Raw genomic sequence first — 72,089 nt, 5'->3', positions numbered from 1 at the left:
AGCTGGAAAAACTGAGATTATGCCAGCAGTAAAATTTATCGAACGCCTCATATATGTTGAGTGCTGGGTCAGGTGCTTTGTTTTGTTTCCTACAGTCCTAGCAACAACCCCAATGGAAGTAAGTATTATTATGGTCAGTTTCATGGGCGAGGCACCAAAGTTGGAGGACAGAAATTTCTGTAAGAACACAGATTGTGCCTCTCTTATGATTGCACTCACCTGGGGCCCACTATAGTGTCTGGCATATTAGGGACACAAATATTTGGGGCACCTGTGTGGCTCAATAAGTTAAGCATCTGCCTTTGGCTCAGGCCATGATCCCACAGTCCTGGGATGGAGCCGGCATCAGGCTCCTTGCTTAGTGGGGAGTCTGCTTCTCCCTCTTCTGTGCCTGCCATTCCCCCTGCTTGTGCTCTCTCTCTTTCTATTTCTGACGAATAATAAAATCTTTTTAAAAATTAGAAAAAGAAACATTGTTGAATTAATAGATGAATGAACAAATGAGAATGTGGGATCTCAGAAAGAACAAGCACATTGACTGAGATCATAAATTATGGTAAGGGATGAAGAGCGACTCGTTCAGGTCCCTGACTCACTTCTCAGCACTGCATCAGGTGTGCCGATGATAATACGCATTTTCATACTGAAAACCGATTTAATAACTGGTAACTGAGATTGGGTAAACCTGAGATACCTTATTTTTACAGATTTTTGTCTTCCACGGGTATATTATTTCGTATTTGCATTTTAGGAAGCCTATTTCCTACAACTTAATTCCCCTATTTTTACTGTCTCAGATACTATTTTTGGTATCTTTCTCTGATTATGAAAACAACGCATGGGGGACTGAATCAAATTTTGTAGACCTGGCTTTGAATCCTGACTCTGCCATAGGCAGCTAAGTGATCTTAGGAAAGCTACTTATGGAGATAATACTTCCTACATAGGTTCTTTTTTTTTTGTTGTTCAATTTGGTCAGAAGTAAAAGATAATATGCACAATTTTCTTGGCATAGTGTCTTGCACATTATAAATATTCAACACATATTAAACCAGTAATGCTGAAACACTAATAATATATGCTTATTGCAAAAATCTTGGAAAACACAATAATATTGAAAAGAAAATAATGAAACACTCATAATCACATCCTCAGAGATTACTGCAGTTAGTAATTTGTTGTGTTTTCCTCTACAAATGTTGTGTGCATTTTTGGATAGTTGAGATAGCAAGGCATATATAATTTCATGAATGGCTCTTTTTGTTTTTACCTCAGCAGGAGACTAATTTGATTAAGAGATAAAAGCTGAAAAAAAGTCAGGAGTGCCTTCCACACTAGAGCATTCTGATGTTATGTTCACAGACCCTAAATGCGCACTTTTTTGTGTTTTAAATTACTTTTCTGCTCAAGGAGTGATGAAGTTGAAGTGTTGCTCCCTGGGATATCTGGAAGGCAGTAATTATTCTGCTCTCTAATTGAAGAATAAATGTCCGGTTTTACTCTGTGCTTTTTCCAGGCCTGTGCTAATCAGGATGCTGGATCTTGGAGCTTTAAGATAATTAGTGATGGACATTTTGCTCTGGTTGTTAAATAGCCTTCTCTTTCCTTTGCAATGCTTTCTCATTAGTAACCAAAAGAGAAATTGCATCAGAAAAGCTGAAGATACATTTATATGGTTCAAATGCCACGACCGATTTGAGAATTACTTAAGAATTGCGGGTGTTTGGAAACACTTGGAAACCAGGTGTGCTTGTAAAGATGACAGAAGGATTGTCTCTAACAGGGGACACACTCATGCGAGGGGCTGATGGTGAAATGTCACCTGGCGGCTTTCTTCCTGGCTGTCTGTTTCTCAGAGTGACTGAAATAGGACTCCGCTAAGGTCAGGGACTGTGAGGGGTTGATGAACTGCTGCTTTTGGAGCTCACCTCATCTGAGGTGAAGGCACTGTCTTGTCAAAATTACTCTTATTATTCTCAGAAGAGAGAGGGAGAGAGATCCGAGGCAGTCACTGAATTTTCAGAGCACAAATACTATGGACTATAACCAGCTTAGAAAAAAATCAGAAGCAGATAGAAGTAAGAAGCTGTATTTCTGGTTGGAGTAGATTGTTTAAAATTATCATCATCACCATCACCATTTAGCATGTATGAATGAGTGGGAAAAGAGGGACACTTGATTTTCCTGTCAAGCTGGTAGATGGAGTAGCACGTAATGTGTTGAGCTGTGTCTCCAAAAAGATATGCTTGAATCCGTACCCCAGATATCTGTGAATGTGATCTTATCTGGAAGTAGGGTCATTGAAGATGTAATCAAGTTAAGATGAGATGGGGTTGGGGCTAAATCCAATGACTGGTATTCTTATCAGAATGCCATGTGAAGGGTGCCTGGGTTGCTGAGTTGGTTGGGCCACACTGCCTTCGGCTCGGGTCATGACCCCAGAGTCCTGGGATCGAGTCCCACATCGGGCTCCCAGCTCCATGAGGAGTCTGCTTCTCCCTCTGACCTCCCCTCTCATGCTCTCTCACTCTGTCTCTCTCTCAAATAAGTAAATAAAATCTTTTTTTTTTTTTAAAGAATTTCATGTGAAGATATAGAGAGACATGTGAGGAAGCAAGCACATCATGTGAAGTCAGAGGTAGAGATCGGAGCGATGCAACTACAAGCCAAGGAACACCAAGGACTGCTGGGAGCCACAGACAAGAAAGCATCCTACCCAAGAGACTTCAGAGGAAATGTTGCTCCACCGACACCTTAATTTTGGACATCTAGGCTTCAGAACTGTGAGGAAAATAAGTTTCTATTGTTTGAGGCCACTAACTTTGTGGTTATTTATTATGACAGCCCTCGCAATCTAATACACAGTATATATAGGGTTGATCTCCATCTGTACTAAGAGCCCTAGAGCTCTTGTCTATGCTCAGATTGAGTTTTGTACTTTTTATTCTACATGGCCTACCACAGTAGAAAATGGAGAACCAGGGTTTCTTATAGCTTGGAGGGACATATGAGCACACACATCATCTCAGGGTGGGTTTCCTCAGAAGCAGAACCTGAGATGAGGATTTGTACAAGTCGTTTCTTTGAAGACGATCCAAGGAAGTGCTGATGAAGGAGTGGGGGCGTGAGGTAGGCATGGGACAGAAGCAAATACAGGCCAAGTTGTTGATTAGTTTACACTGTGAGGCACTAGGACACATCCCATTGGGGAACTCTGAGGGATAATCTAGAACACATCTTAGACTTTCCCCCCAGGAGAAGGGAGTTGAAGGATAAATACCTGGCTTTTCACCGTGGATGTCCCTTTACTTCTTCCAGGAATTCTGTCCTTGCATATGTCCTTGAGTTCGTGGCTTGCATTTTTAGTTTAGTTTTTACCTCTGTGAGATCCATCTCTCTCTCTCTCTCTCTCTTTTTTTTTTTTTTAGATTTTATTTATTTGTCAGAGAGAGAGGAGTGAGAGCAAGCACAGGAAGACAGAGTGGCAGGCAGAGGCAGAGGGAGAAGCAGGCTCCCTGCCAAGCAAGGAGTCTGATGTGGGACTCGATCCCAGGACGCTGGGATCATGACCTGAGCTGAAGGCAGCTGCTTAACCCACTGAGCCACCTGGGCATCCCTGAGATCCACCTCTTAATCTTCATTTTTGAATTCCAAAATCATAATGGGAAGGATTTTTTTTTTTTTTTTTTACAGATCAAAGCAAATCAAATCATATGTATTCTCTTATTTCTTTCTGTGATAATACTGAAACCTTATAACCTATTCCTATTTATGCATCACTCTGGAGGAAGCCCTCCCCCTAGATGTGCCTCTCCACACACATCCCTGCATGAGAACCCTTCATGCAGCCTTTGTCTACAATGTGGGCAGCTGCGCATAGTACCTGGGAAGGTTAAGAGAATAGATCTTCAAAAGGTAGCTGTGAGGTCAAATTTCTATATATTTCGAGTCTGTGTAAAGCTAGGCAGTGTAATGCTTTTGAGGATTTGAATTTGCAAACACCTTTCTGAGTGGGAAAGCCTATTTAGTTGATCTTTTCAGAAATAAGATTTTCAGCCTTATTTTTAGTTGCTGAGTCAGAATGGCTGCTTTAGAAATGTCGTTTTAAGCCTGGAGTTTGACTTGGCAAAAAGAATATATAAGAAAGTTAGAAAAGATTATGTAATTTTTCCTCTAACCAAAGAAATGATGAATGTATCTAGTGATATCAGGTTTTTGGATTTTTGTTTTTGTTTTTGTTTTTTTGGTAGGTATTCATACAGAAAGACTCACTCTGCAAGAACATGCTGTCCCCACTCAGAGAACCTTCTGGGTATTGCAAATTTTGCAAAAAATTCAAAGCATGCAGGAGAGAGAAGTTTTATATCACCTCGAACAATAGCGAGTGGCAATGGAACACCTGTCTAATGAACCTGGCTTTCATTCCAGCGGCAGCCATAGCAGCGAAACTTTCAAGGTGTGATGAATTATTATCCGCCATCTGTTTCACAAAATGTTAATTCTTCTTGAACCAAAATTACAGTCCAGCAAATGAGCTCTTAGCAAAGCAACAAGTCATCATTCATACGAGGCTACAGAGAGAACTTGAGCCGGAAATTATTAGTGCAAATGATTTGCCAGAAACAGAGTAGAATCTTATTAAAGACCAGAGAAAATGGTCAATTAGATAATGAGACACAAAATAAGCAGTCAGTGATGGGACGAGGGGAAAATAGTATCCACAGACGTTAAACTAGAGGATGTTTCTCATTCTGTTCCATCCTTGAGGAAATCATGACTAACTATACTCTGTAAGGATTTCCATGTGGTTCTAGGGCAAAGTGCTGTGTGAATAGTGACCCAGAGTTGTGAGACACAGTTGTCCAGGTTTTTCTTTGCTTTGAGATTGTAGGGAGATCACTGTGTAGAGGGCATGTGTCTAAAACCGACTTCCTGGGGCGCCTGGGTGGCTCAGTGGGTTAAGCCGCTGCCTTCAGCTCGGGTCATGATCTCAGGGTCCTGGGATCGAGCCCCGCATCGGGCTCTCTGCTCGGCAGGGAGCCTGCTTCCCTCTCTCTCTCTCTGTCTGCCTCTCCATCTACTTGTGATCTCTCTCTGTAAAATAAATAAATAAAACCGATTCCTTACTTGTAGATGATGGGCAATTGAATTTGAGATGACTAGCACATTTGGGGTATATACCATTTTAAAAAAATAATAAGTATTTGTGTGTAACATAATTCATAAATGTATAGTATCTTTTAGAAACTGTACAAAATCTTTAGCTATTGGTACTGGTTGGGACTACTTTTACTTATAGGTTGTGGAATTAATCTATAGATATATCTTATATAAAAGGTATATACAGAGACCACGTTATATTGAACTATAACAGTTGATTTTAGATGTAATGTTTGGTCCACAAAATTCATTTGCAAAAGAGTTCTATTAAATCTCATTTGCTGATGTATTTTAAAATTGCAGGTTTTTCAAATTAGGAAAGTTAACTGGTTATCTTACATCTATTTTCTAAGCTGCTAAGTATAATATACAGTGTATTTAATAGTTTTCCTTCATCCATTTATTTGGCTGTAAATCTTTGGTATTTTAAATAAAATTTGTGTCCTTCCTTTTAAATCTTCCTGAACTCTGCATACCACTGTTCTATTATGAATGCATAACAAACATAAAAGGAAATGAAATGGAAAATTGTCTAGGGTCTGGACTGTAATAATTCCTCCCGGAGAATTAGGATTAAGATTCTGAAAACCTTTGGGATGGGATAAGTTTGATTTGAGAAACTAAAGAGTATGTGCTGGAGAATATATGATTGGGTCTCAAGTATAGTTCTAAAAGCCATGATAAATATATACCTAAATCCAAGCCTGTGTTTACTTTATGTATACATTTATGTCTTATATTTATATCCACATATATAGCTATCTATATTGACATATTTATAGCCATTCAAACAATATACATCACATTGAATGAACTTTATAAACTATATTTTATATACCTTAAGTTTAGTGACCCATGAATTCAGTACAATTAATTCCAATTTCTTTGATCTTCAGATGACTTCCTAAAATGATGTTTGCTGATGTTGCTTATGATTTTGGTGATAAATGAAGAAAACGTGTATTTTTCTGGGAATAATTATCCTCTAACTCTTGGGTACACAAGTTCTTAATTTTCTTCATTCTTTCTGAACTCTAAGTGGTGATATTTTTTTTCTTGAGAAGGTTTACCTCCTCTCAGGTGTATTTGAATGGCACTGCATGAAGGGCCAAGAACTAAAAAAAAAAAAAAAATTGTGTGTTTGCTGATCAAATTATAACATATAATTTATGTATAAAATATTAGGGGGAGTTAAAAAGGGTCATAGAGGAAAATAAGTCATTTGTAATTCTATTATCCAAAAATAACCATTTTTACCATTTTGGTATATGCCATTGAAACACAGTTTAAAATCTCTAGATGTCATCATTCTAAAATTCAAGCAGTAGTAATTATGTTAAACTGCACTGACTTATGCTCCCTCTAGCTGATGTAAGAGCCCGAGCCTTCTTCCATACCACATCATGTTATTTTGGACATGACCACGAGTGATCCTATGGCTTCTCAAACAAGCCCGTCTTCCATACTCCAGGGTCACCTGCAAAACAACTTCAGCAGTCTTGATGTCTTTATCTTTTTTGATAAAATGCCAGTGCATTGTCTTCAGATCCTTCATGAGCCACAAAACCTTGAGGTGCCAGAATGGACCGAATGTTGTGAATTTCTCACATTGCAGAGTTGTCATACTGTACTAAATTCCATGTCCCATCTTCTGCTTTCCAGGGCGCCCATGCCAAAATGCTTGGTCCTAATGCCTAATAGAGAATTTACAGAATCTTCTCTCTTTATCAGCATCTGTCATTTTTTAGAGCTCAAACACAAACGTTTGGGATCTGGGGAGCAACACCATGCTGTTTTTGGCACCTTTTATTTCTTCCCCTCTGCGTCTAGCAGGATGTTTTTCTTTCTGCATAATAATGTGAGCAAATAGATGCCTCGACTGGCCCTACCAGAACAATCAGATATGCTGTCAGACCTAGGCTCAAGCTGAGATTCCCATGATACAGTTGTTTTTGCTAGGACTTTTTTTTTCCTTTGCAGTGGCAGAAAACCTCACTCAAATGACCTTAAGTCATTTAAGTAAAAAAAAGGAAAAGTAAAGAAAGAAAAAGAAGATTCCTTTTCCCAACTCTCAGTTTGCTTTTTTTCAAATAGTTGGCATGATGAACATGGGTTAGACTGAGACACCTCTGCACCGAAACCAGCAAAATAAAAACAAAAAACAAAACAAAACAAAAGATTAACAATTACAGCAAAAGGAGAAAAATTCCCTCAGCATTGGCTCTGACCAAGGTTTCAGTGAAGATTCTGATTGTCCTGGTTTAATGTAATCATCTTTCTAGCCAGAGGATTGATTACTTGGATTGGTTTTAGCCATGTTGGATACTGGGTTACAGCTGTGTTGCATGTCTACCTCAAAGCCTGAAGAGGAGTAGAGAGAGAATTAGGCCCATCAGTAATTATCTAGGACTACAAAAAATTAGAATCAGTGTGAAGGATTGGTTTCCAAAAAGATACTAGAGAGACTACCTAAAGATCTACTCTAATATTCAGATTTTGTTGTGATTATAGGATGTGCAGGCAGGGTTTCAGTCAGCTTTATTTATTATTGTATCCTCAGTGTCATGCTACATATTTAAACAATTGTTTTTCACTTGACATGATACCCTGACTATTTTGCCGTGTGATGAAATGTATTTTCCTAACTTGATTTTAGTTGCTCTACAGCATTCTATTATTTAGATATACCATTATTTATTTAACCAATACTTCATGTTGAATATTTATTCTGTCTGAATCTGAAGTGCTGCTTAGACCAAAGGCATCATCCTGTTGCTATATCACCTACCTTGTTCTTTCTAATGTTTCCTTCCCAGCCTTCTTGGAGGTGGGAGAGCTAGGTGAAACAAAGTCAATGACATTAAACATTATCATTTAGTGTATTATCTAGAGACATTCCCTGTGTTTCTCTTTTATTCATACAATACCCTGACATGAGATGTGTGGGTTTTTTCCCCAACCCAAGAAATTCTCTGACACCAACTGGGTGTCCTGCAATTTAATTCAGTTGTGATACTAGCAGGGCTAAGTGCACATCCCACAGGTTAAGGGCTCAGTTCTACAAGACTATTCCCAGGTCAGAGGCCATTTGCAGTAGTAGGTCCCCAGGTTACTCATGACTTAATCCAACTTGGCTACAAATCAGAGATTCCCACCACTCTCTGTCTGAATTAGACCATTTGCTAGAAGAGCTCACCTAAACATATATCCCCAGAACCCAGTATTACTGGCATGTTTATGGAAATGTTATTAAGTAGCCTTGGTCAATTATAAACTTCATTCTAGGGCATCTCCTCTCTCTGGAGAATGGGAGGGTGGGGCTGAAAGTTTCACCATCTAACTTGGTTTCTCTGGTGATCAGCCCCCATCCAGGATCCCGGGAAGAGTTACCAGTAGAACAAAAGGTGTTCTATCACCAAGGAAATTTTGAGGGATTTAGAAGCTTGGTGTCAGATGCTCAAGAAATTACAAAGGATTTCTATGTCAGGAACAGGACCAGAGACCAATATACAGTTTTTCTATTATTTCACACGTACTACTGATTTTGACCTCTCTGGAAAAGAAACAACAGGTCTATACTACCTAAGCACTTCTGAGCATGCTAGCCCTGCTCAATCTTATTTGGACATTTAAACTAGTCCCTCTATGATGCTATACTTTGTGCTCAGTATAAAATTTCCTAAATCATGCCCAGGCCTTTTGCCAAAGTGGCATTCCAGGCTCTGCCCTGATTCCTAATCACTTTGTTTGCATTGATGTCTTCTAATTTTAATTTGTTAGAATGAGAAGTGGTGCCATTGTCTAGACTCCTTTCAACCCAAGAAACCAAGATGACAAATGCTTTGGGGTCTTCTCCTTTTAGTGGCACTGTTTCCCCCTAAAGTCTTGCCAACGGTGTGAAACTATTATAGTTTTACTAACTAACCTTGGTATCCATCCTTTAATGTAGATTTCTCTTCTGTTCAGCACTACAAAAGAAAACATGAATGTTCCTTGAGTAATTCACTTTGAAAGTTTCCTTACATTTCCTTTCAAAATCATATCAGATTACTACAGCCTCATCCAAAAGTTCTCTGTGTCTCTATTCCTAAAATGTAAAATGAGAATGATAATAATACTTACCTCATAGGCCTGTTACCAACTTAAATGAGTTTGCAATATTGCCTGCCACATACCGAATGTTCAATAAATATCAGTTAAATAGTTATTACTCTTATTGCTAGACTGCTCTTCTCGAAGAATGGTTTTTATATTTTAGTATGAAGACACTGGGCTTTAGTGGGAAGGGGCTAGCTTTCTGAAAATAGAATCTATAGGCTATCAAAGATGAATTACTGCCTTGTGGGATAACAACTTCTATAGGAAATTTGATTTGCTTCAGTACATTCTGCACAATGCTGGTTCTTATTTTCATGATGTTTACCTCGTCTGTATCTTGACTATTCTGTAAGTGCTTACTTTTAAGGGAGCCAGATTTCTCTGTCACAGTTGCTGTTCAGTTTTTCTAATGGTGGGAGGGATGTTTTAAACTCTAAGAGTCCTCATTGGAGATGGGTCCCCATAGTGTGGCCATCATGAGATTTCTGTTGTTAAAGGATAAACTGACCCATATTAAAATTTTTAAGACCTTATTTGAATAAAAATGTATTCAAATCAGGAAGCATTAAATCTAGCAGAGAGAAAGGAGCTCTTAGAAGCTCTAGAAAATGAAGGACTTTTAGAGGGAGAAGGGGAATGGGAACAAGGGAGTTATCCTAGGCAAAAACAAACAAAAAAAAAGTTATTACAAGAATAATTTCATTTAGGGGATGGCAGTGGTCTATCAAGCAGATTCTTTAACTAGTGTTTCTTAGAACATTCTTAATTGACTGGTTTAAGATTCCATTTCTGGAAGAATCCAAACTTTAGGTCTTGGTTTTTGGTGATGTGGTGTTCAGCATAAGTGCCTCCATTTTGGGCCTTTTGTCTTGTTTGCTTAACACTGTATAACACCATTAAACTTGAAAGCTGGAGATGGTAAGTCCTGCTGTCTTTATATTCAGTTTATGTACAGTGTTTTCTGGTCTTCTAAAGCACTGCATAATAATAATGTATTTTCACCAGATTAAGAGCCGTCACTGACTGGGGAGTTGGCAGCAGGCAGAAGAACAAGCCTGGAAGTCAACGATCCAACGATCCAGAGATGCTTCCCACCTCATAAGAAGTCACAGAACAAAGCAATGGTTGCTTAGAGTGATGGATCCAATGCGCATGTAGTTGTGGAAACAACAGAGAAAATTCCATATGTCCCCCATGAGAAAATACTTCTCTTCTCAAAGGTGAGCTCAAGGACAGAGGTCCTGTCTTAAAACCTTCACATCTCTGGCACCTAACTGTAATCAAATGCCTCCTGTTGACCAGGACTGCGGCAAGGGACTTACCAGTTCTCACTAAATTCCTCTCACAGCCTGAGAGGTAGGCAGCATTAGACTCACTGAAGAGCCACATATTTCTGTGTGGTTAAATAGAAAGTGGCAGAATGAGAAGACATGTTCAGGTCTGTTTGAATACAAGGCCTTAACAGGTATGAGGCAGGCCAACATTGTGGGCTCTGGAGCAAGGCTGCCTTTGCTGAAATCCTGACTCTGTCATTCACTAGCTGTGTGACCTTTGGCCAGTCACTTCATCTTTCTGCTTCTCTATCCCCACGGTGTAAAATGGGGATGATAATCCTTGCCTCATAGAGCTGATACCAACTTAAAGAAGCATACAATATGCCTGGAAAATACCAATGGTTTGAGAACTTTTAGCTAAAATAACTATTATTAGGATTATTGCAATAGCGTCCTTCTCTAGGGTTTTTATATTTTAGTCTGAGGGTACTGGACTTAATAAATGGGAGGGAGCTAGAACTCTGAAAACAGAACATGCAGAATATCAAAGATAAAATTACTGCTTGGCCTCCCCTATTAACCCTTAATATCTTTCCTTTAATTATGTTTGGGTCTTGCTCTGGCTCATTTGAGTCCTTCCCTAGAAAGAGACAGAATGCACTAAAACTCTTTCTGGGTAATAGTTTTGACACTAAACAATATGTCTGCCTATAAGAAGTCATAATGCACGGAAAATTTCATTTTAAGAGTATAACTGATGCAACAAAGGAAAAGCACAGCAGCGATACCTATTTGTTAACTTTTTTTGGATTTCTTTTTCCCAAGATAAATACATAATTCTGAATATTTTAATCCATTAAGATTTTCATTTTATAAAATGCTGAATAAATTATGTATTTTCTATATAGAGAAGCTTGTAGAATCCAATACATTCAATTTAATTTTTTTTCCTTAAGTAATGGTTGGGTAAGATTAAAATGAAAATGTCCTTTTCTTTTAGGCAAAGTAGAAATTTATACTTATTGTAACTTCTTGCTTGGCCGAATTAATTTTGTCCTTCAAGTTCACTACTCAGTGGTAAATCTAGAGACACATGGTGTTGATCATTTCTTTTAGGATTTACAACTGTTCTGTGGGCGTGGTTGGATATTAAGAGAATGTGGGGGCAGTGAGATAGGTTGCTATATTTTACGTATTTTGTTTCTTTCATTTGAAACACATTATTAGAAGTGCACAGATATGTTGTACTTTTAAAAGATATGAAAGGTATTCTTTATATCCAGAAAAAGTATGTTGGGGAAAATCATAACCAGGTATTGCTTTTTTTAAAATGAGTTTTAGAAATTTCCTTGTGGCTCCAGTAGGTTTCTCCACTCTAAAGTTACTCCTCTTCCTCCTGGCAGAAAGGAAATCAATATGCACAGTCCATACTTAATGGGTGGGGTATTAGACTCTCTCTCTACTCTCTTTGGAGAATATCCTCATGAGTATTTGGAATTTTTCTGCTGGGGAAATTTATTTATTCAGTCACTTACTTCCATCAGTACGGATTCATGACTACTCATGGTGTTTATTTTACACTTTGAGTTATAACTCAGTATTAATTTATTAATTTTGTTGCTCATATTGTTCCAACTTTGTTGCTCAAAGTTCCATTGGGGAGCTCTTTCAGTGGTTCCCAGATCCCTTGACTTACCTTCATCATTTTTTAAATCACGTCCTTAACTTTCTGATATGATGAGACTCCAGGCTCATCTCACATATTTCTTGTCGCAGTCTAGAATCAGCCATTTCTCCCAGGAGCTCTAGCTCCTTTTATTGAAGGATGATAGTTAAAACCAAGATCTGGGGCGCCTGGATGGCTCAGTGGGTTAAAGCCTCTGCCTTTGGCTGGGGTCATGATCTCAGGGTCCTGGGATTGAGCCCTGAGGCAGGCTCTCTGCTCAGTAGGGGGCCTGCTTCTCTCCTCTCTCTCTCTCTCTCTGCCTGCCTCTCTGCCTACTTGTGATCTCTGTCTGTTAAATAAATAAATAAAATCTTAAAAAAACAAACAAACAACAAGATCTGGGTGTTGGGTATCCTCTTTTATACTGGGCTCTCTCAGTTGAAGGAACAAGGACTTACATGTATGTATTCTAACTAGAAGAACAATTGTTGAGTTGTATGATAAAATGACATTGAGTTTTGCAAGAAACTGCCTAACTCTCTTCCAAACTGGTGGGCCATTTTTGCATTCCCGTCAACGGTACATGAAAGATCCTGTTGCTCAACATCCTCCTCAGTTTTTGGTATTGTCATTTTCTGGGCTTAGCTGTTCTAATAGGTATTCAGTGGTTTCATAATGCTGTCTTAATGTGAAATTTCCTAATGACAAATGAAATTGAGAGTTAATCATGTGCTATTTGCCATCTGTATGTCTTCTTTGAGGAGATGTCTGTTCAGGTCTTTTGTCCATATTTTTTTATTGAGATGTTTAAAGTTTTCTTCTTGTTGTTGATGTTGTCAACTTTTAAGAGTTCTTTGTATATTTTGGATACATGTTCTTAATCAAATATGTGTTTTGCAAATATTTGCCCCTTGCTTGTGACCTGTCTTTTCATTTGCTCAGGAATGTCTTTCCCAAGGGAACAAACTTTTAATTTTTATAAAGCCCAGTTTATTGAATTTTCTTTTGTGGATATACTATTGCTATGTGCTTAAAGACTCATCACCAAACCTAACACTGCACAGATTTTCCCTGTTTTCTTTAAGATGTTTTATAGTTTTGCATTTTACATATAGGTTTATTATACATTTTGAATTAATTTTTGTGTAAAGTATAAGATCCATGTCTAGGTTTATTTATTTTTTACACAGGGATAGCCAATTATTCTGGTACCACTTATTGAAAAGTCCATTTTTTTTCTATTGAATTGTCTTTGCTCCTCTGTCAGAGTTTAGTTGACTATATTTGTATGGGTATCATCTGGGCTCTTACTTATGTTCCACTTTTCAATGTATCCCTTTGCCAAGACAATGCTATTTTAATTACTGTAGCCTTATAATAAGTCTTGAAATAGAGTAGTGTTAGTCCTCCAATGTTGTTCTTATCCTTCTTGTTCTCATTCTTCTTCAGTATTGTGTTGGTTGTTCCAGATCTTTGCCTTTCCATATAAAACTTTAGAACCAGTTTTTTGATATTTACAAGACAGCTTGCTGGAATTTTGGTTGAGATTGCATTATATCTTTAGATTAAGTTGGGAAGAACTGATTTCTTAAATTAGCAACATTGAACTTCAAATCTGTATGCACATGTATTTTTGCTCCATTTATTTAATTTTTCATTTTTTAAATCACTGTTTCATAGTTTTTTGTATATAGGTCCTGCACATATTTTGTTAGATTTGATCCTAAATATTTCATGTTGCAACATGCTATTGTAAATGGTATTGTCTTATTAATTTCAAGTTCCAATTGTTTATTGCTGGGATCCATAGAGGAAAACAATTGACTTTTGTGCATTAACTTCATATTCTGTGACTTTGCTGTACTTACTTTTTGGTCCCAGGAGTATTTTTGTTCAATCATTTAGATTTTCTAGGAAAAAAAAATCATCTCATTATTTTTGAACAGAGACAGTTTTATTTCTTTCTTTTAAATCTGCATACCTTTGATTTTCTTTTCTTATTTTATTCCACTGATTAGCACTTACTGTACAACACTGAATTGGGATGATAAAAGAGAAATCCTTGCCTTGTTCCCAGTCTTGGGTGAGGGCAAATGATCAGTATTGAATTCACCACTAAATATTATGTTAACTTGTGTTTTTGTAAATGTTATTGAGTTGAGGAGGTTCCCTTTTATTCCTAGTTTGCTGAGTGTATTTTTTTTTTTTTTTTTTAAGTTTTTAATGGGAGGTCGGTGCCTGGGTAGCTCAGTCAGTTAAGTGTGACTGTTGATTTCTGCTCATGATCTCAGGGTCATGGGATTGAGCCTGTCTTGGGCTTTACACTCAGTGCAAAGTCTGCTCGTCCCTCTCCCTCTGCTCCTCCCACAACCCCTCCCCTCTCTCTCAAATAAAGAAATACATAAAAATCTTTTAAAAAATCATTAATGGGGCACCTGGGTCGCTCAGTGGGTTAAGCCTCTGCCTTCAGCTCAGGTCATGATCCCAGGGTCCTGGGATCAAGTCCCGAATCGGGCTCTCTGCTCAGCAGGGAGCCTGCTTCCTCCTCCTCCTCCTCTCTCTCTCTCTCTGCCTACTTGTGATCTCTCTCTGTCAAATAAATAAATAAAATCTTAAAAAAAAATCATTAATGGGTGTTGAATTTTGTCAAAGACTTTTTCTGTGACAGTTGGAATGATTGTATTATTTTCCTTTTGTAGTGTGTTGATTTGGTGGATTATATTGATGGATTTTAGAGTGTTGAGTGGGCCTTGCTTATTTGGAATAAATACTAGTTGGTCTTGGTGTAGAGTTCTTCTTATACATTGTCAGATTCAACTTGGTAATATTTTGTTGAGGATTTTTGTATCCATATTGGTATGTAGTTTTTGTTTCTTGTAATATCTTTATCTCCTCCTTGGTATTAAAGTAATGCTTTTGAATAAATTAAGAAATATTCCCTTTGCTTCTATTTTCTTTAGGAGATCAGTGTCATATTGAAGTCTGGTTCTGAGGCTTGTTTTGTCTCCTCAGACTGTTTTTTCTTCCCTTTTGGTGTGACTTGGAATTTTTCTTGGAAGCTATTTATGTCATATTGGATAAGAGGAACTGAGGGAAACAGGCTCCTACTGTGAGGATTTATGTCAATATGGAGTTGGGCTATATTTGTTGTTGCTAAAGATGCCAGACGCTTTAAATTCCTCTGATATCCTCGTTTCTTGTCTCCTCTTGACTTTACATTTCCCAAAATACTTCTCAGAAAAAATCTGTGTCTTGTAGTTCTTTCAGCTGTAATCCAGTTACTCTGAGGTCCACTGAGACACTGAAGTCTCATTGGTGTGGTGATAGGGAGCCTATGTGTATGGCCTGAGATAGATCTAGATCTAGATACATACATACATATATATATATGTATATATATATATATATATATATATATAATTTTTTAAAAAATAGTTTCTTCCCTCCTCCTATCTCCCTGAGGTGAGACAGAAAGGCTGTTTGGAGCTGGAGTCCCAGGGCTCTGAAAAAAACCTCTGGAAAAGTCTTTCCTTTTGGAAAGTAAGCTTTTGTTATATAGCAAACTCTGAGTGTATTTCACAAGGATTCCTTTTTTCCCCCTGCCAGAGAGACACAAGAGAATTTTCAGATTCTTTAAAATTACTGTGTAAGTGTTTCTACAAGTTTATAGCTCCAGTGGCTTCTGCTCCAGATAGGGGAAATTTTTGTTCATAACTCTGAATTTTTGTTTCTTAGGATTTGGGAGTAGTGGGTTGTCCTGAAAACTCAGTTCTTTCATGGGTTCTAAAAAGCCATTGGTTTTTCAGTTTGTTCAGCTTTTCCTGTTATAAAAATGGAGTGAAGAATTCCAAGCCCTTCACATGTCATGGCTGAAACTATAAGTCCATTTCTAAATGATGTATTTATTTTATTCTATTAATCTTTAATCTGTTGCTTCTTTATAGGGCATGGCATATCTTTCCTGTGTGTTCCTCTTTTTTTCCCCCTCCCTTCCAACTCCCTGTCACATACTATACTTGTCCCCTGTGGACATCTGTGAAAATTTCTTTTCTTTGTTTTTATTATCTAGGAGTTTTACAGTTTCTTCTTAATTGAATCTTTGGTTCTTGAATTTACTTTGGTGGAAGGAGTGAGATATCCATTCTTTTTTTTTTTAAGATTTTATTTATTTATTTGACAGACAGAGATCATAAGCAGGCAGAGAGGCAGGCAGAGAGAGAGAGGGAAGCAGGCTCCCTGTTGAGCAGAGAGCCTGATGTGGGGCTCGAGCCCAGAACCCTGGGATCATGACCTGTGCCGAAGGCAGAAGCTTTAACCCACTGAGCCACCCAGGTTCCCCAATCCTTTTTTGTTTCTGACCAAATGCCAAGCCATTTTTTGGAGAAGTCTATCTTTTCGTCACTGATATAAAATACTTTTCTGTATTGTATACTAAATATAAAAATATATTTGATGTATTTATGGAATTTCAGATTTATTTCTTTGATCTGCCAGATGACTCCTGTACCAGTACCAATTTATATAAATTTCATAGCTTCGTGAATTACTTGGAAACATGGTATTATAAAAATAATAATGCATTCATGGTATAGTTTATTTTAAGAAGAATTGATGTCTTTGTAATACTTACTTTGCCTCTCTAAGAACAGATTTTGTTTTATTTATTCATCTTACATTTATTGCTTGGTAGAAATAAAGTTTTCTTCTCATAGATCCAACATATTTTTAACATGTATTTTAACTGTTTCATCTGTTCATTGTATTTTCTTAGCAGTTATTATTTCTACATAGGAAAACAATTGATTTTGGGAGATTAATTTTGTAACCAGAGATTTTACTGAATTATCTCATTGTGTCTAATAGCTTTTTAGTTGTCTCTCTTGGGTTTATGATTATATAACCATATCATTTTCAAATAATGGTAATTTTGCCTTTTTATTTTTTGCCTCATTTATTTCTCTCACCTAATGACAATGGCCAATCTTTTTTAGAATAAGTTTTACTAATAGAACACTCTTCATTGTAATAGACTTTTCTTTTTTTAACCATAATTACTTCATTGTCTTGTTAAACTGTAAAGTCCTTGGGGTAGAGACTTTTATTCCTAATGCCTAAGAGAATATTGGTATAGATTAGGTACTTAATTGATAGTTGTAGAATGATTTAGGCAGGGTAAGGTGAACTAAACTGAGCCGAGGTCAGCAGACAGATACATCAGCCCATGTAAAGTGAGTATTCTTGAATGTCACAGAGACAGCAAAAGGGCCTCTTCACCAAACCCATGAAAGTCCTGTTTGAGTCCCACAGGTACTCCCTATGATTTTTTACTATAGTTGAGCTATATCCTTCATCCTATATCCTGTTTCAGTTCAGTTAAAGTAAGGGAATGCTCCTCTCCAAACCACATCTTTTAGGCACAACTAGCTGCCCTGGAAGACAGAGCTTTACATTTTTAAAAGTTGATATACACACAGAAGTTGCAAAAGAGAAGTTGGAGTGCTTTGTAGGTTCTTCCTAGCCAACCTGTAGCACACGTCCACTGGCATTTTCACAGAATCAGCAGGAAATTTTCCTGGTTCCTGGATGGGACTCCAACAGTGGTGTTGGATTGCAGGTAGAAAGATGAAGGCAGGAACTTGGCTTTCCTGTGCATGATAAGCATCTAGATAGACTCTGAAGAATGCAGAGAAGTAGCCATATATCCAGGGCAGCTCTGAGAGCTCCATCAGTGGGGCCTGCCTGGAACACGGTCAGGGCAACAGAATTATCAGCAACGGGAGCATGAAAAAGACAGTTCCTGGTTAGAATGGAACCAGAGTGGGAAAAGCAAGTGCAGTCAGTAATCCAAAGACACCTGGACTCTTGGGTTATGAGCAGGGGCCAAAGCAGTCTCAGTTTAATGGGCTGTCAACTAAATGGGCTGACTTGAAACCCAAAGGCTTTGGCTTGTGGCCTGATGGACAAGTGTCTCTGGCTCCACAGTGGCTCCTGTAACCCCAAAATGGCAGTCCAGAAATAGTGCTCTCCTTTTCAACTCTATTCCAGGAAGTCCTTTGTCATGCATCTCTATTTCAGAGAAGATTGCTTCTAACTTTTCCATTAGAAAAATGAGTATTATGATGGATTTCATTTTTCCATTGAAGTTAATTGGCCGTGGGCAGTAATACTCAGCACTGCATCTAGTGGAAAGAAAAGCAGAAGGATGTTGTTCACAAATTGCTGTGGGGAATCAGAGATCACAGTTCATTTGAGGAACTGAGGCTTCTTATTAGCTATGCTACTTAAGGCAGACAGGATGCTTCTCCGCGCCTAGCAACTTACTCCCGAATGGGGTCTGTGCATTTGTTCTTTCATTCATTAATCCATTCAATTCTTTCATGAAACCCTTTTTGAGTGCATATCAGATGGAGGGTATCTCATGCACAGAACTATAGATTCAAAGATGAACAGACTGTCTTCTAGGCTAGTAGAAATAAGATGTCACTTTCCTCTCTTTATATAGTATATAAATATAACTTTGGTCATGAGCCTCTGTGGAAAGGTTAAAGATGCGATGATTCCATTCCTCAAGAAAAAGCCTTAATTTTTCCTACAGTTCCAGGGAATGCCCAGCCACCTCACATGTGTCCATGGAGTCCCTCAGGTCAGTTATCTCATCAAGAATGAAATGACTCTCAGAATCGATGGCAAAAGACTGAGAAGACTGAGCTTCATGTATCACATAGTGAATGCCATGTTCTCTAAACAAGCTCTTCTTTGACATCTCACTCACTTTTATGACCCATTTGTCCATCTTTCTGTTTTAATCTGAACTCTTAGGTATTCTCCTTCCCTATGGTAGCATATCACTGAACACCAGTGAGGCCTCAGCTGAGGATGGAGACAGCATTTGGAAACAAAACCAGCTGGCAGGGTGTGTTTCTACAGCAGCATCCCACCCCCAAAGGCTGGAAGAGATTTTGGTTGGATTGATCCACAGTCTTACCTAGGATCCCACAGCTTGTTAATGATAGAATCAGAATCCAGAATTCTTGATTCCCAGGTCTGCACCCTTAGCACTGGTTCAGCTCTCATTCGGGACCCTGACTCCATCTCTAGTTCTATCTTCTCGACTGAATACTCTGAGTAAGGTTTAACAAGACCTTTTTCTCAAGGGATTTAAGAATCTGTTCACCAGAGGTGTTAGAGATAAAGATGGGGTAAGTGGGGCGTTTTCCTGATTTAAAAGAGTATGTTAATATTGTATCACGCTTGGGGCACCTGGGTGGCTCAGTGGGTTAAGCCTCTGCCTTTGGCCCAGGTCATGATCTCAGGGTCCTGGGATCAAGCCTGCACTGGGCTCTCTGCTCGCGGGGAGCCTGCCCCTTCCCCCGAACACCCTTCCTCGTCTTTCTTTGCCTGCCTTTCTGCCTACTTGTGATCTCTCTCTCTCTCTCTGTCAAATAAATAAATCTTAAAAAAAAAAAATACTGTGCCACCCCATCACATACATAGTTTTAAAGGCAAAAAGAAGTGTTTCAAAAGAACTGTTGCATCTGGGTGGCTCAGTTGGTTGGGCGACTGCCTTTGGCTAGGTCATGATCCTGGAGTCCTGGGATGGAGTCCCACATCGGACTCCCAGCTCCATGGGGAGTCTGCTTCTCCCTCTGACTTTCCCTCTCATGCTCTCTCACTCTGTCTCTGTCTCTCTCTCTCTCAAATAAATAAATAAAATCTTTAAAAAAACAACAACTTTTTTTTTTGGGTGATCCTCTGATAAATACAATAAATAAATTTTGAAAAGGCAGTTTTCTGGACAAAGCTTTTTTTCCTATAGTGTAGGACACTAGTGTTGTCCAAGTAGAAAAAAAATATAGAATCCAGGAAATGAAATGTTGACAGACTCATAACCTCAGGGGCCAAATGGTACTATAATGATCTCTCACATTCTTTAACTTTCAGAAGACCCTAGAGACTGCATTCGTTGCATATTTCATGGAGTCCTCTGTCTTTTATTTTTTTTTTTTTTACTAGAGCTGGTGTATGTTCAAAACCTTAAATAAATTTTTTCCAATTTTTTCCCTGTGTTAAAGGATCAAAATTTCAGCCACTGTAGTAACTAGTAGGAAATTCATAGGGTTCTCAATGGAAGGAAGAGTCTTGGTATAGCGTGGAAGCCTGATGTATCAGGAAACAGCCCTAGGTAGGCATTTCTTGTTATATGTCTTTTCCTACCAGCCAAGCATAATCAATGCCATGAATCATCCTAAATGACACTTTCTTTTTAGGTATCTTCTTTTGGATTTGCTGCTATGGTGTCATTTAAAATGACAGTATTTCAGTTGAGAATCATAAGGAGAAAGGTTTCCTTCAAATCTTTATTTTGCTGTTTGGGAAATAAGAGTGCAGGGCAAGACGTGAAGGAACAGTGCTTTGCCTGGGGAAAAACACTATGAAAAGTATGTGAAAGAAACGGTTTAAGCTTCAAGATCTAAATACAACTCCCACCCAGATATATATAAAGCAAGTGCGAAGATATTTGAATACAAAGCACATAGGGCTTGATATAGGGAAAGCAGTCAATATAGGCAATTGTTATTCATGAATACTCTTAGTCCTACTGCTACTATTACTTTTCAAGTCAGATTTATAAAAAGTACCTGTCATAATTCATATCCATCGAAATGGAAATGCTTCTCAAGCTATTTTCACATCTGGTGAAATGTACCTCAATTTCCAAAAGAAGACAGATCGTGCTAGTAAGGACACAAGAATAGGGAAGCCCCTAGTTTTGAGTAAACCGACCAGCAACATTTTCCCAAGTTTTTTTGGAGCCTACTGATGACCTCCCTAGGGAGGATTATTAATATTCAGGGTTAGGAGTAAGCACACCTGTTTCTCAGGAGTTGATCTGGAGAATTATGTTTGGAATAGAGAATAATCTAGGTGCTGCTGGTGTTTTTGGTGACAATAATAATGGTAATGGCAAAGTAGGGAGAGTGCCTTGGAATAGTCAATAGTTCTCAAATTTGTATGTATGAGATTTATTTGGTATGCCTGTTAAAAATGTAAGTTTTTAGACACTAGCTCCCAGTGATTTTGTTTGAGAAAGTGGAGCATGAGGACCAGAAAGCTGCGTTGTGAAGAAGTTCCCCATCTGACTCTGATGAGCTAGTCCATATTCCACACTGTGAAATGCTGGAGATCCTGTTTTGACACTGAGATGAATGCTAATACTTCTAGATTCCATTCTGGATAATAATAATAACAACATATAAAATACCCTCATTCTGTATCCCTGGGTAGTTGTAGTATTCTTTGTTAAGTCACAGTCCATCAACATGTTTGATTTAAAAGTAAGCAAAACAAAACACGACATATATTAAAAAATTCAAACGGTACAATTGCAGTCAGATAATTTATATTATAAACAATATTTTAGTATGGTGTGAAAATGAAGAAAAAATTTTTACACACATAAAGATGATTAGTTTTCAAAACATAGCTCATTAGTATCCAAATGTTCATGGTTCCGTGGTTATTTACAGGCTACAACCAATAATCTACTCTGTATCATCAACTTCTCAACTGCTTTAGTCCGTATTGCAAACTAACCTCAAAATCAACATGTTTTCAATAAGACATAAGAATGTAATGCTTTTAATCAATAATAGGATGACAGAACTTAAATAGAGTTTTCACATAGCAGTCACATAAGGCACTGACAGAAAAACTACTAGAGTAATGGTATATTACCTATCATCACCCCAAAGATGACAAATACGTTCACTTCCACATTTAGGCGGACATTATTCATTGATCACTCTTCTCAGCTAAATCATACACTGCCTCAGAATCCTTTTCAACATAGGTAGCTACTACATCTGTCAGAGTTGGCTTGAAAGTGAAATTATATTTTCTATATTTGCTCCAAAAAGCACCTCTCCCAATCATACACACATGTTCCACCTCTTCCATCCCCCGCAAACTTTCAAAAACAAGTCCTCTTTATAACTCATAATGAAGTAAAATATTGATAGAAAACCCCATTTTGCCTTACATTAAGAGCAAGATTTCCATGTCTTTTTTTTTTCTTTTCCTGAGAGTCTCCCAAGAGTGGCACGTTTATTTGTTCATTTACTTGCAGTAGATTATATCAAGAAGACAGTGATTCCAATGCATATATTCAAGTTCATCAAAGTACTGAGAAATCAAAGAACCTACCTTTCTCTTTGAAGTTCCAATTTTAAAATAAATCAGTGAAAAACCATTGTGTGTGTGTGTGTGTGTGTGTTTTAGGAAAGCATCATATGTCTCAATTTATCCATTTTTAATGCTTAGCATTAGTCTGTTCAATTTGTTATGCCAAAAGTACCACAGACTGCGTGGATTAAACAACAGAAATACATTTCTCCCAGTTCTGGAGACGGGGAAGTCCAAGATCAAAGCATGGGCAGAGTCATTGTTTAGTGAAGGCCTACTTCCTATTTCATAGATGGTCATCTCTTCCTGTATCCTCACGTGGCAGAGGAGACAAGGGAACTCTCTGAGGTCTCTTTTATAAGGGCACTCATTCATGAGGACTCTGCTCTTATAACCTAATCACCCCAAAGGCCTCGCCTCACCTGCAAATAGGAATACATTAAAAATTTGGTTTCAATATATGAATTTTTGAGGGGATAAAAGCATTTAGTCTGTAGCAGCAAATTGCATTTTATTTACTTTTCTATAAAATCTAAATTTTAAAAATTGTGATGCTTACTTTTTTTTTTTTGAGAAGGAGAGTGTGGGCAGGGGTGAGGGTGGAGTGGGGTAGGGGAGGGGTAGAAGGAGGGAGAGAATCTTAAGCAGCCTCTATGCCAAGTGTTAATCCCAACACAGGGCTCTATCTCATGACCCTGAAATCATGACCTGAGCCAAAATCAAGAGCTGGAAGCTTAACTGACTGATCCACCCAAGTGTCCTGGGATGCTCATGATTTAAATTTAAAAAAAAAAATCATTTTATATAATTTACAATATTCAGAAAAATACATAAAAGAAAATTAAAACCATCATAAAATTTTCACAAAATTTCTATAAGAGAGTCACTTTTAACACTGATATCTTTCTATGCGTTCCGTTATCTATATATCTTCATGTGATTGTGTCTTTTTTTTTTTACTTTTCCGTAATATTTGGCTAACTTTGGGCATGGAGTTTGCATCTTGCTTTTTTTTGAAATGTAATATTTCACGAGTATTTATTTCAAAATTAAGAGTGTGAAGTGAGGTTATCTTATCAAAATAGGTTTTTAATGTGTCTTAGTCTGGGTTTTCCCAGGAGCAGATGACAAATGTGATTAAACCTGCAAGTGTTTTGTTAGAAATTCCTGTGTGAGAGAAAATAGGAAGGGAGTTGGGGAAATAACCATCACACCGCCATGCCAGACAGACCAGGAATGAGTCTGTCCTAGTACCCTGTCTCTTTGGTCATTAGCTGGAAACAGGCCTCAGAGGATGTGGCCTATGATTTCAAAGTGCCAGGTGGCCCCTTGGTCAATTTTATTTCCTATGGTTGGTGGTCTATAAGGTACATTCTCATTGTCCCCATAGTCCATCACAGATAGATTTCACACCCCCCACCCCAATCTTTTCCAACCATTGTGCATCAGTGATTATTTTCTCAGTTGGTCTCCTAGAAATGAAGTTGCTGGATCATGGCTGAAATTGATTTCTAAATATATAGCATTTAATATTTCTAAATAGTTTTCCCAAATGATTTTCTATAGAAACTATGATTTATTTACTTTAATCTTTCTGGTTATTTGGAAGGTATACATCATTCTACTAGTGACTATCTTTAGGTTTTCAAAGTAATTTTTCAGTCCGTGTTTGATACCAGCGTACAAGATAGCTACTTAAGACATTCTTATGTTCTCCTTTCTTTAATTTTTCATATACTTGAATATGGAATATAATTATCATATGGAATTTGAGGCCAAGATTATTATTATTAAATCATATTATTAAATATAAAAATTACCTCTTTCAAGTGTATATAAATTTTCCATTAGCAATGCATATAAAATTAGAAATAACAGAGTATTATTACCACAAATATACCAAAATAAACAAGTAAAGCCCTGTTTCTAACAACCATACTCTAAAAAAGAATCTCTTAGTCTGGTTTGCTAAGTGTGTACTTTGAAAATGGACTTTATGTTAGTAGAAACATCCCAGGGGGTTAGAGTTATCTTCACTGAAACAGAATTTTCCCTAAAATTGATTTTAAACCAAAGAAACTTGGAGCTGATTTAATTATGCTGCAGTGTACTACTGTGAGTTGGCCATCAAGAGCTTTTTCCTCCTACTCATCCCTAAAGTTCTCTCCTGTGTAGGAAGCTGCCTTCCATCTCCAGCCATTGGCTGGCATCATGGTTTTAATGAAGGCCCATCTCCACTTCTGCTACTTCTGTGCTGCATAACATTTCACAGCAGGAATACATGGCCTCTACTGAACGTTGTTCTCTGCCCACGTCAATGGTAAAATACTGATTCCATGCTGAAAATATGATTTCATATCCATCTCTCTGTTGAGGGGAGAAAGTTTTAGTCACCTCATATGAACGGATTAACAGTGTGAATAGACAACAAAAGTACAACAATCTTCATATACTTTCAACGTTGGGAAAGAAATTCTTCTTTGAAATGTAATTTTCTTATTTACCTACTGGCATTTTTTAGCCCTTGTCAGGAAAATGGGCCTCATCGTGTCTATATCCTGCAAAATCATAAAGGGACAGTGGAGCAGGGAAGTTGGCAGGGGTGTGGTGGGTGATTAGTATTCTGTTAAAAGGATAACAGAATTGTCCTGTGCAATATTAACCACCCATAACACCACTTAGTTCAATAACGGCTAGCCCTGTGAATATTTAACTTTTGTAATGTTTGCTTTACTGATAGTGGGTCACTTTCATATGTGAAATATAGCCTATTGCTTATTATTAATTAGACCTGAGGTGACCTTCAGAATTTAATATTCTTTCAACAGTGATACGTGTAATTTACTACATGTTCCCATACATTCAAACTGTGAGAACATTCGGGTTTAAAATAACACAGGCTTGGAAAGAATTTTCATAGGCCATCTAACTCATCCATTCAGCTGTCTGCTGCAAATCATTTACATTCTGGGTGCTGAAGGGCATTCAGGCACATATAAGATGCCATCTATCCCCTTCTGTACTCAGGCTCTATCTACCTTCAGGGGAAAAAGGAAAAGACCTCATAAGAATACAGGGCAGCACTGATTGACAGACACTGAGTCCTTTTTGAGTTCCGAACAAAGAAAGGGCAATGTGGGCAGCAGGAAACGATCTTGTAGGACAAGAAACAGTTGGAATGGCTGGAGAGAAGGGTAGTATTTAGGGAGGTGGGTGAAGTGAACAGCAGGAAGCCAGACAATACCCACTGGAGACGGTAAGGGTTCAGTCATCAGGTTTGTAGGTCAGCCAGCCTCCCATCTGCCTCAGGCCATTCCTGACCATGTGAAGCTGAAAGTCTCGACCACATTTTCAGAAATGTTGATGGCTGGGGCATGTGGATGCCTTTTGGAAAGATATATAACTTCTTTGATCTTTGATTTATAGAAGTTCTCTGTGATATGAACATGGCTTATCTTCTCTGACTCTTTTCAAAGCAACCCCATGTTTTAGTCAAACACTCTCCTTCCTGTTCTTTGTGGTTTAAATTTATGAACTAATATTATGTGAGGCCAAGTGAATAAAGATAAGCCAGAAAGGGAACATGAGGCCAGTGTATGACATGTTATCATATAATGCTTAAAAGTTGAGACTTCAGTCATTAAAGTGTTAGCAAACCATTGTGGATTTGAGCTTTTAATTGGGGCAGGAGATAACTGGATTTGCATTTTAAACAGATGACTGGGTGGAGTGGTGGTATTGCATAGTTGTCAAGCACCAGAGTTCTGGAGTCAGACTCTTTCTCTGATCTTATCAGCTCTGACTTTATTAGCTTCTCTAAGCCTCAGTGACCTCATCTATAGAATGGGAATATAAAGCATCACCTTGCAAGTTTGTTTTGAGGATCAAGTGAGATAATGCATGTAACATAGTTAGTCCAGTGCCTGGCACAGAGAGAGCATTTAGTATGTGTTGGCTGTTATTACTCTTATTATACCTCCAGGAGTACTGTAAAGGATGGGAGATTCTGCTGACAGCTCAAAGGAAGGGCTTGGAGAACAAAAGACCAGATGGGATCCATTCATGACAATATTTTAGAAGAGGCATTGACGCACTGAAGTAAGACAATAGAATAAGGATTGAGGAAGGGAAACAACGTTAACACTAAGATGGGAGTAAAATCAATAAGACTTGGTTTTTGAGTGAGTGTAGGGAATGAAGAGGAGGGAGAAATCATAGCTGATTATAAAGTTTCCAGCTAGGGTCACTGGTGGTGTGGTGCCATTGACCAAGATGCAGAACAAAGAGTCAGCAGAACTTGCTGGTGCTCCTCTCATAACCATAGCACACAACCTTCCAGCTGAAGGGGGTTTCCAAAGCTTTCTCTGGTGGCAAGGGCCAGGGAGATGGGAAACATTGGAAAATTATGTCCTAGTGACAACCCTTACTTACCCACTGTTTAACAGAAATTCTGTGTAAATACCTTGGCACACTTGTGCCATAGATGGGCTTACTCTGAGGTTCCTATCCTATTCCCAGACTTCCCTGGTGGTAAACAACCCTGGGTTCCCACAGCGGCAACTTGTTTGACAACTAAACCTTTTTACTGCCTTCCCTTTCTGGTCTCACTACTCTAATTCTTGAACAGTCTCTTCCGGATCACCTTCCAAGCAAACTATTTGCACTGGAATTCTTGTCTTGGGGTTTGCCATGGAAGAAATAAAACTAAGAGAGTAGAAAAAGGGAAAAGAATACAGGAAACAGGAATATAGTTTATTTTCAGACATTTTGAGGGGGAGATGACTTGGGATTATCAAGAAGAGATGGTCCAGAATGCAATGGAAATAAGGAAATGGAATTTAATAAATACTTGGGTTCTGGTATACTAGATTGGTAAGTAAACTGCAAAAACCCCATAGTAGTTGAAATTTTTGAAGAAGGCATATCCCCCTTACAAGGATAGCCTGTAATATAAGAAGTTTGAAAAAGCTAATGGAAAAGCACTAGAATGGACATAAAAATGATGTGCTTAGACAAGTGAGTGCAGAATAAGAGGGTGATGTGGAAGCCAGAAGACATAGTTTCTTAGGAAGGAGAGTCTGAATTTTTAGAATTAAAGTACAAATCCTTTTAGGGGAGTCCAGGTTTCATCTCTATAATAGCCAAGGTATTTCTAATAATAATAAACATTTGTCAAATGAATACCAATTCCCTTCATCCCACTGTGGAGATACAAGAGAAGCTTTAGTTACAGAATGAATAAGTCATGGGAATAAAAGGCACAGTAGAGGGAATATAGTCAATGATACTGTAATGGGGTTTTATGGTGACAGATGGTAGGTGCACTTCTGGTGAGCACAGCATAGCGTACAGAAGTTGAATCACTATGTTGTACAGCTGAAACTAATATAACATTGTGTGTCAATTATACTCAATAAAAAATAAAAGTACAGGAAAAACTGAGGTGGTGAAATTAAGGGGTGAAGAGTAACTTAACAGTTATTTCCTATTACATGATGTTTTCTGGTTTTTTTTTTGGTTGGTTAGTTCTCTACTTTTGTTTACTACACAATGGATTCATATTGTGAAGCAGTAGGCCCTCCCAATCATCTTCCCTTCACTAGCAGTCTGTATTCTAAGAGTCTATTCTCAATGCAACTAACAGCAGTTCATTTTTGGCATAGGGCAAAAGAACAAGGAATTGAAGTCTTGAAGAAGGGGGAGGGAGATAGGACAGGGATCCCATGCTCCATAGCTCTCATACCTGTCACCCGCGTCTGTCACTACTCTTTCTCCCAAATTCTTTTTTACTACTTGGTTATTGCTTCTTAGGTTAGAATGGGTAGTTTTAGCATGACCTCATCATGATATCATTACTTTCAGGATCTAAGTTTTGATGTCACCTCATTTTTTTCCCCTTCTCTTTAGTTTGGACATTATAGAACAGCCATAGCTTTCAATTCCTCATACCACAACAAGCTCATTTACATTTTGAAATATTTCCAATATGTAGTCAATGACCTATTTATAGGTAGATGTAGATGTAACAAAATTTCTGACTTTCTTAAAAATTTTACACTGTCTTTTGAAGTTATAGTGAGTTTAGTTTCTAGGGCAAAGAGGCATTTATATGGTTTATGAAGAAAGAATGAATACGAGCACTTGCCTGAGGTTTATGGTCTTTCCCAATTTCCTGTTCTCCTTTAATACATTACATCTGGTTTGCAAGACTGTTCAGAGAAGCCTTATTCAAACTCTTCTAGAATGAAGGAAAAAAAATGGCTTGTTGGTGTAAATGGAAGAGAGGAACTTAGTTGTTTATGATCAGGTCAGCCAATTTTATAAACTCTGGAAAATCATTGCGGTTTTAAAATACATATTGGTTAAAGAATAGTATCTGATCAATTCTATACATTTTTCAGTGTTCAGTATTCCTAAACGTTTAGCACCCCTGGGATTATACTCAATACCTTATTGTCTCCAGAAGTATCTTTTCTACCTTGTCTACTGTTGTACTAAGTCAATTACCAAGTTGTCTTTTCCCATTTATATAAAGCCATTAAACCAATGTCCTGTCCTGTGCAGATACAATAAGCAATCACTGACAGTTTTCCACTTAATTACATGCTTCACTGAGTGCTTCTTGATTGAAAATATTCTCTCACAATTTCCTTTGTTTTATGCTCATGATCTCACCCCTGTAACATAAGGGATGATAAAGAAAGATCTGATTCAACAAGATAGCTTTTCTCTGTAGTAGCTGTACCTGCCACTCCAGTAAAATATGTAACATCTTGCCCTTTACCTTCAGGCTGGGATGTTCTCCCCTGTGGGTCACTGAGTCTTTCATTTTTTAGGAGGCATTACTCAGTCCTTGGGTTACTGCTTCTCTGGAAGCTTGTTCTTCAGAGTTCAAACACCTGCACTTCCACTGGCTTTTTCTGCTATCTAGAAAAAGCAAAGTTGCTGTGACATTTTTAGTCAGATTTTTTAAAAAAAATTTTTGACCTCCTGGTCCTTGGGCCAATAATTAGTGAGCTCCTACAACTTCCATGACTACAGCAGGAAGCTCTCAAACAGTTTTTGAAGAAGAATCACAAAAACGTCTTTACTCAACCAATAGTGTCATTTGTTGGACCCAGAAACAACTTTGAGTTATAGTTGGATCAATGGATGCTTTGAAATGAAAATGTTTGAATTCTTGCTCTTATAGGACTATGTATGTGACTTACATTACCTGATAGTCATGCTATTGATAATAACAATTGGTAATAATCATGGGCAGACATGTCAACTTTATGAAGAAGAAACTGGCTATTGGGTTCAGCATGCATTCTTTTTTCCTCTCCCAAATTCTTTCTCCAGAAGAGCCAGAGAAAATATTATAGAGTCATTTATTTTGCTCAAAGTGTCAGGTCTGCTAAAATAAAATTATCCCAAGAAGAAGTAACAACTTAGGACTTTTTTATTGATCACTGGTTAATTAATCAGCATGTATACTGTGCCATGGACATAAAAATGTGAGAATGAGGAGGAACCTCAGAGAATCTTCTCTTTCAATTTCATTATTTTACAGGCAAAGAAAGTGAGGCACAGTGTGAAGTAACTTCTGATGTTGACTCCTATTAGAACTGGCACCAGAATACAGATCTTTAGCTCTGAACACTTTTTATTGTCTCAGGAGGTCCTTTCATGGGAAGGGAAGACTAAGATTATTACTGTAATCTTTTTTCTGGGGGCTGGTATGGTAAGGCAGTGTGTTCTGCATTCCATTTGTAACCTGGGAGGTGCCTAATATCATTGCAAATACCTCAAGTTAAAAAATGTTTGTCCTTTTAAGACTGGGCCATTTCTTCTTCCTTTTTACCCGATTTAGAAACCCAAAATTTGCTACAAGAGTTTATATGACAAAAAAGACAAAGGATTACTGATTGGCTTTTTTATCTTTACAATACAGGAGACAAAACCATTTCTAACCAGAGCCTTGGGTGATTTGGGGAATCTGGAGTAGAGCTCTGGGTGCAGTCAGAGAAAGAACAGTTAGGTTTGGTCACAGTTGTCAGAAAAGTAGTAGAACCTGGGCTTGTCCTTAAAATCCAGGGAGAATTTGAGGAGATTCATAAGAGCTGGCAGGGTAGGGGTGCTCATTAAAGGTGCACATTTGGAATTGAGCCTTGGCTGTCACTCCTGAGTAGGGTTTTAGAGACTAGTTGGAAATGAATCGGCAAGCCAGGGTGGGGCCTTGGTTGGCCTTGAAGACTCCCTGGTGTGACCCAAATAAGCCCACAGAAGGTTCCTGAATCAGGGAATAGCTTTGGAAATGTAGGACTGTAGGAAGTATAGTCTGATGCCCTGGATGGTTTGGAAGAAGGGGAAGCAATTTGAAAGGAGTATGCTGGAGTACCCAAGACAGGAGGTGATGGCCTGGCAGCCCTGTGGAGAGGAGAAGTGAAGCTGACGCAAAACCAAAGGCGTGTAGGTTGTACTCTGTTCAGATTCACTACTGAAGAATATGGGAACTACAACTTCAAGATTTCAAGATGGAAAAAAGACTGATGTCAGTGATGAATTTTACAAACATTAGATTATAATAGAGTAACACTTGGTAAAAAGTTGACTATCAGGGATTAAGGGAGGGAATCCTTCTGTGTGACCATTTCCAGACTCTGGGCCCCACCTCCAGGTTGTCACTCTTCCTGGCTGGACTGAGAATGTGTTCAGGGTGAGGATTATACTCCATTTTCTCTGTTCCTAGCACATATCATAGAGAAAAATCCTAGGTGCTTAGTAGGATAACTTGAACTTGGGTATTTGGTAACTTTATAAACAAAAAGTAGGGGTGTTAGATGGGGAGGAATAATATTTTAGAAATTCTGTGATTATGGAAATGACAGGAACCGCACATAGAAACATCTTAACTGTGGTTGGAAATGCTGGATCTTGGGTGCAATGTCAGGCCCAGTGATGAAGTGTTGTGAATTGACAGGATGAAATTTAGGGTTGAAGTTTCGAGCTTGGTTGGAGTTTCTGAGAATGGGGATTAGGGAAAGAAACATTAAAGATTTGAATAGAAACTGTCAGTTCCCATGAGAGTGCTATCTGGAACAAAGAAAACTGTATGTAAATCCACTGAGTTTGGGACTTTATCATTGAATTTAGGAGCTTCTGTTTGCTCAGCAATTGTAAGCAGTTCCCTAATTTATTTGGAATTTTTTTTTCTCTTTATTTCTTTTCTCAAAAAACAAAGTATAACACCTCAACCAAGAACAAGAGGACAAGAAAGACCGACAAGCCCAATTCCTTTGCTTGGTGAAGCACATTAACCTTGAGGAGATGCATTAAGGAGAGGACTTAGAGATTAATGGAAGACGATAAAAGAGGAAAAAATATTAAGACCTAAGGAAATAAGATGAAGTTGCAAAAGAAAACTTCTTAGTCAGAGTAATGTGGAGTTGAACATGAGGGAAGGAATTATTATTATTATTATTTATTACTAATACATGAAGAGGAAGTAAGACCAATAGAGAGCACAAGAGAACAGATTATGGAAAGTGTGATTGGAATGTCTGGAAGATCAAATTATCTTTTCATTTCTGCATTTTATAAAAAGATGAACATTTCAGAGACTGAAATATGTTCTGTTTTTTTTTTTTTTCCTGGGGGAATTATATTGTTAAAATTCCATTATAGCTTCTTTCTTGATATTAATGTACTTGCTAGGCTTGGAGAATCATGGCTGAAGACTTTGCAGCACAAATCAAAAAGCATTTAATGACGATTATGGCTGAGTAGCATAAGAGGGCAGAAGAGCAATGGCCTTGAGCTATATGAACATCTCTCAAAACCAGGAGCGCCTGATTCACTGGAGCCTAGTCCAGCCTCAAGGTCTGTGCTATGACTGGGCCATAATGAAAGTAAGGGCTGGATGGAGTGGTGAGATGACCAGTGATGAGAGTATGAGTCCCTGTCCGTAAGCCTGTTTAAGGAGTTTGGACTTTCAGGAGTACACATTCTCTGTTTTAGAACACTCTGGCAGAAGTATGGTGACTGGACTGTTACATTCGTTGGTGGGAGGAAGACAATACAGGCTGGAGACGGAAGATTAAAGCACTGGGCATGAAGAGAAGTGAGTAGGTTCACCAAGCTCTCTGGAATAACAGGATAGGATGATGGGTTGGGTATGAAGTGGGCGGGTTGAGAATGACTCCTAGACCCCTCCTTGCCTTGAGCCACTAGGTAGATGTACGTGCCTCTCACTGAGAGAGGGAAGGACGTACCAGATCTGGAATATTAAAAAATTAAACAAATGATTTTTTAAAAATTGTAAAATAAATAGAACATAAAATGTGCCATCTTAATCTAACTGTAAAGTATAGTAGTAAGTACTGGTGTAAGTACATTCACATTGTTGTACAACCAATCTGCAAACCTGTTTTCATCTTGCAAAACTAAAACCCTATCCCCATGAAATGACCCCTCATTCCTTCCTCCTTCAACCGCTGTCAATAACCATTCTACTTTCTTTATGAATTTGACAACTCAAGGCAGGTATCTCATATACATGGCATTAAACAATATTTATCTTTTTGGGACTGGTTTATTACATGTAGCGTAATGTTCTTAAGGTTCCTCTGTGTTGTAGCACGGGTTAGAAGTTCCTTCCTTTTTAGGGGGGGTGGGAGGTTGGGGTACCAGGTGGTGGGTATTATAGAGGGCACAGCTTGCATGGAGCACTGGGTGTGGTGAAAAAATAATGAATACTGTTTTTCTGAAAATAAATAAATTGGAAAAAAATAAATAAATAAAAAAAAAGAAGTTCCTTCCTTTTTAAGGCTGAATATTCTTCCACTGTATGTATATACAATGTTTTGTCTATTCATTAAGGACACTTCGCTTGCCTTGACTTTTAGGCTATTGTGACTAATACAGCTATGAACATGGGTTTACAAGTACCTTACAAGATGCTTTCAATTCTCAGAAGTGAAATTTATGGATCATATGGTAATTCTTTTTCAATTTTTTGAGTAACTGCCATACCATTTTCCATAGTTGCTACAGCATTTTACTTTCCCTCCAGTAGTGCCCCAGGATTCTAATTTCTCCACATCTTTGCCAATTCTTATTATTTTCTGTTTTTCTTTCTTTCTTTTTTTAAATTTTTATTTATTTTTAAAATTTCTTTTCAGTGTTCCAGAATTCATTGTTTATGCACCACACCCAGTGCTCCATGCAATACGTGCCCTCCACAATACCCACCACCAGGCTCACCCAACCTCCCACCCCATCCCCTCCAAAACCCTCTGTTTATTTCTCAGAGTCCAGTGTCTCTCATGGTTTGTCTCCCCCTCCAATTTCCCCCAACTCACCTCTCCTCTCCATCTCCCCATGTCCTCCATGTTATTCCTTATATGCTCCACAAATAAGCAAAACCATATGATAATTGACTCTCTCTGCTTGGCTTATTTCACTCAGCACAATCTCTTCCAGTCCTGCCCATGTTGATACAAAAGTTGGGGATTCATCCTTTCTGATGGAGGCATAATACTCCATTGTGTATATGGACCACATCTTCCTTATCCATTCATCTGTTGAAGGGCATCTTGGTTCTTTCCACAGTTTGGTGACCGTGGCCATTGCTGCTATGAACATTGGGGTACAGGTGGCCCTTCTTTTCACTACATCTGTACCTTTGGGGTAAATACCCAGTAGTATAATTTCAGGGTCATAGGGTAGCTCTATATTTAATTTCTTTTTTTTTGTATTTTTTAAATTTTTTTCTTTATACTTTAAATGATATGATTTATTAAAAATTATTTTGTCATTGTTGAAGTATAGTTGACAAATGATGTTACATTAGTTTCAGGTGTACATAGTGATTCACCAGCTCTCTATGTTGTGCTGGGTTCACCTCAAGTATAGCTGCCATCTGTCACCACAAAATGCTATTACAATACCAGTGACCGTATTCCATATGCTGTGCCTTTTATCCCTGTTACTTATTCATTATGTCCTGGAAGCCTGTGCCTCCCACACCCTTTCACCCTTTTTCACCTATTTCCATACTCTCGTCCCCACTGGCAGTCACTAGTTTGTTCTCTGTATTCATAGATTCTTAAGGAATCTCCACATGGTTTTCCAAAGTGACTGCACCAACTTGCATTCCCACCAACAGTGTAAGAAGGTTCCCCTTTCTCCACATCCTCTCCAATGCTTGTTGTTTCCTGTCTTGTTAATTTTGGCCATTCTAACTGCTATAAGGTGGTATGTCAATGTGGTTTTGATTTGAATCTCCCTGATGGCTAATGATGATAAACATTTTTTCAATTGTCTGTTAGCCATTTGTATGTCTTCATTGGAGAAGTGTCTGTTCATGCCTTCTGCCCATTTTTTGACATGATTATCTGTTTTGTGTGTGTTGAGTTTGAAGGGTTCATTATAGATCTCAGATATCAACACTTTGTCTTTGTTTCTTTCTTTTTAAAAACAATAATAGTCAACATAGTGGTGGAAGAATGTATCTCATTGTGGTTCTGAGATATGTTTTGATATGTGGAACCTGAGGTCTTATAAAAGATACCAGTGAAGGAAAAGGGAATTTTTGAGTCCTTCATGTGCAATTTAAATAACAGGAGAGAAGACAAGATAGTGATGACATAGCTTTTGAATCTCTCTAAATTTCCCCTCAGAAACTGGCAAAAATAAAATAAAATAAAATAAAAAGGTAGATTATAAAACGTTACCACTACCAACAACAAAAAATATGGAAACTTCTAAAAAAATGAAGAATGAGCCACTCCATGAACTCCGAAATACAAAGAGCAAACCAATAATAGCAACACGGACTATGCTATATAAGCAACTCTGTGGGAGACAGCGGGGTCAGGCAAAGAGAGAGCCAGAGAGGTCAGAAAGGAGCATGTTCCTGTTTTAGTGTGGGAAGCTCAACAGGTTCCTCTGATGATAGCAAATATCAGGAGGGGGGTTTTGCAAGTGCCCCAACTCCTATGAGTGAGAGAGAGCTGTGAGATGTCTAGACAGTGCCAGAGAGTTCTGGGTCCTACGAACTTAAAATTAACAGACCAATGTGTTCTTTCTGGAAAAAGACTTTGCCTGAGAACACACTACTGAGAATGGAAAGCAAATGGAGCAGAACCAGAGTTCTAGGAGAAGGAAGAGAGTCCAGATGAAGTGGGGGAGAGAGACAAAGAAGAGGCCAGTATGAAACCATGTTTTTTTTTTTTTAATTTTTTGATTTTTTAAATAAACATATAATGTATTATTAGCCCCAGGGGTATAGGTTTGTGAATCGCCATGAAACCATATTTGTTAGTATTTCTTAATAATGACATAAAAGGAAGCTCTAAAATAAGGAAGTCACCCTAACACCTCCTGATTTGGCACTTGGGGACATCTAAAAGGACAGGCAAATCTGTCTCACCTGAACATGAGCAGCAGCAAACGACTTTAGTCACATCTTGTGCAGATTCATTATAAGAAAAAGGGAGTACTAAGCAGAGCCACATTTTTATGGGCAATCATGTAAAAAAAATTACTCTTTTGAAAACAATCTGAAAGAAATTAAAATATTTTTAAGACAGTATAAAAGAACAGCATAAATTAGAAATAGAAAACTCAGAGACAAAAGCATTAGATAAAAGAAAGATTTGAAAAGGAAACTGACCAAATGAAAAAACTAATTAGAAAAAAAAAGAAAAAAGTCATTCTAGAATTAAAGAGTACATTTGAAGAAGTTACAGATAATAGTGAATAGATGCTGAAAAAGAATAAACATTTGGAAAACAAAAATAAAAAGACTTCAGAGAAAGTTACAGATCTATTTAATGTTGACAATAAATGCAGTTTATGTAAGTTCCCCCAAAACAAAGCAAAAAAAAATGTGACAAAAAATACTAAAAATTACATTTCAAGAATAGTTTCTTGAAATTAAAGGAGTCTCAAAATAACACTATGTTTATGGGAAAATTGTCCCAGAATAGCTAACATCAAGACATACACTAATATAACTACTGGACTAATAAGAATAAGAACAAAACTTTTTGAGTTTTTAGACAAGATGTTGAGGTCACTTGTTGGGTGTGGGGGGGGAAAGCCATAATTAAAACAACAGGGTTTTTTTCGTTTTTTTGCAGCAACAGTTTATGGCAAAATAGTGTCATTTACTATACTCAAGGAAAGAAATGTGTAAGCCAAGAGTTTTATATTCTGCCAAATGAACTGTCAAGCATGAATGCTGTTGATACTCTTATGAATGAGTAAGAACTCAGCAGTTATTGTTTCCAACATCATTCCTGAGAAATCTCAGACAACTGAAGAGACTGGGGAGTACAGATTCCATATTGGTCTGTGAGTATCCAATATACATTTACTATATAACTGAGACTAAGTGATGACATGAAGGGAAAAAATATAATAGGACAGTGATGCTCTGATAATGTTGATAATGTTGATATGGCACAAACATTAGAAAATGGTGGGAGAGGAGCAGGGTACATATATAAAGTATAGTGTCATCTTGCTAAAAGACTTGTTGGTTTTAAGGTGAAGTAAAATGGTATTTCAAATTTAATTCTGGGGAGAAGTGGGGGAGGGACCAAAGGTAACTAGCTATTTTCCATATTACGCATAGTAAGGAACAGACAGAAGACATCCTAAATGACTAATGAAATTATAGATATATTTTTATGCATTGTCATGTAAGAATATCTTGCATTTTCCTCATCTAACTTGACTCTGCAAGCAGCAGAAAGGAGAGAGTTTTGCACTGGAAGATCTGTTGCACCTTTCTATCTTATAGGATACATAGTCATTCTCATGTTTAGTGGGTTAGTGTGGTACAAGCAATAATGTTCCCTTCCCCTCAAGTTGTCTATGTCATAATCCCTGGTACCTGTGAATATGTTTGGCTACATGGCAAAGGGGAATTTAGGTTGAAGATGGAATTAAGGTTGCTCATTGTCTGCCCTTAAAGTAGGAAGGTTTCCCCGGATTAGCTAGGGGGACCTAATGTAATCGCAGGGGTCCCTAAAATGTGATGACGGAGGCAGAAGACAACCAGAGACGGGGCACTGTGATAAAGCTGGCCTGGCGTTGCTGGCTTTGAAGATGGAAGAAGAGGCCCATGAGCTAAGAAATGTGGGCAGCCTCTAGAAACTGGAAAAGGGGAGGAAATGGGATCCCCTGTAGAGCCTCCAGAAAGGAATGCAGCCATGTTAACATTTGATTTTAGCCCAGTGAAACCCCTTAACTACAGAACTACAGCATAATGAATTTGTTTTAAGCCATTGCATTTGTGGTAATTTGTTAGAGCAGCCATAGAAAATCAACACAATTAGTTTAGATATTAATTCATCCTCATAGAGTTTATGTTGAATATTGTGATTAGTGTTCAAAAAATCTGTTCTGCCTTCCTTGTAGTGCAGTGAATATCAAACTTTTTTGGTCCTAGACCTATGGACCATATGATCATTTTTACATTATAACCCGATACACACACACACACACACACACACACACACCCTGAAGTAAAAGGCATTGCAAAACAATCCTTCTTTACTATATAGGGTATATTCTATCTATTCCATTTCATTAAAATTAAATTGATTTAACAGCTATTAAATAAATTGGTTTATCATCCACAAGTAATTTGCAACATAGAATTTGAAAAATGCTCTTCTAATATGCTTTTCAGCTTGGTAAAACTATACTAGAAAGCTAAAAATTTTCTGTCCTGGACTCCTCTGATAAGGGTGAAATGAGAGACCACATTTCTACTTTTTTCCCTCTCTCTTGTTTCTTCTAGAAAACAGGTGGAGACCCTGGGTTTTTCCACAGTGGAATTCTTGTGTCCAATCACCAGCTTTGTAGGTGTTGAGAGGTAGGACTTGGAGCAGAGCCAAGACAGTGTGTTCCTAAAGTCGAAATTTTTAGTGGCAGTTTCCTGATTGCCTTATTTGCTGATTGTGGTAAAGGAAGTGATTCCCTTGGCAGATTAGTTCTGAACTGTTTTTATGGGATCCATTCCCCAAAGGCCAACTTGGAGCCTGTTCTTCTAGCTCTATCAGTGATTTTATAAGCACCCAAATCTCTTTTTCTTAAACTTTCTTTTGAAAATTGACAGTGACCAGGCCAGTACTGTAATCCTGTAGGTATAAACAGTGAGAAGATCTCTTCTAAAAGACATGGGAAAATTACATCTATGGATCCTGGATGGGACTTGGAATCATGAGGTATAGTTACATCAGAGATGCAGAATCTTCCTATTTTTGAGCAATTCTGACTTTGAGTGATTATAGAAGTTTTGGAGATGACAGTGATGAGTTGAGTGCATAACATCATGACTGTTAGTAGAAGCCACAGGTACTTTGGGGACTCCTGGGGGGCTTAGTCAGTTGAGCATCTGAGTCTTGATTTCCACTCAGGTCATGATCTCAGGGTCATAAGATTGACCACTTGTTGGGTTCTGTGCTCAGCAGGAAATCTGCTTGGGATTCTCTCTCTCCCTTTCCCTTTGCTCCTCCTCCCCCAGCCCTTGTGCACTCTTTATCTTTCTCTCTAAAATAAATAAATAAATCTTTAAAAAACCCACAGATACTTTATAAAATATATATGAATATAGTTGAGATACGTATTTTCAATTTTGGGGTGAGTTTATTTGCAGCCTTTAGTCTTTGAGAACCCTAAAAAACAACAGGATTTAAAAGCACAGGTAGATTTTATGTGAAAAATATTTAATTACTGATATGACCCAGTCATTGGCAGATTGGATCAGAAAGAATGGATGCTAGCTGTAAACACCCTTGGTAGCTGAGGTGATGCCCTGTAGGGTGACCATCAGCCTTGTTTATTAATGATACATTTTTTTTCCCCAGAAAGAATTAAGTTTGTTTACAAAATTACAGAAAGATAAAATAAATGTAAACTTAGGAGGCACAGGCACCTGGGTGGCTCAGTCAGTTAAATGTCCAGCTCTTGATTTGAGCTTGGATGATGGTCTCAGGGTTATGAGATCAAGTCTCCCACTGGGCTTTGTGCTGGGCATGTCATCTGCTTAAGATTCTCTCTCTCCCTCTGCCCCTCCCCCAACCCTCTCCAACCTTGTCCTGTGTTCCCCCCCCCACCCCCAATACCACCACCAGGCATGAGTACACATTTTCTCTCTCTAGCTCTCAAAAAAAAAAAAAAAAAAAAAAAAAAGCTAAAGAAAGGAAGAAAAAAAAAAAAAAAGACCAGATGAAACCAGGGAAGAAATGGATATATAACATGAGCGTAATAGGATCTTGGGCACTTTTTTTAGGAGATGGGAGGAAAAGGAAGATGACTTTCATCATACTCCACCAGGGGGGCACCGAGCCTGTGACAGTTTACAGCTCTTTGTGTAGAATTTGAGAGATTTCACTTTCTCCCTAACCCTGATTGACCATATACATGTTAACCATAGGTTAGTTAAATAAATGCCTTCAATCTTTAGGAAAATTTAGAGCATTTTTCATTTCCTGACACAAAAATTCCCCTGGGTTGTCTCTTTCTCTGGAGGGCAGAGGGAAGAATAAGTGAAAAATGGCTCCTCTGAACAAAGGGTCATGTCTGAGTTCAGCTTCCCTGGGGCATACTGGATCTGAGTTCAGCTTCCCTGGGGCAGACTGGATCTGAGTTCAGCTTCCCTGGGGCAGACTGGATCTGAGTTCAGCTTCCCTGGGGCAGACTGGATCTGAGTTCAGCTTCCCTGGGGCAGACTGGATCTGAGTCCTGGTGACCACTTTGGTGTCTTGCAATTTATTGATAAAAGTAGGGTCTGTTTCTCTGCTTCATACTCTTTACTAGCTATAGCTGACCTCTAGTAATCACCAGGCTGAGCATTTCGTGCCCTCTCATTCTTATTGGCCTAGGAGATGTTTGCTCTGTGGGATTTTATTTAGCCTAGATATTTTTTGAAACACTTGTTTCAAAATACTGGCATAGGGTAAAAATACTAACAAGTGAATAAAGTTAGTGTCTCTAAAGCAGTATCTCCTAATAATACTTAAAAGAGTCAATGTATGAAGAACAGCGCTGGTCCATAGCAAGGGCTAAAAAAGTAATTGCCTTTATGCCAGCGGAAGCAACAATTAGAAATATTTCTCACTCCCCATATTAGTCTTCACATTCAAGCACCAAGTGGCTCAAGAGAGAGGCTCCCGTATGATCCCAACAAACCATTAAAGCTGTTTTTGTTCTTCAAACAAATGTCAAAAAACAGCAAGACTTTAGTCTGCTAATTGCTAATATCCCAAGTAGTTAAAACCAGAGAATCTACAGGGTAGGGCCTTAGGGTTTAAACCTGAAACCAGAGATTGGTGCCAAATGCTTTTTTCTTTTCATTTCTTTTTAAACCAGGTATTTTCCTCAGGCTAAATCATCAGCCCTGGAGATCCTGGAAAGTCATAGCAATTAAAATGTAGAAAGGTATATTTAGAAGTCTCCCAAATTGTCTTCATTTTGACAATCATTTAAACCAAGTGAAATTGAAATCCATATCCTTTCTTTTTTGCTAATGATAATAATAATAAATAGCAGCAAACAACAGCCAACATTTACTGAACCTTAATCATGTGTCAGGTGCTGAGGAAAGTACGTCAAGTCTGTGGCAGGATGTAAACCTCACAAACACCTTATGAATTAAATATGGAACTTAAAGAGGTGATGAAACTGGATACAGAGCAGTTAAACAACTTGCCAGAAGTCTCAGATGATAGTATGTGGTGGAGCAGGTTTCAAATCCAGGCCCTCTGACTCCAGAGTCCATTATAAGTCCTGTATGTCCTACCTTCCCATACCCCTACAGCCAAACAAAAGTGAATGTAGCAATTCCCCACTATGGCTTCTGGGCTGACTCCGTGGGTCTCGTATAAATTCTATTTACTATAATCAGAATTGGTAGGAGGTAGGGAAACTGAAAATGTCCACAGGCATAAAGGAGTCATGACAAATGATAAAACATTCAGGTTCTTCTGGTGTCCTGGATGGCAGTTTAAACCCACAAGAGATTATTTAGGGGTTACAATGGATTTTAAAATAAATCTTTGATTTATTAAAGTAATAATATGAAAATTAATTTTTCTGAAGTATTTGACTTTAACTGAAAATGTTATGACTCTAAATAAAAATCTAGGAAATTTCAGCAATTACTTTTAAGCGGGTTTTACAATTTCTTTTATGACTTGTAGATTAAAACTGTTCTAAGCGTTGAAAAATATCACTAATATTCCTTGACAAGAATTTTGGCAAAACTTCACTTCAAGGACTCAAATAACTGTTATAGTCTAGCCGAGATAGGGGAGCAGCCCAAGTGTCCATCCATAGACAAATGAATAGCCACCGAGTGGAGAGTGTACTGAGAAGTTTCTGGGCACGAGTGAGCAGCGAGGCATACTATATTTGGGAACAGCAGCATTTGGGAAAAGCAGATGGTATTGAGTGTCTATATATGTGTGGAGGCCCGTATTACTTAGACAACCCTGTCAGCCCTACAGTGAGTCACTCTCAAGGGAAAAAACGTGTTAGCCCCAGTTATCCCTCTATGTGTTTGTGATGGGGGAGGTGTGGAGGTGTGGGAACATAGAGGTACTAGTAGACATTTCATGAAACATAAAGAACAACAACTTCCTGCCTTGACATCCAAATGTGGTTGCAAGCCCAGAACCTGTGAGTAGATATATTAGGCATCTAGAGACAAATAAAAACAAAAACCCAAACCAGAAATCAAACAAAAACCAACCAGGAAACACAAAAACAAAACAAAACAAAAACTACAGGTTTATGTGAGAAAAGTCTAGAACCTACGGGATGAGGCCAGCTAAAGATTCAGAGGAAGTAAATAAATTGCAACTGTTTTCTTTAACACCAGTCATTCTTCACAATACTCCTATGGAGTAGGTATTATTTTGCAAATAAGAAAACTGAGAATCAGATATGTAAATTAATGTATCCAGGATTTCACAGAAAGCAAATCAGAAACACAGCCCAGGTTCCCTAACTTCAAATCCTGTATTTACATTCTGCCAAGATCTTACATTTTTTGGCAAGCAAGAACCAGAAAAGAGCATTTCATGTTACTTAGCTACATACAATTTGGAGATGGTGCTTTTGAGTCCTGGCAGGACACATGGTTGTATCCTAAGGGGAATGGACCTTCTGGGATTCCCTGTTGTGCTCATGGATAAAACATACTTTATTTGGGGAGGTCTCTCTGACCCTCATTTCCTCTCACAAATGGAGACAAATACTATTTTACATTTATTTGTTTGTTTATTTATTTGTTTGTTTTCTATCTCCCTCACCAGAATGTCATCTCTATGAGAATGGGCCACATTATCCTCCCCCATGCCCATAGTCCTGAATAGAGACAGTAACTATTTGGTGAAGTTGTGAAATAAATGACTATACCCTGTACTTGCCACCACTATTGGTTTCCCAGTGCTGCTGTAACTAAGTACTACCCACTGGGAGGCTTAAAAAAATAGAAATCTACCATGTCCCAGTTCTGGAGGCTAGAAGTCTGAAATCCAGTGGTGAGCAGTGTTGATTCCTTCTGAGAGCTGTGAAGGAGAATCGGTTCTATGTTTCTTTTCTTGTCAATGTTTGGTGTTCTTTGACTTCTGCTACGTCACCCTGATTTCCACCTCCATCTTCATATGGTGTTCTCCTTGTGTGTGTGTGCTTATGTCAATTTTTTTCCTTTTCCTAAGGACACCATTGGGTTAGGGGCCCACTCTATTCCAGTATGACCTCATCTTAACTAATTATATCTGCAAAGACTCTCTTTCCAAATAAGGTCACATTCTGAGGTATGGGGATGGGGAGCACATGGGGGTTAGTGCTTCTGTATATGGATTTAGGAGAGGACACACAGTTCAACCCATAATTTCACCCAAACACACTATTGAATAAGATATAGTCTTGGTCCTTGAGGTGTTCAAAAAGTTCCAAAATATGACCTATGAAGCAATTTCAGGAGATGTTTAAAGGTTTTAAGCAAAAAATGGGTTTTGTTTGTTTGTTTCTTTCTTTTAATACAAGTTAAGGAAATTTTGAGTTAAACCATTTAAGGAATTTATTTTCAGGATTTCTGCAGACTTTACAATGTGACTATATGTTGTGTAATACCCTTTTCATGGAGGATCTTACATGATTGTTTTTCTACAGAATCAATTTTGGTAAATGCTGGCAAAGTTTAAAAACACTCCTTTGAGAGTTAAGAAGTTGATCTTGGAAAATATTTAATGTTGGCTCCTCAGGTACTTTACTTATAAAGTAATTTATAATTACTTATAAAATGCACCAACCATTCACAGAAACTTCTATGGAAGGTTGTTGCAGGGATCAGGTAAGATCAGGTTTGTGAAAGGGTTTAAAATTGATAAACGATTCTAGATATTTAAGGCATTGCACTTAAAAATCCTAAGAAGGAAGGTACCCCTTCAATCAGCTGGATACAGATACTAGTGTTAGTGTCTAGATTCAGAAACTGGTATAGCCAAATAGTAAAAGGGGTCTCTTAATTCTTTATTTGGAATAAAAATAGAGCTTTAAAATTATTTTTGTTTTTTATTTTTATTTTTTAAGTCTTTGCTTATCTGCTGTATTTTGCTTCCTTGTGATTTTCCCTGCAGCCTGGACTGACGTCGTTGCCGCGTTGGCTTCTGGATCACACAGTACAGTAGCTTGTCCAGCCATTGCTGGCTTGTGGCCAGTTTGGTTAAGGATCCTTGACTTCTGCATTGAGGGACAGGGGGCAAAGGGGAGGAACAGTCACATATCTTGATTTGGGGAGAATGGCACCTTATTTATCTCAAAAGTATGTTCTAACCTGTCACTCTTTTCTACTTACTTCCCAGGAAGTTGGTGAGCATGTGTGAGGACTACCTAGATACCTAGGAGCTTGGAGAAAAGTGGTCGGTTACTATGGCAGCCAGAGTGAAATAAATGTACGTGTGTGTGTGTGTGTTTCCAGTTGTTAATCCTGACCAGAACACAGAGTCTTGAGCCCAATCTTTTTTTTAGATTTCAGGCGAGAAAGCAAGTGGCAGATGATGAAATGTATATCAATATCTATTTTTAGAAGAGGCACTGTAGGGTTAAAAATGAAATTCAGGCATGGGAGTGAATGCCCGTCAGTCCTTTTCCTTGAAAAAGGAGACATGCAGATAATTCCAACGGATACAATTTTGGTAATAACCATGGTTACTAAAATGGATGTACTTTACACTCAGTGAGAGAAAGCAGCATGACAACAGTTGCTCATTTCACAATAGTAAAGCCTCTTCATGGCAACTAAAAATGGAAGAGCCAGCCTATGTTTGTAAGCAACTTATTTCAGCCTCAGACGATCCATTTAAGCTAAACAACATGATGAGATGCTTACGCTAAACAGCATGATGGGACACGAAGATTTGGTAAACACGCAGACATGTGTTTGAATGAGGAAACAATGCAAAGAAAGCATGGCTCAAATGGTTCAGAGAAATGGAACGAGATGCTTTTCTTCAGTCCATTTGTGAGGCCTAGATTGGCTCTAGAGAATGGAACAGTAGCGCTAATCCCAGATATTGACAGGAACGGAAATCTGAAGTTCTCTATTCACAGGGTTGTTGGCCGCTGTTAGTGAAGTTTTGATTTGGGGCATCTCTACAAGGTGCAAGTATGTTTGATAAAAGTAAATCGATGCTTAGGTTCATTCCACATCCTGACAATATAGAAGGTTGACATGTATGCTTTGACCTACTTTCTGAAGAAGGAGAAAGGCTTTCCTCTCAATATTCAATATATTTATACTTGAGTTAGATATAGGTAGGAGTAATATTCTTAGTACCACTGGAAACAGAACTCCTATAGGAGTTTACCTGCTATTGAGGGTATCTTGCTCAAGATCTATAAAATACTGACCCATGTTCCTTTATCCACAGCAGTTTGGTTATAAGAACTGAACAGTTAAAATTCATACATAAAATTGATTATGGCTAAAATGTGAATAAATAATGAATGAAACACTTAGAGAATTTCTTCCAATAGGGTGCAGAGATAAGAAGTTGCTTGATTTTTTTGGTCCTTATTCAATAACCTTTTCAATGAATATGTATTGAGTCTCAACTATGAGCCAGGCACTTAGAAAACCCTTTCCTTATTAAATTTTAGGGAACTCTTATTAATAGGTGGTAAATGAATGTATTTCAAATAATGATCGTAACGCACATACTACAGAATATTTGGGTTGAACCATATAGAATTGCTGTGTCTAAACAGTTTTCACTTATAAAAATAACAATTCCATAAATTTATACATACACACACATACACACAACCCTTTGGCTGAACATAACTTGCTTGCATTTATGGTCAAGGTTTTATCATAGATTATGTTCGTGGCTTATTTCTATTAATTTCGGGATGATATGGACTAGAGCTAACGATTGCTGCATAACAAACAGCTATTAAACTTCAAGGGCACATAACAATGAATACCCAAGGCACTCAGCTTGTGCTCCAGATCTTCTGGTCTGCTGCGTGTATCTCTTCAACTCTTTGACCCAGCAGACTCCCAGCACATGTCCTTGCTGTGGCAGTGTGAGTAGTGCAGGAAGGCAAGCAAAACATGCAAGGCTTCTTAAGATCTAGACATGGAACTGGCCCGTTGATACTTCCAACATCCCATTCCATTGGCCAAATAAGTAAGTACAGCATGGACACCAGGAGGAGGGGAAGAATTGAGTTCAATTATGTATCTACACACTGACCTCCCACCAAAAGGCAACATGTTATCTCTTTATGTCACTGAAGGTTGCTAGAAAAGTACTTCTCTGTGAGGAAATGAAAGCATCATCATTGTTGTCAACATCATTATCACCATGATCTCAAATACATGTCATGCTGCTATAGACCAAGCATGCTTCTAAAAGCTTTACTTTAATTTTTGTGACAACTTTGTTTTTGGATGTGTTCCTCCAATTTTTTTTTTTAAGATTTTTTATTTATTTATTTGACACAGAGAGATCACAAGTAGGCAGAGAGGCAGGCAGAGAGAGAGAGGAGGAAGCAGGCTCCCCGCCGAGCAGAGAGCCCGATGCGGGACTCGATCCCAGGACCCCGAGATCATGACCTGAGCCGAAGGCAGTGGCTCAACCCACTGAGCCACCCAGGCGCCCTCAATTTTTTAACTCAGTATTTTTCTTCACACAAATCTTTTGTACTAAAAGTTTTTTGATGCCTATATTAAATTGTACCTTTCCCCTGTATTATTTTCTTTGGGGGGGAAGGATCCTATTTATTATAGTCAAAGAACATCGTACAGTTCCAAACAAGGCAAAAAAATATTTAGTAGACACTTCTTTGGGGACAATGCTACTAAAATTTATTTACATAAAAAGGATTTCTAGCTTTTCTACTTGGTCAACATATTTGAAACCATCTTTCTTTAAACCATACTCAGATGTAATCTAGTTTTGCTGCTTACTTATTTTTAGATTTTTAGTTTTTTTAAATTCCAGCATAGCTAGCATATAGTGTTATATTTGTTTTAGGTGCACAATACAGTAACCCAACAATGCCATACATCACCCAGTGCCTCACAACAAGCGCCCTCCTTAATTCCCATTGACTATTTCACCCATCCCCCACCCACCTCCCCTCTGGTAACCATCAGTGTGTTCTCTGTATTTAGGAGTCTGTTTCTTGGTTTGTCTCTCTCTTTCTCTCTTTTTCCTTTGCTTGTTTGCTTTGTTTCTTAAATTCCCCATATGAGTGAAATCATATGGTATCTATCTTTATCTGACAGACTTATTTTGCTTAGCTTTATAGTCTCTAGCTCTATCTGTGTTGTTGCAAATGACAAGATTTCATTCTTTTTATGGCTGAGTAGTATTCCATTACATATGTGTGTAATGGAATATACAGCAGTGTTTAGAGGTGCAGGGCAAGCAAAATGGATTAAATTACATTAAATGTGTAGATTGCATTGGGTAGTATAGACATTTTAAGAATATTAGTTCTTCCAATCCATGAGTATGGAATGTCTTTCCATTTCTTTGAGTCATTTCCCACTATTATTTTCCTATCTAGGCATTTAAGAATTACTTATACATTTGAGAGTTAGGAAAATGTTTTCTAATTTTTTCATCAATGGTCAACTTGCTCAATCAGCTCTACCTGCCAGGTGCTGGACTGCTGCCAGTGATACCAAGGAAACAAAGCTCAGGGCTCCTTGTTTCATTGCAGTTTCAGAGTTTACCTGGAAATCGGATCCTGGCACTCCCATCATTTGCAGAGTAGTTGACATAGGCTCCACTTGGAAAGGAATGCTGTGACATTTTAGAGTAATGACTGAGAGGAGCTTTTTTCCAGGCTCCTCCCAAACCATCAAGGAAGTGCCACTTGCTAGAAGTGTTTAAGAAGTATCAAATGTGGGCACCTGGGTGGCTCAGTGGGTTAAGCCGCTGCCTTCGGCTCAGGTCATGATCTCAGGGTCCTGGGGTCGAGTCCCCCATCGGGCTCTCTGCTCAGCGGGGAGCCTGCTTCCCTCTCTCTCTCTCTGCCTGCCTCTCAGTCTACTTGTGATTTCTCTCTGTCAAATAAATAAATAATAAAATCTTAAAAAAAAAAAAAAAAAGAAGTATCAAATGTACCTGGGGGGCTCAGTGGGTGAATTCAGTATCTGCCTTTGGCTCAGGTCATGGTTCCAGGGTGCTGGGCTCGAGGCCTGAATCTGGCTCCGTGCTCAGCAGGGAGTCTGCTTCTCCCTCTCCCCCTGCTCTTCCTACTCACGTGCTCTCTCTCTCTTTCAAATAAATAAATAAATAAACAAATAAATAAATAAATAAATTTGATAATAATGTTATCTCTTTGCACAGTCATTCCTGTTAGAAAGTTTTTGGCTCCTCAGCTTTACATGTACGGCTCTTTCCTGGGTTCCAAGCCAGAGCAGAGGTAGCATGTGTTTCATTCTTCAGTGATGTCGACATCTAGCTCGGGTCTTGGCCAGCAAAAGCAGCAAGGCAAAACCTATGCGAGGTTGAAGGTACAGCCTTGCCTTCTACTTAACCTTGATTTCCTTGGAAAAACATTCATTTTATTTTTAATTTAAAAATAATTATGAACCTTTATTATGGGCTGGGCATGATGGGAGGCATTTAGAGCTAAAACAGGGATCTGTGTCAAAGAGAACCCATGGGAGCTGAGAGAGGGAGCACCATCAGGGGGAGAACCCAGGGACCTCTTGTTTCTTGTGCTTCCTGCTCTGGGATCTAGGAACAAGGTCCCTTTCCTCATGCTCAGGCAGGAAATCATTTAAGAGTTGCTTTAAAAAAAAAGTGATGGATAAAACGATGGTTCATGCCCAACAAGGTTCTCTGCAGACGTTGACATTCTGCTCTCTCTCAGCCAGTCTTGGCTTTCCTGCATGTTGGGCTCCATTGAGCTGACAAAATATTTTCTTCAGTTTAAATGACTTCTGGTACAGGGACAATGCCTTCTGTGGAAATGTGCCTGAAGGCTCAATTATTAAAAGAAAAACGATCCTCAACTAGAACGTGTTATATTTTCAGTTTTTTATTTGTATGTGTTCCACAGAGAACTAGTTTTACACAGAGGCTCTCCTATACTGATCCTGTAACAACATGGAATTAACATGACTCATTCACTCTCTCTTCCCAGAAGGATTATGAGCAACTTGGTTTAGGTGATCTATCAGGGTGCCTCGCTCGTAGAATATATTGTAAAATATTTGTTTATTGACTGCGGTGACAGCTAATGAACAATTCAACAAACATGCAGCAGTCCACTCTATCACTCCTGGATGAGGTACTAGTAAGCTTACAGTTTGTTTGTTTTTAAGATTTCATTTATTTGAAAGAGAGAAAGAGCACAAGCGGGGCAAGCGGCAGAGGGGGAGGGAGAAGCAGGCTTCCTGCTGAGCAGGGAGCCCGACACGGGGCTCAATCCCAGGACTCCAGGATCATGACCCGAGCTGAAGGCAGATACTTAACCAACTGAGCCATCCAGGTGCCACTGAACTTACAGTTTTACAAATTCTTCTCTGGGAGATTTCTTCAAGTAAGGAGCATGCGTATACACAAGTGCTATTTTCCAAAAATATCTGTACTTTTCTACAAAAGAGAAAATTTAAGATAATGTTTAAAACACAGCGAGCTGATTTTATTATAACCTCTTTGTCCTAGAGAGTGGATTTTGGCACTTTCCCTACAGTGAGAGCCGCTGGGCTGTGCTGATGGCTGGTCATGTGCTCTGCTGCCTATTAGAGTGTCCAGTGATAGGCAGCGGTGCCGTCGGGACAGTGTAGGGAATCGTCAGGGAATGGACCAACAACAATAATCCCTTCCTTGTCTAATCATGAGGCAGGAGGTGGATACCATACTAAATGAATAGAACCTGCCTTCCCAGGGTCTAAACAAGGAGGAGGAGGAAGCTTTGTGGATTTTCCTCCATGTGAAGTGGGTTTCCAGTTCATAAAACCCTGTGTCTCTTCTCACCTACCACCCAGAGGTTCATTGGCAGGGCGCCTCTCTTGCTGTTGAGTAGCCCAGGAAAGCTCATAGAAGCCTCCGCTTTTCGATTGCTAGAAGAGAAGACAGAAGTGTGGGAAGCAAGTAAACATCCTGACAATGATTTCAATTCCTTTCTTCTTTCCTGCCTCTGTCTCTCTTTCTCATCCTTTTCCCCTTCATTCTTTCCTCTCCTCATTTTTGTAAAAGCAAGAGATGACCTACCTGCTTCTGTCAACCCTTGGGAATGAGTGAGGCTGTCAGTGGTAAGATATTTCCTGGCAAATTGGACTTTGTACCTCGCTCTGATTTTGTTGCCACTCTAACAAAGTGATGCGCTCGCTTTCTTTCCTTGGTGGGAAAGGTCCAAGCAACAGGTCTCAGCAGGGAGGCTATGTCAATACCCCAGCCAGAAGCTCCCCTTAAAGCAAATTGGGCTCAAGTCTAGGATAAACTTCTACGTTTCTTTGGTGTTTTTTGAATCTTTAGAAGTCTAGCATTGAACAGATGATGAGGACTGGTTTTTGACATTTTTTTTTTTGTACCTTCAGTGGGTTATCAAATAGTAAAAATCTTACCTATAATTTTGAAAGTGAACCTTTTTTCCTATTCTTTCTCTTGATCACACACAAACTCAGGAAATTATAGGGATAACTCAGTTAGCAGTATTTCTCACACTTTAATGTTCCCAGAGATCTCCTGGGAATTAATATTCCATTTCAGTACATCTTGGTGAGGCCCCAGATTCTGGGTCTCTAATAAGATCTTAGGTAATGCTGATGTGGCCGCCCCAGGACCACACTCTGAGAACTAAAGAGCTATTAAGTTTGAATACCCATGTTTTAGAATGGCCTCTGGAGTATGGATTCCTATTTTTCAAGGATGTTTACTTTGCCAGATCCAATTTGAAAATGTGTCCTTAAGTGACGCTGAGCGGGATTCCTCTGGCGAAACTCTACAAATTAGCTCAAAAGATAAACTGAATACCAATGGATTGTCTGCCCACCACCAAAGACTTCTTATGGGTTGAGGTTGTTCACTGCCTTAATCTTGTCTTTCTGACACAGGGAAAGCATGGAGAACCACAAGGAAAATGTATGACCATAAGTCAACAGCAGAGGTCATCCCAGTGAATGGGATACCCATGGCCAAGGTGACAAGATGCCTCCTGTTCCCATTGATGACTTTGTGAACTTGGACAACAGATTGACTCCTTTCTGACTCTGTCTCTATAGCTATGAACTGTGAAAGTGAGAGGATGGCTCTTTTCCAACTGGTGAGGTTCTTTTTGCAATGACACAATCAAACCTGGGACCTAGGACTTGTGTAGCATGGCATGTTTCATTCACATCAATCCCGGTATGGGTGTGGAAAATATAATTTTGAATAATAATGCTTACTGTGTGCCATGTAGTCCAAATGCTTACCATGTAGTAACAATCTTATTAGGAAGGTTTTATAATTATCCCTGTTTTATGATAGAGAAGATGATAAATAAAATTGTCCTGTGTCAAACGAAGCCCCTGGACCTTTTACAGTAACAGGTGGCAAGGTGAGGGCCTCCATATATGTTTAGTTTGCTCTGCCTCTGGATTCTTCTTCTTTTTTTAAAAGTTGAATTCGTTGTCAACAGTTTCAGGCTCTTTCCTGCTTCTTTTGAAAAACCAAAGTATCGGGCATCTTTAGACTTGTGTTCCTGCACAGCAGCCATCAGCGGGTGTAGAGCAGTGACCCTGCCCTTTGGGGGGGGGTCAGCACCCCGGCTTGCCACAGTTCTCCCCCGGCCCATTTCACTGTGTGCAGTGATTCCTGGCACCAGTGACCGTTTGGGCTTGAAATCCCTGTGCATGCTGTCATCGTCAAGAGTATTTATACAACTAAGAATCACCACCCTTAGTAAGTATTCTTTTGAGCTTTCCCAGGGTAGAAGTCACTGTACTGGATTCCAGAGTGTCTGGGTACGAAACACATGTGGCTCAGCCCTTGAGATTTCTTTCTGCTGTGATCACAGTCATATTTTCAGTTTTAGAAGTATACTGTTTACTGCTATATACCATCAAGGAACACAGTTCCATGACTCGAGGGTGTGCTAATGGGCTACACTGATGTAGCAGGAGGACTGATTGTCAGCTGTGCTTGATCTTTCCTCTCCTTTTTTCTTCCCAGACTTACCACTTTGTTTTTTTGCAATAATTCATTCACTAAGATACAGAAAGTGCTGAGTGACTCTCCCTGGAGGGGGAGTAATTTCACAGATGTGTACTATGAAAGCCTTTATAATACATATATAACTATTTAACTATGTAATTTTATTTATATATATATATAGAGAGAGAGAAAGAGAGAGAGAGAGAAGGGGAGAGAGAGAGACAGACAGAATGAAATATATGGATTGTTTTACTTTTTATTTTAAAAAAAGATTTTATTTATTTATTTGACAGAGAGAGATCACATCACAAGTAGGCAGAGAGGTAGGCAGAGAGAGAGGGGAGGAAGCAGGCTCCCTGCAGAGCAGAGAGCATGATGTGGGCCTTGATCCCATGACCTGAGCCGAAGGCAGAGACTTTAACCCACTGAGCAACCCAGGGACCCCTGTTTTACTTTTTAGATTTTTTTTCTTTTTCTTTTTTTTTTTTTTTTAGGAAGGAGTGGGTTGTTTTTTTAAAGGGTACTTGCATAAAAACATTTTCTAAGTCAATTTGGACATGACCGATTCTTCACCTTCTATAGTCTGGGTCACTGAAGAGATTGTTCTTCTAGAGGGAATGCCCAGGACCTGGGGACAGTCAGAAGATGAGGGAGGACAGGGGAGTGATGGGGAGAGACAGAGAGAAGGAAGGAGGGAGGAAGAGAGGGAGGAGGGAGAATGAGGAGGGGAGGTGGGGAGAGAGAGGGAGAAGGACAAGGCAGGAGGGAGGGAGGGAGAGGGTGAGAGAGCTACAGAAGGAGAGAGGGAGAGATTGTGTGCTGGCAGATGAACTCTGAGAAGAGAGGGCCTGTATCAAAGGAAAACGACATCATCTAGCCTGGGTGAGCAGGAAGGAGTGGGGGGAGACGGATAAGGCAGGTGAACATGCTTTTAATTAGCTTAAACATTAGCTGGCACAGCTTTCTTCTGCTTCCAAGCAGTCATATAAGAATGGGTGCCTAAGGGGCGCCTGGGTGGCTCAGTGGGTTAAAGCCTCTGCCTTCGGCTCGGGTCATGATCTCAGAGTCCTGGGATCGAGCCCTGCATCGGGGTCTCTGTGAGGCAGGGAGCCTGCTTCCTCCTCTCTCTCTGCCTGCCTCTCTGCCTACTTGTGATCTCTCTGTCTCTGTCAAGTAAATAAATAAAATTTAAAAAAAAAAAAAAAAGAATGGGTGCCTAAGACTGAGCTCATTATTATTCCTAAGCCATTCCAGAGTACTTGGCCTCTAAAGAAGTGGCACCTGCTATAAGTCTCCGTGTTCTCTGTCTTCTGTAAACCCTCAGCAAGCCGTCTTTTTCCCTGGCTGGCAATAGTCTCACGGGATGTGTTTTTGAACTCTATCTCCAGAAAGTGTCTGGGGTGGCAAGGCTGGCCCTGCCCTGGGCCCTGTCAGCCAGGGCAGCGGCAGACAGAACACAGAGTGATAGAAAGGGAGGAAGAAGAGAGTGGGTTGTTGCTAAGGGGAAGGTTGTATGATTTTGCAGGGGGCAGTTTGGGGCAGAAAGGGGGGGCAAGAAAAGGAGGGTTTGACAAAGCAGAACCAGTCATATGACCATATGAGGACGTGTGAAAATGATGGGGAAAAGAATGTGATCCTAATAGCCAACTATGCGGAGCTGTCACTATGGGACCAGCATGGATTGAAGGACTCCGAGTACCAAAATCCTCATTTGCAGACCGGGAGGGAGGAACGCAGCAAGGTTAAATAACAGGCTCCACGTCACAGGGATCAGGCAGCCTGATGCTTCCGCTCAAATTCTCAGCACATCCTGCCAGGCGGGCAGGAAAGAAACACAAGCAGGGGTTGTGGGTGAACCAGTTAGTGCAGGGTGGGGAGGTGTGGGGCGGGGGGGGGGTGGTGCGGGTAGTTTGCAAACTGAGTAGCAAAGTGGAGAATTCTCCAGTCTGTGTGATCACATTCCAGAGGCAGACCTCCTGTGACGTGAAATGACGTAACCCAGGTGCCTGCTTTTGCACTACCCCTTGTGGATGTGGCTTTGAGCCACAGTTTTCTTATCTACGAACTATGCCTGATAACCCGAGGGGGTGCTCATCGGGATTAAGTCAGATCGGATGGGCAGAAGACACTTTGGGCATTATCGAGTGCTTTGTCTGTGGTGGGACTCTGGATGTTACCGCTCTTTCTGTTCACGGAAGGGGTGCAAACCTTAATTGGACCATTGCACCTGTGGGCGTGGTAAACTACATTCCGTCCACGATGCGTTTTCCTGGCTGATGTCCCAACGTCCCTGTTGTTGGCTAGAGCTCTCATCTTCTTTATCTTGTTCTTCGCACTCTGTTGATTTTTCCAAGTGTCTGAAAGTGTTTTTTCCTTTCACAGGGTGAGTGATTTTGGCCTCTGGAGCCTGTATTCCTGGCCATCCTGTGAGTTGCTGCCACTGCTAAGAGGTATCAGTGGTAAAGTCATTGCTATGAACTCAACAGCTGCCTGGACTCCCAAGGACCACATTTTTCTGCCTTGCCAGAGCAGGGTCATTTGCTCAAAGTCAAACAAAATTGATTTTTCTATTTTCTTTAGAGTGACTGATAGCATCTCAGAGTTGACAGTCCTTCTCGTCACTGACCCTGATGTTGTTTAGAGGAAGCTTTCTAATTGGACAAAGTGGGGAGAGGGGAGAGGGTGTGCACAATTGGGAGGACAGGACACAGCAGCATCGCCTTGTTTCCCATCTCACCTGTTCGCAGGTTATCTCAGCATTCCATCGTCTCTCCCTAGGGCCAGTATAGGTACGACAGCGACCTGGGCATGGCTCGCTGCATGCTGGTCCTCCCTGTCAGGGACCTGTTCTCCGATGCACCTCATCCTCCTACGCTTGTTTTATTCTCTGCGGGTTGTTAATTAATCCCCACTTGAAATGTCACTGCTCCCAGCCATGTTTGCTTATTAATAGAAAAATGGTAAAGAAAGAAAAGCCTGTAGGACCCCAAAGGATATATCTTTCTGGAGGTAGAATTTCAGGATTTGGCACAAGGATTCTTAGTTACTGAAATTCCCAGTTCTGTGCCTTTTTGATTTTGAGGCCCTGTATTGTGACTGGTTTTCCTTCTGATTATCATCTGGCTTATTATTTCTCTTCATTCAGGTTTCTATTCAAATATTAGCTCCCCAGAGAAGCTTATACTCACCTCCTTATGTAATCTATCACCCCTGTCAACCCTGGTCTTGCCTTAAGTTTTTTTTCATAACACTTATCACTACTTGACATTATATTCTGTAGTTGTTAATTATCTATATACCTTAAATAGAATGTAAGCTATGTGAGCTCGGGGACATTGTCTGCTTCAATCATCACCATGTCCCCTAAAATAGTGTCTTATTAGGCACCAGGAGATTCTTTTGTATTCAAATTAGTCACCAGGAAACTTTCTGGTGCTTCTTAATTTTTTCAGATGTAACATATATTTATGTTTTTGCACGATACACTTTTGTCTTTAGCATATATATTTCTATATGATATGCCTATGTCTTTAGGATTTTGTTTATATTTGTTCATGCATTAATTCAGCAAAAATTTTAACATCTACTGAGTTGTAATCATGAGGCTGGTGCTGAGACAAGGAAGGTAAATGAGGCACAGACGCGGTCACCAAGCTGCTCGCAATGTAGTGGGGGAAGCTTACGAGTAACCGACAGGGGTGACCCAGTGTGAGATGGGCAAGGCAGTCCAGGTGCGGTTGTATTTTGGCACAGTGATGAAGATGAATGAGACCTGGAAGGGAGACCTGGAGGGCAAAGGATGTCTCTCCAGGTAGAGGAGAGTAGTATATATAAGGTTAAGTAGGTGTAAGAGTTCATGGCAAGTTCATTGACATGGAAGTAGGTGATGTGCTCATGCTGAATGATATGGGCAAATATTGAGGGAGAAAAAGCTGAAGATAAGTGAGATAAGGTGGGAAGTTGTGAAGTCATGAATGCCATTTTAAAGAGTTTGAACTTTTCCTCAAAGAGCCAACAAGGGATTTTTTAACAAGGGTGAGGCCTAATTAGATATGTGTTGATTTAGATACTCTGCTTCCTCTCAGATTTTCTCTTATGCCCAGAATTAACATCAGCTTCAATAAGGAAGCAGTGCAGGTACGGAAAAAATTTTGTTTATTTACATTAAAAATGACCAGAGTCACGAGAGAGAAAAGAGTTCTATAGTACCTAAACAGCTCTCTGCTTTCTGCTTGGTTTACCTCTTTTTTAAGCCTTTTAAAATGGAAAATTTCAAATATATACAAAATGAACAAGTGGTATAATTAACCTCCCTGAACTCATCATGCAGCTTCAACATTTGTCAATATTCTGTCATTCTTGTCTCATCTGTAGTTCTGCCCACTTTTGAACCCAGCCAATAAAAAGTAAGAGGTTTATAAAGTAAAATCAGACAGAGTTATAAACAAGAATGAGGGAAGGTTATAATTAAGAGTTCTGTCTGAAGGCTTAGCCTCAAGTAAGCTCAGACTCAGAGAGGAAAGAGAGTATGGATTTGGATAAATGTTTAGGTAGAAGGAGCCATGGGGATGGGAGGGCAAGCTCTTGAAAGTGGGGACTATGTTTTCCCTGTCTTTGAATGCCTATAGTCAGTATATTAATGCGTGTGGTAGGCATACAGTAATCATTCGTTCAGCTGAATTGGGCTCATGCCCAGTGGTCCCTGTTTGCTTCATCAAGTTGAAGCTTAGTCATTGATGGGAATGAGAAAGATATAGAGGAGAGAATAGAGAAGAGGTAAGGCTGTGGACTAGCTTCAGTGGTGTGTGTAGATGCTATTGGCCCACACATGAAGAAGCTTTTTTTTTTTTAATGTCCTCTGTCAAATATGTTCAATAACAAGAAACACAAACCCTCTGTGTTTAAAAGGAAAGAGTAATAAATGATTTAGAAGATAGGCTTTCTCTGTCTTTGAGTTCTCTTTTCTAGATAGAATCTTAAAGTACTCTTGGGGTTCAAAAGGTTGTAGAGAAGATTTTGAACTTTCATTTTTGTCCTTGTGGTTCTTTCTTATCTTTTATTTTTTATATCTTACTGTATATCATGAATACAGCTGGTCCTTCTCTAGTCTGACAGAAGTACCTTTACTCATAGTTTTCTGGAGTGTCCAAGACTGAAACTCAGTGAGTCAGAGATATTACTCTACATTCTACCTCTTTTGTGGAGAATAGAGTATGGGAGAAAAACATACTCTAGATTTAACTTGAAACTTATAGAACGAGATTGCTTAGAGCAAAAGCCACACATCCAGTGCTAAAGAGGCACATGAGCTTTAAGGACCTTCTAGATAAAGCAGCAGATTGAGTAAATGCATGTTTCATGTTGTATATTTACAATTACTCATCTGAAAATGTTTCTGAAATGCAGTAACTCTTCAAATATATTAACCTGAATATCAAGCATGATGTATAGGTGTTCCAGTTACTGGCCTTTGTCATTTGCTATAAAAGAAATGAGGAAAATAAAAAGGTCATTTGGCTTTTTTTTTAGGCCATTTGACTTTTTAAGGCTGTTTTGCAAATATTTCCATCATCATCCTGCCAAAGTTTAAAATCATTAGGACTCAAATTTTTACTGCACAAAATAGTTCATATCCTTTTCATGCAGGTAAATTTTATGGTCATGAGGTATCCTACCCTGCCTTCCATCCTATTTTTGCAAATGTTCTTATGAACTTACTAAATTCTAGAAAACTTAACAGACACCAATCATGAGAAAGCATGTATGCCACCTTCAGTGAGCTCAGAATCTCAACCAGTCATTGGTGTCTTCTTTTATACATTTCTGCATCTTGTTAGTGTTACCCATATTATAGAAATTCTCATTGTGTTTTATAATTATATTCTAGTTTGTTTCCCTCTTAGATGGATAGTAGGTTAAGATCATGGTGTTTTTCTCTTGGTATTTCTTGGGAGACAATTGTCCACAGCATTTCTGCACATCTCACATCAACTTTTTTGATGGACTATGTTTTCAAGAATGTTTGTATAGCAAACAGCTATACAGAATATATATATCCTATATCTATTTAGGATATTGATAGCAAACAGCATGGGAAGATGGATAACCCAGGCTTACATTAGGATTATTGAGGTAGTAAGAGAGTTAGGGCGTGGAAATCACTCAGAGCCGTCCTTGCATATAGTTGGTACACATTACTGTTTGCTGTTATCATCAGCATTAGTATTATGATCAATTATATGGAATATCCTAATGCAGTGTTCCTGCAACTAAGGATGTTTGTGCTCCCCTGAAGTGTGTCTGGTGTTAAATTAATTAAACAAGGAGGCCATTCAATTGATGTGACTCTAGTGCTATGGTGGCCTATGTAAGCAAACCAAAATCTAAGCCAATAAATGCCTCAAGGTTATGAAATCAAAATGCTGAGGACAACCAGGTACAAACAGCTAACTAGGCTTTAAGCTATAACCAATCAGATACCTCCCTGTCTTTCCTTCTGTACTCTCTCCACAGAAGTCTTTTCCCTGACTTATGCTGGTAGAGTGCTCTTACTCACTTCTGGTTTTGTGTTGCTTGATTCCAATTAATTTTTGCCTGAATAAGCCCTTAAAATTTTTAATATGCCTCCATTTATCTTTGAACACTGGTAAAAGAGCAAAAAAAGATGATGAAGTCCCTTTATAACATATAATGAGATGATTAGTTGAAACAATCAGATATTCGACCCGGAGAAGGAAAGCTTATGAAGAACCTGGTAGCTGGCTGTCAATATTCAAATGGCTATGGCCTGAGAGTGAGATTAGACTTATTTTGGATGAACCCAAAAATTGAGGACAAAGACAGATGTAGATATCAAAAAGAGGCATATCTGGGCTCCAGGTAAGGGAAGTTTTTGAACATAACTGTTTAAAATGGTCCAGGCTCTCACTGGAAGACACCTTGTAGGAGATACTATTAAGGTCACTCAAGGTGAGGATGAGCAGGAGGGGAATAGAACGGATCACTGCTGAGATTACTGGTCAGAAGAAAATTTAGAAATCCATTAGCTAAGCTTTCCATACAAAGCAGAAAGCTTATATTTACTTTCTCAGTATTTCCCAAACAAACAAATATCCTAGAGTTTGTTCATTGTGTACTGTTGACTTAAAAAGAGTGATAAACCAACTCAGTAACAGAAATTTTAGTTTCTGCTCTGCTAGTCTGCTCAGATAGACAGCTGCATAATGCACAACTTCATTGTGTAATGGAATCCCTAGAGATGTGGAACTTTCAAAAATACGTACGTATTTAGTTGGAGATGCTGTCATAAAAGTTTCTAGAGAGCAGGGAGTTGAGGATACTCTGGAGAAGACTTTTTGTTTGGGGAAGACCATTTGAGTAGTTTCTTTTGGTAAAATAGATGTACGGCAAGGATCCTACCCCTGACTGTTCTGGACTTTTAATTCCCTGTTCCTATTTTATATGGCACAATGAAAGATGGGTGATAAGCTATTGTCAAACACCTTGATTATGGGTTTCTATTCTGTAGAAAGCAGTCAGAAGGGGTGGTTTCATCACCTGCAGCCAGTTCCAGGTGACACTGGAGTCAGCTACTTTGTGGCAGTTTGGGTGGAACAGTTCCACATAATAAATAATGGTGTGTGTGTGTGTGTGTGTGTGTGTGTCTATGTATCCATTTTCAAACTAGATGTTTCCAGTCCATATCCAAAATGAGTTTCTTGGGTCAACTTATTGAAAAAGCCCTTTGTGGTTTTGTGGTTTTCTGGATGAGCACATACAGGTTCTGAGCGGGAGGCACTAGCAAAGTCAGCCGTGCCAGCACAGTAGGGTGTCCTATTCCAGGCTATCCAAACTGGCCTACCATCTTTTCCTTGGTGGTGTTAACCTGACAGATATAATTCACTTTTTTTTTTCTACTTGATTTCTCTTGGATGCTAATTGCAAGGTTTTAACATAAAGGGTCATCCCCTAGAGAGACTTTCTCCAATTTCCTATAGCTTTGTGTGGGGAGGCCTGAGGTAATTATAATATTGGAGAGAGAAACTTCTTTTTTCTGTGCTCTTCTGAGAAAGTGCCACCAGATCATACCTGGATCACTGAAGTTATACCAGACTCCATGATTTTGGGCAGCATTAGCAGCAAACATGATTAAGAAGGATGCATTGCAGGGAACTGATGAGATTCTCTGATGTCTTTTCTCTGAATCACTAATAATCAGGACTGACACTCTTAATTTGAATAAATATCCTTGGGTTTCATAGACTTGCTGTGGAAAAGGGAGTGGGACACTAGAGAGAAAAGAAACGCATTTCCCAGATAAGTGGGAGGGGCTCAGAGAGGACAAACACTGAAAGGGCTATAACCTTTTCTTTTCTTTTTTAAAGACTTTATTTATTTATTTACTTGACAGACAGAGATCACAAGTAAGCAGAGAGGCAGGCGGAGAGAGAGGAGGAAGCAGGCTCCGTGCTGAGCAGAGAGCCCGATGCAGGGCTTGATCCCAGCACCCTGGGATCATGACCTGAGTCGAAGGCAGAGGCTTAACCCACTGAGCCACCCAGGTGCCCCTAACCTTTTCTTTTTCATCAGGTAGGATATGCCAGATGCCATTGGTTGAGATAAGCTAGCTCATGACAGAAGTGACAGCCGCGCAAACCATGACATTGCCAGAGTCTAATGAGCCTCAATGGATTTCAGTCAAGTTAAATTTCAAACCCAGATTCATTTTAACTGCCGTATTAGTAATTCTTCATGGTGTTTATATCTCCTTTGTTATTTTGGGACCTAGTTCAGGTGGTGAGTCTAAAGGTAAGACAGTCAATCATAAACTCAATAAATTTCAAACACAAAGATATTTATTCAAAAACCTAAGCCTCATTGTCTGATGCTATGATGGTGAAGAAAGCACACAGGACTTTATTTTGCTATTTTTTGGTTGTTCTTGTATTTATTTAATTTACTGAGGTATAATGGACATACAATGTTATATTAGTTTTGCTGTATACTCTAGTGATTTGAGGTTTGCCTATGTTGGGAAAAGGTCTCCCTAGTAAGTCCAGACATCATCTTTCACCTGATAAGATTAACATAATATTATTGACTATATTCTCCATGCTGTACATTATATCCTCATTGCTTATTTATTTTATAATGGGAAGTTTATATTTCTAATCCTCTTCACCTATTTTAGCACCCCCCACCATCCCTACCTCTGTGGTACATATACTCAATGGAATATTATTGAGCCATTAAAAAAAGAATGAAATCTTGCCATTTATGGCCACATGGATGGACCTAGAGGGTATTATGCTAAGCAAAATAAATCAGACAGAGACAAATACAGTATGATTTCACCTATATGTGAAATCTAAAAAAATAAAATAGATGATCAAAACCCAAACAAACTCTTCAATATAGAAAACAAACTGGTGGTTGCCAGACGGGAGGTGGATGAAGGGATGAGTGACATAGATGAAGGAGATTAAAAGGCACAAACTTAGCAGTTATAAAATGAATAAGTTATGGAGAGGAAAAATAATGGCATAGGGAATACAGCCAATAATATCGTAATATTGTATGGTGGCAGATGGTGACTACACTTAAAGTGGTGAGCATTCTGTAACATAGAATTGTTGAATCAGTATGTTGTAAACATTAACATAACATTGTGTGTCAATTATATTTCAATTTAAAAAAGCATGCTAAGAAAGATATCAAGGAACTTATTGTTTTCTTCTAGGAATTTTATGGTTTCAGGTCATACATTTAAGTCTTTAATCCATTTTGAATTGGTTTTTGCATATGATGGAAGAAAGTAGTCCAGTTTCATTCTTGCTTATAGCTGTCCAGGTTTCTCAACACCATTTATTGAAGAGACATTTCTTTCCTCATTGTGTATTCTTGCTTCCTTTGCTGTAAATTAATTGATCATCTATGTATGGGTTGATTTCTTCACCTTCTATTCTGTTCCATTGATCTATGTGTCTGTCTTTATAGCAATACCATACTGTTTTGATGGCTATAGCTGATAGTATAGTTTGGGATAAGAGCATGATACTTCTGGTTTCATTCGTTTTTCTCAAGATTGTTTTGACTTTTGTGGTTCCATACAAATTTTAGAATTACTTGTTTTCATTTGTGAAAATGTCATTGGAGTTTTTATAGGGATTGTATTGCATCTGTCGATTGCATTGGGTAATATGGATATTTTAACAATATTAATTCTTCGAATCCATGAGCACTGAATATCTTTCCATTTAATTGTATCATCTTCAATTTCTTTCATCAGTGTCTTATAGTTTTCAATGTATAGGTCTTTTACCTTCTTTGTTAAATTTATTCCTAGATATGATCCAATTATAAATAGAATTATTTTCTTGATTTTTTCCCTGATAGTTTATTATTAATGTATAGAAATGTAGCAGATTTTTGTATACTACTTTTGTATCCTGCAACTTTACTGAATTCGTTTATTAGTTCTAATGGTTTTTGGTGGAGTCTTTAGGGTTTTCTGTGTGTATAGTATCATATTATCTGCAAATAATAGCTGTTTTATTTCTTCTTTTCTGATTTTTATGCCTTTTGTTTCTCTTTCTTGCCTAATTTTTATGGCTAGGACTTCCCAGTACCATGTTAAATAAACATAGTATGGGGATAGTAAGCATCCTAGTCTTTTTTCTGATCTTAGAAGAAAAGCTTTCGGTTCCTTACCATTAAATATGTTGTTAGTTGTAGGTTTGTCATTTATGGTCTTAGTTATGTTGAGGTACATTTCCTTTATATTCACTTTGTTGAGAACTTTTATGATAAATAGATGTTTAATTTTTTCAAATTCTTTTGAGATGATTGTATAATTTTTAACTTCTACTTTGTTTGTGTGGCATATCATGTTGATTGATATGTGGATGTTGAATTATCCTTGCATCCCTGGAATAAATCCCACTTAACTATGGGTGTATGATCCTTTTGATGTATTGCAGTATTTGATTTGCTAATATTTTGTTGAGGATTTTTGTATCTATGTTCACCAGGGATATTGGCTTATAACATTCTTTGAATGTGTCCTTATCTGGTCTGTCTGTATTCAGTGAGCATCTTTAACACCATCACTGTGAATTCCTTATCAAGTAGATTACTTATCTTTGTATAATTAAGTTCCTTTTCCGATGTTTTATCTTGTTCTTTCATTTGCAACATATTTCTGTTGCCTCATTTTGCTTGACTCCTTGTGTTTATTCCTACGCATTAGGCAAAATAGCTACCTCTCTGTCTCTTAGTGGCCTTGTTTAGGTGATGATCCTTGTTATTCAACCATGTTCAAGCCTTTTGGTTGTCACTTAAACCTTTGTGATTGTCTAAACCACTTGATTTATTCTTGATATATCCTCATGGTTGAGGGTGTGCCAAGACATGTCAGTGACCCAACGGGAAAAGTCTTACTTATCACCTGCTTACAGGCTGATTGGAAACCAGACCCACAGGGAACAGCTTTCAAAGCAGACAAACATATATAGTCCTGTGGGAGCCCCTGTGGGAGCCCATGTGTAATCCCTGCTGGCCTCTAGCCCAGGAGATTTGGAGGTTTTCCCAGGGAACTCCCAATGGATGTATAAGCAACCTCTGGGAAGACTTTTTGAGTTGTAAGAAGACCAAGGTTGTGCACAAGGATGGTGTTTTCCTGCTTGCTTCCTGGGAAGCTCCTCCTTAACCTTTAGATGTTTGGGAAGCCTGAAACCAAGCTAAAGCTCCGGACTAGTAAATAGGGTGTTTTTCACAGGAACTTGGAGTTGCATTTCAGACTGCTAGCTGTGCATTGCCCTGGGGCTACTGGCCTGCCAAGAACTGTCTTTCTGATTATTAGAGACCCATGGAGCTCTAGAACACCAGGTCTCTTGGCTGCCATGGCCAGGTAATCAGGTGTCCCCTGTGTGGATTGGATGTGCTCCCTGGCTTTAACAGGGCAGCTTGAGAGTGTAGTGGGTGGGCTATGTTTGTGGGCCTCACGAAGGCGATGGGAAATTGTCTTGACTGCTCATGCCTACTGGGCTTTAACAATTTTAACAACAAAGTGGGAGAGTAACGTCTATGCATGCACGCTGGGTTTAGGCTGGGAGCTGGAGAATGCCAGGACTGCTTGCACTTGCCAGTCCCAGATGCAGGCTGGGAGCGAACTGCAACCCCCTGCACTCTCTGGCCTTAACAAGTACTGGGACAGCTCATGCCTGCCTGTCCCAGCAAGGCAGCAAGATGGTGCTGCATCTGAGCTCAGTACCCTCCTGGGTGCTAGCAGGCTATGTGGAAAGGGCAATGGTGGTGTCTGCTAGTGCCTCCATCTCCTGGGAGTGTCTCAGTTATTCCCTGCCCCTCCAGTCAGTGATCCCAGATCGAGCAAATGAGTCTCCCTTACCTATAATCTAGATACTTTTCAAACTGCTGTTTTCTCATTGGGTCTTAGGGCCAGTGAGACAACACAGATCCCTCTAGGAGGGAAATCTCAGTTTCCAATAGTACTTTTGGACCCCTGGACATTTGCTCCTTTGGGTTTCCAACCCACATGTTCTGAGGGGTTGGTTCTCTAGTGCAGATTTCAGGGGCCAAAGTGCCCAATATGGGGCACCAACTCTTGCTCCTCCAGGAGAAATGCCTGCCTGGTGAGACCCCTCCCTATTGGGTGTTGATGCTCGGGGAACAGGAACAGGTTTTATTTTTGTGAGGTTAAGTCTCTGCCTCTGCTACCTGAATCAATGTGCTCCTTTTATCTTTTGTTTTGCAGAGCAGTTCTTCTAGTTTTCAGATGGCAATGATGCATAAGTAGCTATAGATTTGGTGTGTACATGGTAGGAGGCGGGTTCAGCATCTTCCTGTGCTGCCATCTTGGACATCTGCCTCAACTTTATTTTTTTTTAATTTTTTTAAAGATTTTTTTTTTTTTTTTTTTTGACACAGAGAGAGATCACAAGCAGGCAGAGAGGCAGGCAGAGAGAGAGGGCCAACAATCTGCCTGCTGAGCAGAGAGCCCAATGCGGGGCTTAATTGCAGGACCCCAAGCCCTTAATTGCAAAGACTTCCAAGCGGAAGGCAGAGGCTTAACCCACTGAACCACTCAGGTGTCCCCAACTTTATTTTTTTAAGCACAAGTTAAGAAAGGAAATGAAGATATTGTCACCAGTAATAATATTTCAAATAGGCACTTCAGTGATAAAGAACGAAAAAGGAGGACCATCTGGGGGGCTCAGTCGTTAAGCGTCTACCTTTGGCTCAGGTCATGGTCCCAGGGTCCTGGGATCAAACCCCGCATTGGGCTCCTTGTTCGGTGGAGAGCCGACTTCTCCCTCGCTCTCCCTCTCTCTTGCTGTCTCTGTCAAAGAGATAAATAAAGTCCTTAAACAAAAAAAAAAAAAAGAAAAGAAAAAGGAGTTAAAATTCTTATATCTGCATGGACTGATTGTGAGACATTTGTAAAGGGGCAGGAACAGAGTCTCCTGCTTAACTCCGTGTTTTGCCAGACAGTGTATAAGCATTTAACTCAAGGAAGAGGAAGAAATTGTGCCCACTATCCTCTGTGATAACACCTGATCTGATATTCTGATGTTTTTCCAAATTACCCACAGTTGAGAGTAGTGACTTCCCTATCCTTTGAAGCAGCTAATAGAAAGTATCCTTGAGGACTTTAATTAAATGCTAAAAACTGATCCCGGAAACTTCCTGTGGTCTGGTACTATTCTGCTGATAAGCTCAACTAGCCAAAAAGAGTCTCAGAAAAAGAAAAAGAAAGAAAGAAAGCAAAAAGACAAAAAGGAAAAAGAAAAAAAAGAGAAAAAGACAGGCATTTCATTACTCTCCATTCGGTTTTTCTCCAGGTGTTTCTATTTACATGTATCCTTTGAGTTAGAACAATTCTCTCCCAAAAGGACAGAGCCCTGTCACTAATCTCTAGATAACACAAGACAGGGGAGGTAGAGAATAGATGCAATAATAGATCTGAGCCTCTGCATTTTTCACTTCGCCACTGTAAGGGTGGGTAGGTGGCCAGACCCAGAAAATCAATGGGCCCAGACAGAAAATATCCATTTGCCCATGGGTAGACTCCATAGAGTTGATGGAAAGAAGCCAGAATATACAAGATTGTCTTCTTGCTTTTAAGGCAATATTTAAATACTCAGTAGTAGATTCTTTTTACTCTGACCAAACAAATGTATTATGTGCATTGTAGAGTTCCATAACAGCACTTGTCTTCATGGGCAACAAACAAGAAATAATTGTTTCTAGCATTACATGACTGATGATATAAGTCAAGATTCAGTAGACTATGACCTTTGGGCCAAATCCAGTCTGCAGCCTGTTTCTGTAGTTTTATTAGGACACAGCCATGCCCATCAATTATGTGTTGTATATGGCAGAGCTGAGTACCTGTGAGAAAGATCATATAGCTCACAAAGCCTGAAATATGGCCCTTTGCAGAAAAAGTATTTGCCAACCACTCATATCCATGGTTGTACCTATCTTGCACAGAACACTTGCTACCATTAAGAGAATATAAAAGATTGGTAAAGGAGGACATGGAAAGATATCTGGGTTCAAGAAAAAGTGTCTTAGAGGAGTGCGGCTCTACATAGTTTCAGATCCTATTTGGCTAAAAACAAAGAATATAAATAGTCAACAAAATTTTCAGGAAGAGTGTAAAAAGCAGCTCAACAGTGATGACCTCTGGGGAATGGAAATAGAAAGTAGGAGTAAGCAAAAGGAGGGTGGAAGACTGAGTGCTGGAGCAATACTTACTTGATATTCTTCTCTATCACTTAAAGATTGTAAATTGCCATATTACATTTATATTTAGAAGTAAACTAAATTAGTGTGGAGGCCACGGTCATTTGTTAAAAACCCATTTATTTGTAGCATGAATTAATGTGATGTTTAATGGCATAGTAATTATGCCAGTCTTTTTTTTTTTTTTCTTATCTTTTGGATATTTTTGTTGAACATCGACGTAATACCTTTTTAGTGCCTTTTGACTAGTAAACTGAGTGTTGTCTGATCTGAAATTTTAGGTTCACTATTTGCTTTAGATGATTACAATTTACCTCTTCATTAATTTCATGAAGAAATCATTAAGGCATTTTATTCTAATTAAATTGTTTATATAATTTAATATATTTTTTACTAGGAGGAATTTCAAAATGGTGCTGTCTTCTAATGTAATTTATAAAGCGTTATCTTAAAACCCCACTTGAGTCTTATAAAAATTTTAACTTTTTTTTTGTTTCTAGTTTTATAGAAACATGCTTGACGTGGGACACATTATTTAAATGCATGATTCTTTTAATCTGCCGAATGGAAAGAAAAGTAACACCTGCCTTACCAAATAAAATTTTTATGTTTTGAGGAATTATTTTTCATTGTTCAATCATCAATTCATATATATAATTTTGACACAGTTTTAGTGCAACCAAAACGTGGACAGTCACAAGAAGGATTATTTTTACTGTATGCATGGAAGCAATTAAAAGAGGCACTGTTCTAAAAGATCTGAACCTTGGAATTTCAGGCTCTTAGACCACAAATGATCCTGGGAAAGTCACACATCTACTGTGAAAAATTAGAAAAAATGGGCCTCAAATAAAATCAATGTCAGTGTCTCTTTCAGCATGAAAACTCTCTCTATATATATTTCTTTTCTTTTTTTTTTTTTTTTGGAGCATGTGCCTGTTTCTCATCTCTAAAAATAAGGATGTTTATACCTGATTTTTGTAAATAATTAAATGAATTACTGTCTACTAGAAAAATGTGTAAATTTTAAGTCTGCACACCAGAAGTTTTCAAAATATGGTATGCAACCACTGTTGGTTTGCAAGATGACTTTCAGGGGGCATGAAAATTTTCGAATTCTAATGATTATATATTTATTTTATATTTACTTTTTAAAAAAGATTTTATTTATTTATTTATTAGAGAGAGCAAGAGATCACAAATAGGCAGAGAGACAGGCAGAGGGACAGTGGGGGAAACAGGTTCCCTACTGAGCAGAGAGCCTGATGTAGGGCTCAATCTCAGGACCCTGAGATCATGACCTGAGCTGAAGGCAGAGGCTTAACCCTCTGAGCCACACAGGTGCCCCTATATTTACTTTTCATTTATGATGAGTTACATATTACACTTATGGTAGCCTCCTTTGAAGTTAATTTTCAGGAGTACAAATGTGGGTCAACTTAGTGAAAAATATGAAACAACTCACACTACAGGTGGAATGCAGATATCACATAATGATGGGGTGTGAGAAACTAAAATTCAAGAAATCTTACATTACAGGGATATAAATTTGATTTGGATTTTCATATTTTGCCATATGGTTCTCAATTGGCATTGTTTAATTTGCTGTGGCTGCCAGCATACTGTGCTAAAACAAGACATATGGAGCCCTTTTGCAGTAAAGGAAGAAAGAACAGAAGCAGATGTCTGAACCGTTTAGGTAAGGAACCCCACTGTAGCTAAAATACTGGCCAACGGAAAAAAAAAAAAATACTGGCCAACGTGGGGTCCATGGTCCCCTTGGTGCGGGATAAGCTGATTTCACTGAGACGAAGAACAAGCACCACCAAAGCACTAAAAAGTAAACCTCTAGGTAGGACTTAACATTTATGAGAAATTTCTTTAGGCTCGTTACAGTGAAGACTCTCCTGGAGAAGTGTGATTCTCATGAAGAGTGAATCCAGCTGCACGTGGGATCGGACCCGCAGACCTGCCAGCCCAGTGAGTCGCCATCATGAAGGGTCCAAGTTTAGGTAAGCGCAGCAGACAGGAGAGGAGAGTGGTTTCAAGAAACCTGCTTTTGTGTTCACAACCAAAAGCTACTGGCATTCTGCCTGAATATGGCTTTCCTGATCCCAAGGGAAAGAGGCATTCCAGGCTCAGGCTGGGTTGAGGTGCTTGGCTTCCTCTGTGACCTGGGAAGTGGAAAGTGCCATCTCCTAACACAGCGACCCACCCATCCAGGGCTCTCCTACTGCACTTCTCTTGTGCCCAGCCTACAGTTCAAAGAACAGAGGGCTCTTCTCTAGGGTGCCTGCACAGTCTTTTTTTTTTTTTTTTTCCTTAAAGATTTATTTATTTATTTGACAAGAGATCACAAGTAGGCAGAGAGGCAGGCAGGGGGTGGGGTGGGGGCAGGCTCCCTGCTGAGCAGAGAGCCCGATGTGGGGCTTGATCCCAGGACCCTGAGATCATGACCTGAGCTGAAGGCAGAGGCTGAACCCACTGAGCCACCCAGGCGCCCCGCCTGCACGTTCTTGCCTCTCTTCTGCTCACATCTGCTTGGAAAGAGTACATTTTGTACGCTGGGACTTCAGGAGTATAAAAGCAAGCTCCCGCATTGTAAGTGGAGGACTCCAGTCGCACCATGGCCTGCTGGAGAGCACTTCCGGTCGGCCCTCGGTGGAAGACCCGGCGTTTGCGCTGGGCGCTACCTGCCAGTGAAACTACTGTTGCTCCCCCTCTCTGCAAAGTCCGACGACTAAGGAACTGCTTATGCCATAGAGGCAAGATGGAGAATCTTTCTTGATTATTTATTTAAAAAAATTCTTTGAAGCCTGCCATTTAACCCCAGCAGGGGGGTTGGGATTTTTTCAGCCACACATAGTGATTTTATTCCTCTGAGCCTTATATGAATTATTGAACTTTTTAGAAAAGAGAGCAAATAGTTCTGCAAGGTAATCAAAAGCAAATATGCTAATTTGGGTCCATAGGACAGTATTTTTATCAGAAAGAACATTAAGCTTAGATGAGTTACTCATCTAAATTAAGGAAATTGAAAAAGAGAGCAAGACTAGCAAATTACCTTTGCTGATGTTCGAAACCAGCCCTATCTTGGACTCTTTCTTAATCGTCTTTCTCAGTATAAAACCTAGTTACTAGGATACGGCCGTGTGGCAGCATCTTTATTAGAAATTGTGTGGGAGAAAAAAAGGTCAGAGGCTCATTTCCAATAATGGTTTGACAAGTAACACAGAGAAAAGGGCAGAAGGAATTGAGGTCTGTGGTGTTTCCCTATATCAAGATTTTGAGATAATAGCACTTATGTGAATGGGAAGTCTCTAGGAATACGTTTTATTAATCTCAGGGTTTAAAGAAAAAGAGACATGATATCATATTGTCATCAAAATTAAAACCAGGAAGCCTAAAAAGTTACATAAATATCCTTTCTAAAGGATCAGGTAAATAGCAAACTATCAGATAAAGAATAAAAATCTATCTGTCACTGGTGAAAATTATTTTACCTTAATGCTGGCTAAATCCACGAGTTGTATAATTATATAGATAGATGTCACACCTCCAATTACCACAATTTGAAAACAGTCAGTCACGGAAGAACTTAAGCATGGCAGAAAACATTGTAAGGTCCAGGTCTTGGACAAAAATTCACAGAGAGGTCATTATTCCTCTCTGTACTAGTAATACCTTCATATCAAAATAGAGATATATTTATAAAAATTTGCACTAATTTGAATTAAACCCTATCTTACCGTTGTCTTCGAACAAAATCCAAGCTATCTTAGTAAATTACTGAAATTTGCAAGATGATAAAGCTCTACATTAAAACATATCTAAATTATTAAGAGTACAATTTGCTGAAAGATAAACCAAGAAAATAAAACTACCTGACAGAAGTTCTGCCTTCTCATGCCTCCCCTGCTCTCCTCCCCCACCTTTACAATGTGTGGAAGCAGTCTGGGCTGGGACAGAGCTCGTCCGTGTTGGCTTCCCAAAAAGCTGCTATTGCAACTCAGTCGATCTATTTCTTAGCTATGTGACCTTGGGAGGATCACATAGCTCTTTTGAGGCTGGGTTTCTTCAACTATAAAGTAAACTTAACAATTTTAGGCTTATCGTGATAATTAGATGAGGTCCTATATTTAAGCTGTAGGTACTTAATAAATATTTATATTATTATTATTGCTCTTATTATCAATAGAGTTTGGAGGGGGATCAATAAAGAACACTCTCCTTCCCTGCTTAAGGTGGAACCAACTGAAAAATGAACATAGAAGTCAGATGGATGGATCTTGAATTACTAATAACAGTTGGGCAGAAGATATAACTAGGTATGGGGTCACAGTAGGCTTGCTAGATTCCTTCTGAATAAAATCCATCCATCTAGTCATTGGCACAACTGGGCAGGTCAGACCTCTTTCCTCATGAAAGAGGATACATCAGAGAGTACTCTCCTGCTAAGCAGGAGAGAGCCCAGACGACCTGCATCGTGAATTCCCAGACACTTCTAAATAATCCTGTTATTGCCAGCCCTAGAAGGAGTGAATGAAGAGGTTGAGAAATGCTGGAAGTCCCTCCATGTGGAAATGTAAGATGAAGGGGCTTTGAGATTTTCCCCAAAATATTATAAAGGTAATGGATATAATTTTAGAAAAATTGATTTTTCTCCTAGTAAAAATTAGATACTATAATTTTTATAAATTGTATAGGTGAATGTAAATATATGTATGTCTCTATATTGTGTCTGTATGGCATATATATATATATATATATGTGAACATTCCACGTGTGCCATGTAGATACCATATATATATATATATATCTCCACACCTTCTTTGATGTTTTTCCTACTATGGTAAATTGAACTATTGTTCCCAATTGTTACCTTCCTCCCACTAAAGAATTTTTGCATGCTCATTGCCACAATTTTCTCAGTATCTTCCTTATAGGTGAAGTATACTTCCTTTCCCCCTTAACTTTGACCATGGTATTGTGACTTGCTTTAGTTGGTGGTGTACATGGGATATTAGTTAAGTCATGTCTGAGCAGAGGCTTTAAATGAGCTTGTGTGATGTCTCCATTTCCCCTTGACTGTCTGCCCTTCACTGTAAGAGCACCACGCCCTATGTCTGGCTGCTTCCTCAGTCTGGATTCCCAGAGGAGTAGACCCACAGAGCTGGCCTGGTGGACCCACTTGGCTCCTTATGTCCTCAACACTTCTGCAGCTGAACTGCCTCCTTTATGTAAAAGAGTAAATGTTGTTGTAAGCTG

At 39.0% G+C, this 72,089-nt stretch overlaps 1 long non-coding RNA gene across 1 annotated transcript; it reads left to right on the top strand.

The window, feature by feature from the left end:
- Nucleotides 1-52,795: 52,795 nt before the first annotated feature.
- LOC122893637 lies at nt 52,796-68,728 on the top strand. The gene is made up of 3 exons (XR_006381660.1): nt 52,796-52,937; nt 54,438-54,505; nt 68,707-68,728. It is a non-coding gene; the product is annotated as an uncharacterized LOC122893637 (long non-coding RNA).
- Nucleotides 68,729-72,089: the final 3,361 nt, after the last annotated feature.

This window comes from Neovison vison, chromosome 13 (genome assembly GCF_020171115.1).
Source record: "Neovison vison isolate M4711 chromosome 13, ASM_NN_V1, whole genome shotgun sequence".
Lineage (NCBI taxonomy): Eukaryota > Metazoa > Chordata > Mammalia > Carnivora > Mustelidae > Neogale > Neogale vison.
Note: the sequence above shows the minus strand (reverse complement) of the source record. Positions and strands in the feature narration are given on the sequence as shown.